Below are 72,089 nucleotides of genomic sequence, written 5' to 3'. Positions count from 1 at the left end.
CTGTTTCATGTTTGATAGGCCTATGTAGACTGTTCTGTTCCATGTTTGATAGGCCTATGTAGACAGTTCTGTTTCAGGTTTGATAGGCCTATGTAGACAGATCTGTTCCATGTTTGATAGGCATATGTAGACAGTTCTGTTCCACGTTTGATAGGGCTATGTAGACAGATCTGAATCATGTTTGATAGGCCTATGTAGACAGTTCTGTTTCATGTTTGATAGGCCTATGTAGACTGTTCTGTTCCATGTTTGAGAGGCCTATGTAGACAGTTCTGTTCCACGTTTGATAGGCCTATGTAGACAGATCTGTTCCACGTTTGATAGGCCTATGTAGACAGTTCTGTTCCACGTTTGATAGGCCTATGTAGACAGTTCTGAATCATGTTTGATAGGCCTATGTAGACAGTTCTGTTTCATGTTTGATAGGCCTATGTAGACAGTTCTGTTTCATGTTTGATAGGCCTATGTAGACAGTTCTGTTCCATGTTTGATAGGCCTATGTAGACAGTTCTGAATCATGTTTGCTAGGCCTATGTAGACAGTTCCGTTCCATGTTTGATAGGCCTAAGTAGACAGTTCTGTTTGTTGTTTGATCGGCCTATGTAGACAGTTCTGTTTCATGTTTGATAGGCCTATGTAGACAGTTCTGTTCCATGTTTGATAGGCCTATGTAGACAGTTCTGTTCCATGTTTGATATGCCTATGTAGACAGTTCTGAAACATGTTTGATAGGCCTATGTAGACAGTTCTGAAACATGTTTGATAGGCCTATGTAGACAGTTCTGAATCATGTTTGATAGGTCTATGTAGACAGTTCTGTTCCATGTTTGATAGGCCTATGTAGACTGTTTTGTTCCATGTTTGATAGGCCTACGTAGACAGTTCTGTTTCATGTTTGATAGTCCTATGTAGACAGTTCTGTTCCATGTTTGATAGGCCTATGTAGACAGTTCTGTTTCATGTTTGATAGGCCTATGTAGACAGTTCTGAATCATGTTTGATAGGTCTATGTAGACAGTTCTGTTCCATGTTTGATAGGCCTATGTAGACAGTTCTGTTCCATGTTTGATAGGCCTATGTAGACAGTTCTGTTCCATGTTTGATAGGCCTATGTAGACAGTTCTGAATCATGTTTGATAGGCCTATGTAGACAGTTCTGTTTCATGTTTGAAAGGCCTATGTAGACATTTCTGTTTCATGTTTGATAGGCCTATGTAGACAGTTCTGTTCCATGTTTGATAGGCCTATGTAGACAGTTCTGTTCCATGTTTGATAGGCCTATGTAGACAGTTCTGAAACATGTTTGATAGGCCTATGTAGACAGTTCTGAATCATGTTTGATAGGCCTATGTAGACAGTTCTGAATCATGTTTGATAGGCCTATGTAGACAGTTCTGTTCCATGTTTGATAGGCCTATGTAGACTGTTTTGTTCCATGTTTGATAGGCCTACGTAGACAGTTCTGTTTCATGTTTGATAGTCCTATGTAGACAGTTCTGTTCCATGTTTGATAGGCCTATGTAGACAGTTCTGTTTCATGTTTGATAGGCCTATGTAGACAGTTCTGAATCATGTTTGATAGGTCTATGTAGACAGTTCTGTTCCATGTTTGATAGGCCTATGTAGACAGTTCTGTTCCATGTTTGATAGGCCTATGTAGACAGTTCTGTTTCATGTTTGATAGGCCTATGTAGACCGTTCTGTATCATGTTTGATAGGCCTATGTAGACAGTTCTGTTTCGTGTTTGATAGGCCTATGTAGACATTTCTGTTCCATGTTTGATAGGCCTATGTAGACAGTTCTGTTCCATGTTTGATAGGCCTATGTAGACAGTTCTGTTCCATGTTTGATAGGCCTATGTAGACAGTTCTGAAACATGTTTGATAGGCCTATGTAGACAGTTCTGAATCATGTTTGATAGGTCTATGTAGACAGTTCTGTTCCATGTTTGATAGGCCCATGTAGACAGTTCTGTTTCATGTTTGATAGGCCTATGTAGACAGTTCTGAATCATGTTTGATAGGCCTATGTAGACAGTTCTGTTCCATGTTTGATAGGCCCATGTAGACAGTTCTGTTTCATGTTTGATAGGCCTATGTAGACAGTTCTGAATCATGTTTGATAGGCCTATGTAGACAGTTCTGTTCCATGTTTGATAGGCCTATGTAGACAGTTCTGTTCCATGTTTGATAGGCCTATGTAGACTGTTCTGTTCCATGTTTGATAGGCCTACGTAGACAGTTCTGTTTCATGTTTGATAGTCCTATGTAGACAGTTCTGTTCCATGTTTGATAGGCCTATGTAGACAGTTCTGTTTCATGTTTGATAGGCCTATGTAGACAGTTCTGTCATGTTTGATAGGCCTATGTAGACAGTTCTGTTCCATGTTTGATAGGCCTATGTAGACAGTTCTGTTTCATGTTTGATAGGCCTATGTAGACAGTTCTGAACCATGTTTGATAGGCCTATGTAGACAGTTCTGAATCATGTTTGATAGGTCTATGTAGACAGTTCTGTTCCATGTTTGATAGGCCTATGTAGACAGTTCTGTTCCATGTTTGATAGGCCTATGTAGACAGTTCTGTTCCATGTTTGATAGGCCTATGTAGACAGTTCTGAATCATGTTTGATAGGCCTATGTAGACAGTTCTGTTTCATGTTTGATAGGCCTATGTAGACTGTTCTGTTCCATGTTTGATAGGCCTATGTAGACAGTTCTGTTTCACGTTTGATAGGCCTATGTAGACAGATCTGTTCCATGTTTGATAGGCATATGTAGACAGTTCTGTTCCACGTTTGATAGGCCTATGTAGACAGATCTGAATCATGTTTGATAGGCCTATGTAGACAGTTCTGTTTCATGTTTGATAGGCCTATGTAGACTGTTCTGTTCCATGTTTGATAGGCCTATGTAGACAGTTCTGTTTCACGTTTGATAGGCCTATGTAGACAGATCTGTTCCACGTTTGATAGGCCTATGTAGACAGTTCTGTTCCACGTTTGATAGGCCTATGTAGACAGATCTGTTCCATGTTTGATAGGCCTATGTAGACTGTTTTGTTCCATGTTTGATAGGCCTACGTAGACAGTTCTGTTTCATGTTTGATAGTCCTATGTAGACAGTTCTGTTCCATGTTTGATAGGCCTATGTAGACAGTTCTGTTTCATGTTTGATAGGCCTATGTAGACAGTTCTGAATCATGTTTGATAGGTCTATGTAGACAGTTCTGTTCCATGTTTGATAGGCCTATGTAGACAGTTCTGTTTCATGTTTGATAGGCCTATGTAGACAGTTCTGCCCCATGTTTGATAGGCCTATGTAGACAGTTCTGAATCATGTTTGATAGGCCTATGTAGACAGTTCTGTTCCATGTTTGATAGGCCTATGTAGACAGTTCTGTTCCATGTTTGATAGGCCTATGTAGACAGTTCTGTTCCATGTTTGATAGGCCTATGTAGACAGTTCTGAATCATGTTTGATAGGCCTATGTAGACAGTTCTGTTTCATGTTTGATAGGCCTATGTAGACAGTTCTGTTCCATGTTTGATAGGCCTATGTAGACAGTTCTGTTTCACGTTTGATAGGCCTATGTAGACAGTTCTGTTCCATGTTTGATAGGCATATGTAGACAGTTCTGTTCCATGTTTGATAGGCCTATGTAGACAGATCTGAATCATGTTTGATAGGCCTATGTAGACAGTTCTGTTTCATGTTTGATAGGCCTATGTAGACTGTTCTGTTCCATGTTTGATAGGCCTATGTAGACAGTTCTGTTTCACGTTTGATAGGCCTATGTAGACAGTTCTGTTCCACGTTTGATAGGCCTATGTAGACAGTTCTGTACCATGTTTGATAGGCCTATGTAGACAGTTCTGAATCATGTTTGATAGGCCTATGTAGACAGTTCTGTTTCATGTTTGATAGGCCTATGTAGACAGTTCTGTTTCATGTTTGATAGGCCTATGTAGACAGTTCTGTTCCATGTTTGATAGGCCTATGTAGACAGTTCTGAATCATGTTTGCTAGGCCTATGTAGACAGTTCTGTTCCATGTTTGATAGGCCTAAGTAGACAGTTCTGTTCGTTGTTTGATCGGCCTATGTAGACAGTTCTGTTTCATGTTTGATAGGCCTATGTAGACAGTTCTGTTCCATGTTTGATAGGCCTATGTAGACAGTTCTGTTCCATGTTTGATAGGCCTATGTAGACAGTTCTGAAACATGTTTGATAGGCCTATGTAGACAGTTCTGAAACATGTTTGATAGGCCTATGTAGACAGTTCTGAATCATGTTTGATAGGTCTATGTAGACAGTTCTGTTCCATGTTTGATAGGCCTATGTAGACTGTTTTGTTCCATGTTTGATAGGCCTACGTAGACAGTTCTGTTTCATGTTTGATAGGCCTATGTAGACAGTTCTGTTCCATGTTTGATAGGCCTATGTAGACAGTTCTGTTTCATGTTTGATAGGCCTATGTAGACAGTTCTGAATCATGTTTGATAGGTCTATGTATACAGTTCTGTTCCATGTTTGATAGGCCTATGTAGACAGTTCTGTTCCATGTTTGATAGGCCTATGTAGACAGTTCTGTTTCATGTTTGATAGGCCTATGTAGACAGTTCTGAATCATGTTTGATAGGCCTATGTAGACAGTTCTGTTTCGTGTTTGAATGGCCTATGTAGACATTTCTGTTTCATGTTTGATAGGCCTATGTAGACAGTTCTGTTCCATGTTTGATAGGCCTATGTAGACAGTTCTGTTCCATGTTTGATAGGCCTATGTAGACAGTTCTGAAACATGTTTGATAGGCCTATGTAGACAGTTCTGAAACATGTTTGATAGGCCTATGTAGACAGTTCTGAACCATGTTTGATAGGCCTATGTAGACAGTTCTGTTCCATGTTTGATAGGCCTATGTAGACAGTTCTGTTCCATGTTTGATAGGCCTACGTAGACAGTTCTGTTTCATGTTTGATAGTCCTATGTAGACAGTTCTGTTTCATGTTTGATAGGCCTATGTAGACAGTTCTGTTCCATGTTTGATAGGCCTATGTAGACAGTTCTGTTCCATGTTTGATAGGCCTATGTAGACAGTTCTGTTTCATGTTTGATAGGCCTATGTAGACAGTTCTGAATTCCATGTTTGATAGGCCTATGTAGACAGTTCTGTTTCGTGTTTGATAGGCCTATGTAGACATTTCTGTTTCATGTTTGATAGGCCTATGTAGACAGTTCTGTTCCATGTTTTATAGGCCTATGTAGACAGTTCTGTTCCATGTTTGATAGGCCTATGTAGACAGTTCTGAAACATGTTTGATAGGCCTATGTAGACAGTTCTGAAACATGTTTGATAGGCCTATGTAGACAGTTCTGAATCATGTTTGATAGGCCTATGTAGACAGTTCTGTTCCATGTTTGATAGGCCTATGTAGACTGTTCTGTTCCATGTTTGATAGGCCTACGTAGACAGTTCTGTTTCATGTTTGATAGTCCTATGTAGACAGTTCTGTTCCATGTTTGATAGGCCTATGTAGACAGTTCTGTTTCATGTTTGATAGGCCTATGTAGACAGTTCTGAATCATGTTTGATAGGCCTATGTAGACAGTTCTGTTCCATGTTTGATAGGCCCATGTAGACAGTTCTGTTCCATGTTTGATAGGCCTATGTAGACAGTTCTGAATCATTTTTGATAGGTCTATGTAGACAGTTCTGTTCCATGTTTGATAGGCCTATGTAGACAGTTCTGTTTCATGTTTGATAGGCCTATGTAGACAGTTCTGAATCATGTTTGATAGGCCTATGTAGACAGTTCTGTTCCATGTTTGATAGGCCTATGTAGACAGTTCTGTTCCATGTTTGATAGGCCTATGTAGACAGTTCTGTTCCATGTTTGATAGGCCTATGTAGACAGTTCTGTTCCATGTTTGATAGGCCTATGTAGACAGTTCTGTTTCATGTTTGATAGGCCTATGTAGACAGTTCTGAATCATGTTTGATAGGCCTATGTAGACAGTTCTGTTTCGTGTTTGAATGGCCTATGTAGACATTTCTGTTTCATGTTTGATAGGCCTATGTAGACAGTTCTGTTCCATGTTTGATAGGCCTATGTAGACAGTTCTGTTCCATGTTTGATAGGCCTATGTAGACAGTTCTGATACATGTTTGATAGGCCTATGTAGACAGTTCTGAATCATGTTTGATAGGCCTATGTAGACAGTTCTGAATCATGTTTGATAGGCCTATGTAGACAGTTCTGTTCCATGTTTGATAGGCCCATGTAGACAGTTCTGTTCCATGTTTGATAGGCCTACGTAGACAGTTCTGTTTCATGTTTGATAGGCCTATGTAGACAGTTCTGTTCCATGTTTGATAGGCCTATGTAGACAGTTCTGTTTCATGTTTGATAGGCCTATGTAGACAGTTCTGAATCATGTTTGATAGGCCTATGTAGACAGTTCTGTTCCATGTTTGATAGGCCCATGTAGACAGTTCTGTTTCATGTTTGATAGGCCTATGTAGACAGTTCTGAATCATGTTTGATAGGCCTATGTAGACAGTTCTGAATCATGTTTGATAGGCCTATGTAGACAGTTCTGATTCCATGTTTGATAGGCCTATGTAGACAGTTCTGTTCCATGTTTGATAGGCCTATGTAGACAGTTCTGTTCCATGTTTGATAGGCCTATGTAGACAGTTCTGAATCATGTTTGATAGGCCTATGTAGACAGTTCTGTTTCATGTTTGATAGGCCTATGTAGACTGTTCTGTTCCATGTTTGATAGGCCTATGTAGACAGTTCTGTTTCACGTTTGATAGGCCTATGTAGACAGTTCTGTTCCATGTTTGATAGGCATATGTAGACAGTTCTGTTCCACGTTTGATAGGCCTATGTAGACAGTTCTGAATCATGTTTGATAGGCCTATGTAGACAGTTCTGTTTCATGTTTGATAGGCCTATGTAGACTGTTCTGTTCCATGTTTGATAGGCCTATGTAGACAGTTCTGTTTCATGTTTGATAGGCCTATGTAGACAGATCTGTTCCACGTTTGATAGGCCTATGTAGACAGTTCTGTTCCACGTTTGATAGGCCTATGTAGACAGTTCTGAATCATGTTTGATAGGCCTATGTAGACAGTTCTGTTTCATGTTTGATAGGCCTATGTAGACAGTTCTGTTTCATGTTTGATAGGCCTATGTAGACAGTTCTGTTCCATGTTTGATAGGCCTATGTAGACAGTTCTGAATCATGTTTGCTAGGCCTATGTAGACAGTTCTGTTCCATGTTTGATAGGCCTAAGTAGACAGTTCTGTTCGTTGTTTGATCGGCCTATGTAGACAGTTCTGTTTCATGTTTGATAGGCCTATGTAGACAGTTCTGTTCCATGTTTGATAGGCCTATGTAGACAGTTCTGTTCCATGTTTGATAGGCCTATGTAGACAGTTCTGAAACATGTTTGATAGGCCTATGTAGACAGTTCTGAAACATGTTTGATAGGCCTATGTAGACAGTTCTGAATCATGTTTGATAGGTCTATGTAGACAGTTCTGTTCCATGTTTGATAGGCCTATGTAGACTGTTTTGTTCCATGTTTGATAGGCCTACGTAGACAGTTCTGTTTCATGTTTGATAGTCCTATGTAGACAGTTCTGTTCCATGTTTGATAGGCCTATGTAGACAGTTCTGTTTCATGTTTGATAGGCCTATGTAGACAGTTCTGAATCATGTTTGATAGGTCTATGTATACAGTTCTGTTCCATGTTTGATAGGCCTATGTAGACAGTTCTGTTCCATGTTTGATAGGCCTATGTAGACATTTCTGTTTCATGTTTGATAGGCCTATGTAGACAGTTCTGTTCCATGTTTGATAGGCCTATGTAGACAGTTCTGTTCCATGTTTGATAGGCCTATGTAGACAGTTCTGAAACATGTTTGATAGGCCTATGTAGACAGTTCTGAATCATGTTTGATAGGCCTATGTAGACAGTTCTGAATCATGTTTGATAGGTCTATGTAGACAGTTCTGTTCCATGTTTGATAGGCCTATGTAGACTGTTCTGTTCCATGTTTGATAGGCCTACGTAGACAGTTCTGTTTCATGTTTGATAGTCCTATGTAGACAGTTCTGTTCCATGTTTGATAGGCCTATGTAGACAGTTCTGTTTCATGTTTGATAGGCCTATGTAGACAGTTCTGAATCATGTTTGATAGGTCTATGTAGACAGTTCTGTTCCATGTTTGATAGGCCCATGTAGACAGTTCTGTTCCATGTTTGATAGGCCTATGTAGACAGTTCTGTATCATGTTTGATAGGCCTATGTAGACAGTTCTGTTCCATGTTTGATAGGCCCATGTAGACAGTACTGTTTCATGTTTGATAGGCCTATGTAGACAGTTCTGAATCATGTTTGATAGGCCTATGTAGACAGTTCTGTTCCATGTTTGATAGGCCTATGTAGACAGTTCTGTTCCATGTTTGATAGGCCTATGTAGACTGTTTTGTTCCATGTTTGATAGGCCTACGTAGACAGTTCTGTTTCATGTTTGATAGTCCTATGTAGACAGTTCTGTTCCATGTTTGATAGGCCTATGTAGACAGTTCTGTTTCATGTTTGATAGGCCTATGTAGACAGTTCTGAATCATGTTTGATAGGCCTATGTAGACAGTTCTGTTCCATGTTTGATAGGCCTATGTAGACAGTTCTGTTTCATGTTTGATAGGCCTATGTAGACAGTTCTGCCCCATGTTTGATAGGCCTATGTAGACAGTTCTGAATCATGTTTGATAGGCCTATGTAGACAGTTCTGTTCCATGTTTGATAGGCCTATGTAGACAGTTCTGTTCCATGTTTGATAGGCCTATGTAGACAGTTCTGTTCCATGTTTGATAGGCCTATGTAGACAGTTCTGAATCATGTTTGATAGGCCTATGTAGACAGTTCTGTTTCATGTTTGATAGGCCTATGTAGACAGTTCTGTTCCATGTTTGATAGGCCTATGTAGACAGTTCTGTTTCATGTTTGATAGGCCTATGTAGACAGTTCTGTTCCATGTTTGATAGGCATATGTAGACAGTTCTGTTCCACATTTTGATAGGCCTATGTAGACAGTTCTGAATCATGTTTGATAGGCCTATGTAGACAGTTCTGTTTCATGTTTGATAGGCCTATGTAGACTGTTCTGTTCCATGTTTGATAGGCCTATGTAGACAGTTCTGTTTCACGTTTGATAGGCCTATGTAGACAGTTCTGTTCCATGTTTGATAGGCCTATGTAGACAGTTCTGTTCCACGTTTGATAGGCCTATGTAGACAGTTCTGAATCATGTTTGATAGGCCTATGTAGACAGTTCTGTTTCATGTTTGATAGGCCTATGTAGACAGTTCTGTTTCATGTTTGATAGGCCTATGTAGACAGTTCTGTTCCATGTTTGATAGGCCTATGTAGACAGTTCTGAATCCATGTTTGCTAGGCCTATGTAGACAGTTCTGTTCCATGTTTGATAGGCCTAAGTAGACAGTTCTGTTCGTTGTTTGATAGGCCTATGTAGACAGTTCTGTTTCATGTTTGATAGGCCTATGTAGACAGTTCTGTTCCATGTTTGATAGGCCTATGTAGACAGTTCTGTTCCATGTTTGATAGGCCTATGTAGACAGATCTGAAACATGTTTGATAGGCCTATGTAGACAGTTCTGAAACATGTTTGATAGGCCTATGTAGACAGTTCTGAATCATGTTTGATAGGTCTATGTAGACAGTTCTGTTCCATGTTTGATAGGCCTATGTAGACTGTTTTGTTCCATGTTTGATAGGCCTACGTAGACAGTTCTGTTTCATGTTTGATAGTCCTATGTAGACAGTTCTGTTCCATGTTTGATAGGCCTATGTAGACAGTTCTGTTTCATGTTTGATAGGCCTATGTAGACAGTTCTGAATCATGTTTGATAGGTCTATGTAGACAGTTCTGTTCCATGTTTGATAGGCCTATGTAGACAGTTCTGTTCCATGTTTGATAGGCCTATGTAGACAGTTCTGTTTCATGTTTGATAGGCCTATGTAGACAGTTCTGAATCATGTTTGATAGGCCTATGTAGACAGTTCTGTTTCGTGTTTGAAAGGCCTATGTAGACATTTCTGTTTCATGTTTGATAGGCCTATGTAGACAGTTCTGTTCCATGTTTGATAGGCCTATGTAGACAGTTCTGTTCCATGTTTGATAGGCCTATGTAGACAGTTCTGAAACATGTTTGATAGGCCTATGTAGACAGTTCTGAAACATGTTTGATAGGCCTATGTAGACAGTTCTGAATCATGTTTGATAGGCCTATGTAGACAGTTCTGTTCCATGTTTGATAGGCCTATGTAGACTGTTTTGTTCCATGTTTGATAGGCCTACGTAGACAGTTCTGTTTCATGTTTGATAGTCCTATGTAGACAGTTCTGTTCCATGTTTGATAGGCTTATGTAGACAGTTCTGTTCCATGTTTGATAGGCCTATGTAGACAGTTCTGTTCCATGTTTGATAGGCCTATGTAGACAGTTCTGTTTCATGTTTGATAGGCCTATGTAGACAGTTCTGAATCATGTTTGATAGGCCTATGTAGACAGTTCTGTTTCGTGTTTGAAAGGCCTATGTAGACATTTCTGTTTCATGTTTGATAGGCCTATGTAGACAGTTCTGTTCCATGTTTTATAGGCCTATGTAGACAGTTCTGTTCCATGTTTGATAGGCCTATGTAGACAGTTCTGAAACATGTTTGATAGGCCTATGTAGACAGTTCTGAAACATGTTTGATAGGCCTATGTAGACAGTTCTGAATCATGTTTGATAGGTCTATGTAGACAGTTCTGTTCCATGTTTGATAGGCCTATGTAGACAGTTCTGTTCCATGTTTGATAGGCCTACGTAGACAGTTCTGTTTCATGTTTGATAGTCCTATGTAGACAGTTCTGTTCCATGTTTGATAGGCCTATGTAGACAGTTCTGTTTCATGTTTGATAGGCCTATGTAGACAGTTCTGAATCATGTTTGATAGGTCTATGTAGACAGTTCTGTTCCATGTTTGATAGGCCCATGTAGACAGTTCTGTTTCATGTTTGATAGGCCTATGTAGACAGTTCTGAATCATGTTTGATAGGCCTATGTAGACAGTTCTGTTCCATGTTTGATAGGCCCATGTAGACAGTTCTGTTTCATGTTTGATAGGCCTATGTAGACAGTTCTGAATCATGTTTGATAGGCCTATGTAGACAGTTCTGTTCCATGTTTGATAGGCCTATGTAGACAGTTCTGTTCCATGTTTGATAGGCCTATGTAGACAGTTCTGTTCCATGTTTGATAGGCCTATGTAGACAGTTCTGTTCCATGTTTGATAGGCCTATGTAGACAGTTCTGTTTCATGTTTGATAGGCCTATGTAGACAGTTCTGAATCATGTTTGATAGGCCTATGTAGACAGTTCTGTTTCGTGTTTGATAGGCCTATGTAGACATTTCTGTTTCATGTTTGATAGGCCTATGTAGACAGTTCTGTTCCATGTTTGATAGGCCTATGTAGACAGTTCTGTTCCATGTTTGATAGGCCTATGTAGACAGTTCTGAAACATGTTTGATAGGCCTATGTAGACAGTTCTGAAACATGTTTGATAGGCCTATGTAGACAGTTCTGAATCATGTTTGATAGGTCTATGTAGACAGTTCTGTTCCATGTTTGATAGGCCTATGTAGACTGTTTTGTTCCATGTTTGATAGGCCTACGTAGACAGTTCTGTTTCATGTTTGATAGTCCTATGTAGACAGTTCTGTTCCATGTTTGATAGGCCTATGTAGACAGTTCTGTTTCATGTTTGATAGGCCTATGTAGACAGTTCTGAATCATGTTTGATAGGTCTATGTAGACAGTTCTGTTCCATGTTTGATAGGCCCATGTAGACAGTTCTGTTTCATGTTTGATAGGCCTATGTAGACAGTTCTGAATCATGTTTGATAGGCCTATGTAGACAGTTCTGTTCCATGTTTGATAGGCCCATGTAGACAGTTCTGTTCATTTATAGGCCTATTAGACAGTTCTGAATCATGTTTGATAGGCCTATGTAGACAGTTCTGTTCCATGTTTGATAGGCCTATGTAGACAGTTCTGTTCCATGTTTGATAGGCCTATGTAGACAGTTCTGTTCCATGTTTGATAGGCCTATGTAGACAGTTCTGTTTCATGTTTGATAGGCCTATGTAGACAGTTCTGTTCGTTGTTTGATTGGCCTATGTAGACATTTCTGTTTCATGTTTGATAGGCCTATGTAGACAGTTCTGTTCCATGTTTGATAGGCCTATGTAGACAGTTCTGTTCCATGTTTGATAGGCCTATGTAGACAGTTCTGAAACATGTTTGATAGGCCTATGTAGACAGTTCTGAAACATGTTTGATAGGCCTATGTAGACAGTTCTGAATCATGTTTGATAGGTCTATGTAGACAGTTCTGTTCCATGTTTGATAGGCCTATGTAGACTGTTTTGTTCCATGTTTGATAGGCCTACGTAGACAGTTCTGTTTCATGTTTGATAGTCCTATGTAGACAGTTCTGTTCCATGTTTGATAGGCCTATGTAGACAGTTCTGTTTCATGTTTGATAGGCCTATGTAGACAGTTCTGAATCATGTTTGATAGGTCTATGTAGACAGTTCTGTTCCATGTTTGATAGTGCCTATGTAGACAGTTCTGTTCCATGTTTGATAGGCCTATGTAGACAGTTCTGTTTCATGTTTGATAGGCCTATGTAGACAGTTCTGAATCATGTTTGATAGGCCTATGTAGACAGTTCTGTTTCGTGTTTGAAAGGCCTATGTAGACATTTCTGTTTCATGTTTGATAGGCCTATGTAGACAGTTCTGTTCCATGTTTGATAGGCCTATGTAGACAGTTCTGTTCCATGTTTGATAGGCCTATGTAGACAGTTCTGAAACATGTTTGATAGGCCTATGTAGACAGTTCTGAATCATGTTTGATAGGCCTATGTAGACAGTTCTGTTTCATGTTTGATAGGCCTATGTAGACAGTTCTGTTCCATGTTTGATAGGCCTATGTAGACTGTTCTGTTCCATGTTTGATAGGCCTATGTAGACAGTTCTGTTTCATGTTTGATAGTCCTATGTAGACAGTTCTGTTCCATGTTTGATAGGCCTATGTAGACAGTTCTGTTTCATGTTTGATAGGCCTATGTAGACAGTTCTGAATCATGTTTGATAGGCCTATGTAGACAGTTCTGTTCCATGTTTGATAGGCCCATGTAGACAGTTCTGTTTCATGTTTGATAGGCCTATGTAGACAGTTCTGAATCATGTTTGATAGGCCTATGTAGACAGTTCTGTTCCATGTTTGATAGGCCCATGTAGACAGTTCTGTTTCATGTTTGATAGGCCTATGTAGACAGTTCTGAATCATGTTTGATAGGCCTATGTAGACAGTTCTGTTCCATGTTTGATAGGCCTATGTAGACAGTTCTGTTCCATGTTTGATAGGCCTATGTAGACAGTTCTGTTCCATGTTTGATAGGCCTATGTAGACAGTTCTGTTTCATGTTTGATAGGCCTAAGTAGACAGTTCTGTTCGTTGTTTGATCGGCCTATGTAGACAGTTCTGTTTCATGTTTGATAGGCCTATGTAGACAGTTCTGTTCCATGTTTGATAGGCCTATGTAGACAGTTCTGTTCCATGTTTGATAGGCCTATGTAGACAGTTCTGAAACATGTTTGATAGGCCTATGTAGACAGTTCTGAAACATGTTTGATAGGCCTATGTAGACTGTTCTGTTTCATGTTTGATAGGCCTATGTAGACGGATCTGTTCCAAGTTTGATAGGCCTATGTAGACTGTTTTGTTCCATGTTTGATAGGCCTACGTAGACAGTTCTGTTCCATGTTTGATAGTCCTATGTAGACAGTTCTGTTCCATGTTTGATAGGCCTATGTAGACAGTTCTGTTTCATGTTTGATAGGCCTATGTAGACAGTTCTGAATCATGTTTGATAGGCCTATGTAGACAGTTCTGAATCATGTTTGATAGGTCTATGTAGACAGTTCTGTTCCATGTTTGATAGGCCTATGTAGACTGTTCTGTTCCATGTTTGATAGGCCTACGTAGACAGTTCTGTTTCATGTTTGATAGGCCTATGTAGACAGTTCTGTTCCATGTTTGATAGGCCTATGTAGACAGTTCTGTTCCATGTTTGATAGGCCTATGTAGACAGTTCTGTTTCATGTTTGATAGGCCTATGTAGACAGTTCTGATCCATGTTTGATAGGCCTATGTAGACAGTTCTGTTCCATGTTTGATAGGCCTATGTAGACAGTTCTGTTTCATGTTTGATAGTCCTATGTAGACAGTTCTGTTCCATGTTTGATAGGCCTATGTAGACAGTTCTGTTTCATGTTTGATAGGCCTATGTAGACAGTTCTGAATCATGTTTGATAGGCCTATGTAGACAGTTCTGTTCCATGTTTGATAGGCCCATGTAGACAGTTCTGTTTCATGTTTGATAGGCCTATGTAGACAGTTCTGAATCATGTTTGATAGGCCTATGTAGACAGTTCTGTTCCATGTTTGATAGGCCCATGTAGACAGTTCTGTTCCATGTTTGATAGGCCTATGTAGACAGTTCTGAATCCATGTTTGATAGGCCTATGTAGACAGTTCTGTTCCATGTTTGATAGGCCTATGTAGACAGTTCTGTTCCATGTTTGATAGGCCTATGTAGACAGTTCTGTTCCATGTTTGATAGGCCTATGTAGACAGTTCTGTTTCATGTTTGATAGGCCTAAGTAGACAGTTCTGTTCGTTGTTTGATCGGCCTATGTAGACAGTTCTGTTTCATGTTTGATAGGCCTATGTAGACAGTTCTGTTCCATGTTTGATAGGCCTATGTAGACAGTTCTGTTCCATGTTTGATAGGCCTATGTAGACAGTTCTGAAACATGTTTGATAGGCCTATGTAGACAGTTCTGAAACATGTTTGATAGGCCTATGTAGACAGTTCTGAATCATGTTTGATAGGTCTATGTAGACAGTTCTGTTCCATGTTTGATAGGCCTATGTAGACTGTTTTGTTCCATGTTTGATAGGCCTACGTAGACAGTTCTGTTTCATGTTTGATAGGCCTATGTAGACAGTTCTGTTCCATGTTTGATAGGCCTATGTAGACAGTTCTGTTTCATGTTTGATAGGCCTATGTAGACAGTTCTGAATCATGTTTGATAGGTCTATGTAGACAGTTCTGTTCCATGTTTGATAGGCCTATGTAGACAGTTCTGTTCCATGTTTGATAGGCCTATGTAGACAGTTCTGTTTCATGTTTGATAGGCCTATGTAGACAGTTCTGTTCCATGTTTGATAGGCCCATGTAGACAGTTCTGTTTCATGTTTGATAGGCCTATGTAGACAGTTCTGTATCATGTTTGATAGGCCTATGTAGACAGTTCTGTTCCATGTTTGATAGGCCCATGTAGACAGTTCTGTTCCATGTTTGATAGGCCTATGTAGACAGTTCTGAATCATGTTTGATAGGCCTATGTAGACAGTTCTGTTCCATGTTTGATAGGCCTATGTAGACAGTTCTGTTCCATGTTTGATAGGCCTATGTAGACAGTTCTGTTCCATGTTTGATAGGCCTATGTAGACAGTTCTGATTCCATGTTTGATAGGCCTATGTAGACAGTTCTGTTTCATGTTTGATAGGCCTATGTAGACTGTTCTGTTCCATGTTTGATAGGCCTATGTAGACAGTTCTGTTTCATGTTTGATAGGCCTATGTAGACAGTTCTGTTCCATGTTTGATAGGCCTATGTAGACAGTTCTGTTTCGTGTTTGATAGGCCTATGTAGACAGTTCTGTTTCATGTTTGATAGGCCTATGTAGACAGTTCTGTTCCATGTTTGATAGGCCTATGTAGACAGTTCTGAATCATGTTTGATAGGCCTATGTAGACAGTTCTGATTCCATGTTTGATAGGCCTATGTAGACAGTTCTGTTCCATGTTTGATAGGCCCACGTAGACAGTTCTGTTTCATGTTTGATAGTCCTATGTAGACAGTTCTGTTCCATGTTTGATAGGCCCATGTAGACAGTTCTGTTTCATGTTTGATAGGCCTATGTAGACAGTTCTGAATCATGTTTGATAGGCCTATGTAGACAGTTCTGTTCCATGTTTGATAGGCCTATGTAGACAGTTCTGTTCCATGTTTGATAGGCCTATGTAGACAGTTCTGTTCCATGTTTGATAGGCCTATGTAGACAGTTCTGTTTCATGTTTGGTAGGCCTAAGTAGACAGTTCTGTTTCGTTGTTTGATCGGCCTATGTAGACAGTTCTGTTTCATGTTTGATAGGCCTATGTAGACAGTTCTGTTCCATGTTTGATAGGCCTATGTAGACAGTTCTGTTCCATGTTTGATAGGCCTATGTAGACAGTTCTGAAACATGTTTGATAGGCCTATGTAGACAGTTCTGAAACATGTTTGATAGGCCTATGTAGACAGTTCTGAATCATGTTTGATAGGTCTATGTAGACAGTTCTGTTCCATGTTTGATAGGCCTATGTAGACTGTTCTGTTCCATGTTTGATAGGCCTACGTAGACAGTTCTGTTTCATGTTTGATAGGCCTATGTAGACAGTTCTGTTCCATGTTTGATAGGCCCATGTAGACAGTTCTGTTTCATGTTTGATAGGCCTATGTAGACAGTTCTGAATCATGTTTGATAGGCCTATGTAGACAGTTCTGTTCCATGTTTGATAGGCCCATGTAGACAGTTCTGTTCCATGTTTGATAGGCCTATGTAGACAGTTCTGAATCATGTTTGATAGGCCTATGTAGACAGTTCTGTTCCATGTTTGATAGGCCCATGTAGACAGTTCTGTTTCATGTTTGATAGGCCTATGTAGACAGTTCTTAATCATGTTTGATAGGCCTATGTAGACAGTTCTGTTCCATGTTTGATAGGCCTATGTAGACAGTTCTGTTCCATGTTTGATAGGCCTATGTAGACAGTTCTGTTCCATGTTTGATAGGCCTATGTAGACAGTTCTGTATCATGTTTGATACGCCTATGTAGACAGTTCTGTTTCATGTTTGATAGGCCTATGTAGACTGTTCTGTTCCATGTTTGATAGGCCTATGTAGACAGTTCTGTTCCATGTTTGATAGGCCCATGTAGACAGTTCTGTTCCATGTTTGATAGGCCTATGTAGACAGTTCTGAATCATGTTTGATAGGCCTATGTAGACAGTTCTGTTCCATGTTTGATAGGCCTATGTAGACAGTTCTGTTCCATGTTTGATAGGCCTATGTAGACAGTTCTGTTCCATGTTTGATAGGCCTATGTAGACAGTTCTGAATCCATGTTTGATAGGCCTATGTAGACAGTTCTGTTTCATGTTTGATAGGCCTATGTAGACAGTTCTGTTCCATGTTTGATAGGCCTATGTAGACAGTTCTGTTTCATGTTTGATAGGCCTATGTAGACAGTTCTGTTTCATGTTTGATAGGCCTATGTAGACAGTTCTGTTCCATGTTTGATAGGCCTATGTAGACAGTTCTGTTCCATGTTTGATAGGCCTATGTAGACAGTTCTGTTTCATGTTTGATAGGCCTATGTAGACAGTTCTGTTTCATGTTTGATAGGCCTATGTAGACAGTTCTGTTCCATGTTTGATAGGCCTATGTAGACAGTTCTGTTCCATGTTTGATAGGCCTATGTAGACAGTTCTGTTCCATGTTTGATAGGCCTATGTAGACAGTTCTGTCCCATGTTTGATAGGCCTATGTAGACAGTTCTGAATCATGTTTGATAGGCCTATGTAGACACTTCTGTTCCATGTTTGATAGGCCTATGTAGACAGTTCTGTTCCATGTTTGATAGGCCTATGTAGACAGTTCTGTTCCATGTTTGATAGGCCTATGTAGACAGTTCTGTTCCACGTTTGATAGGCCTATGTAGACAGTTCTGAATCATGTTTGATAGGCCTATGTAGACAGTTCTGTTCCATGTTTGATAGGCCTATGTAGACAGTTCTGTTCCATGTTTGATAGGCCTATGTAGACAGTTCTGTTCCATGTTTGATAGGCCTATGTAGACAGTTCTGTTTCATGTTTGATAGGCCTATGTAGACAGTTCTGTTCCATGTTTGATAGGCCCATGTAGACAGTTCTGTTCCATGTTTGATAGGCCTATGTAGACAGTTCTGAAACATGTTTGATAGGCCTATGTAGACAGTTCTGAAACATGTTTGATAGGCCTATGTAGACAGTTCTGAATCATGTTTGATAGGCCTATGTAGACAGTTCTGTTCCATGTTTGATAGGCCTATGTAGACTGTTCTGTTCCATGTTTGATAGGCCTACGTAGACAGTTCTGTTTCATGTTTGATAGGCCTATGTAGACAGTTCTGAATCCATGTTTGATAGGCCTATGTAGACAGTTCTGTTTCATGTTTGATAGGCCTATGTAGACTGTTCTGTTCCATGTTTGATAGGCCTATGTAGACAGTTCTGTTTCATGTTTGATAGGCCCATGTAGACAGTTCTGTTTCATGTTTGATAGGCCTATGTAGACAGTTCTGAATCATGTTTGATAGGCCTATGTAGACAGTTCTGTTCCATGTTTGATAGGCCCATGTAGACAGTTCTGTTTCATGTTTGATAGGCCTATGTAGACAGTTCTGAATCATGTTTGATAGGCCTATGTAGACAGTTCTGTTCCATGTTTGATAGGCCCATGTAGACAGTTCTGTTTCATGTTTGATAGGCCTATGTAGACAGTTCTGAATCATGTTTGATAGGTCTATTTAGACAGTTCTGTTCCATGTTTGATAGGCCTATGTAGACAGTTCTGTTCCATGTTTGATAGGCCTATGTAGACAGTTCTGTTTCATGTTTGATAGGCCTATGTAGACAGTTCTGTTCCATGTTTGATAGGCCTATGTAGACAGTTCTTTTCCATGTTTGATAGGCCTATGTAGACAGTTCTGTTTCATGTTTGATAGGCCTATGTAGACAGTTCTGTTTCATGTTTGATAGGCCTATGTAGACAGTTCTGTTCCATGTTTGATAGGCCTATGTAGACAGTTCTGTTTCATGTTTGATAGGCCTATGTAGACAGTTCTGTTTCATGTTTGATAGGCCTATGTAGACAGTTCTGTTTCATGTTTGATAGGCCCATGTAGACAGTTCTGTTTCATGTTTGATAGGCCTATGTAGACAGTTCTGAATCATGTTTGATAGGCCTATGTAGACAGTTCTGTTCCATGTTTGATAGGCCTATGTAGACAGTTCTGTTCCATGTTTGATAGGCCTATGTAGACAGTTCTGTTCCATGTTTGATAGGCCTATGTAGACAGTTCTGAATCATGTTTGATAGGCCTATGTAGACAGTTCTGTTTCATGTTTGATAGGCCTATGTAGACTGTTCTGTTCCATGTTTGATAGGCCTATGTAGACAGTTCTGTTCCATGTTTGATAGGCCTATGTAGACAGTTCTGTTCCATGTTTGATAGGCCTATGTAGACAGTTCTGTTCCATGTTTGATAGGCCTATGTAGACAGTTCTGTTCCATGTTTGATAGGCCTATGTAGACAGTTCTGTTTCATGTTTGATAGGCCTATGTAGACAGTTCTGTTTCATGTTTGATAGGCCTATGTAGACAGTTCTGTTCCATGTTTGATAGGCCTATGTAGACAGTTCTGTTTCATGTTTGATAGGCCTATGTAGACAGTTCTGTTTCATGTTTGATAGGCCTATGTAGACAGTTCTGTCCCATGTTTGATAGGCCTATGTAGACAGTTCTGAATCATGTTTGATAGGCCTATGTAGACAGTTCTGTTCCATGTTTGATAGGCCTATGTAGACAGTTCTGTTCCATGTTTGATAGGCCTATGTAGACAGTTCTGTTCCATGTTTGATAGGCATATGTAGACAGTTCTGTTCCATGTTTGATAGGCCTATGTAGACAGTTCTGAATTCCATGTTTGATAGGCCTATGTAGACAGTTCTGTTTCATGTTTGATAGGCCTATGTAGACAGTTCTGTTCCATGTTTGATAGGCCTATGTAGACAGTTCTGTTCCATGTTTGATAGGCCTATGTAGACAGTTCTGTTTCATGTTTGATAGGCCTATGTAGACAGTTCTGTTCCATGTTTGATAGGCCCATGTAGACAGTTCTGTTCCATGTTTGATAGGCCTATGTAGACAGTTCTGAAACATGTTTGATAGGCCTATGTAGACAGTTCTGATACATGTTTGATAGGCCTATGTAGACAGTTCTGAATCATGTTTGATAGGCCTATGTAGACAGTTCTGTTCCATGTTTGATAGGCCTATGTAGACAGTTTTGTTCCATGTTTGATAGGCCTACGTAGACAGTTCTGTTCCATGTTTGATAGGCCTATGTAGACAGTTCTGAATCATGTTTGATACGCCTATGTAGACAGTTCTGTTTCATGTTTGATAGGCCTATGTAGACTGTTCTGTTCCATGTTTGATAGGCCTATGTAGACAGTTCTGTTTCATGTTTGATAGGCCCATGTAGACAGTTCTGTTTCATGTTTGATAGGCCTATGTAGACAGTTCTGAATCATGTTTGATAGGCCTATGTAGACAGTTCTGTTCCATGTTTGATAGGCCCATGTAGACAGTTCTGTTTCATGTTTGATAGGCCTATGTAGACAGTTCTGAATCATGTTTGATAGGCCTATGTAGACAGTTCTGTTCCATGTTTGATAGGCCCATGTAGACAGTTCTGTTTCATGTTTGATAGGCCTATGTAGACAGTTCTGAATCATGTTTGATAGGCCTATGTAGACAGTTCTGTTCCATGTTTGATAGGCCTATGTAGACAGTTCTGTTCCATGTTTGATAGGCCTATGTAGACAGTTCTGTTTCATGTTTGATAGGCCTATGTAGACAGTTCTGTTTCATGTTTGATAGGCCTATGTAGACAGTTCTTTTCCATGTTTGATAGGCCTATGTAGACAGTTCTGTTTCATGTTTGATAGGCCTATGTAGACAGTTCTGTTCCATGTTTGATAGGCCTATGTAGACAGTTCTGTCCCATGTTTGATAGGCCTATGTAGACAGTTCTGAATCATGTTTGATAGGCCTATGTAGACAGTTCTGTTCCATGTTTGATAGGCCTATGTAAACAGTTCTGTTTCATGTTTGATAGGCCTATGTAGACAGTTCTGTTCCATGTTTGATAGGCCTATGTAGACAGTTCTGTTTCATGTTTGATAGGCCTATGTAGACAGTTCTGTTCCATGTTTGATAGGCCTATGTAGACAGTTCTGTTCCATGTTTGATAGGCCTATGTAGACAGTTCTGAATCATGTTTGATAGGCCTATGTAGACAGTTCTGTTCCATGTTTGATAGGCCTATGTAGACAGTTCTGTTCCATGTTTGATAGGCCTATGTAGACAGTTCTGTTCCATGTTTGATAGGCATATGTAGACAGTTCTGTTCCATGTTTGATAGGCCTATGTAGACAGTTCTGAATTCCATGTTTGATAGGCCTATGTAGACAGTTCTGTTTCATGTTTGATAGGCCTATGTAGACAGTTCTGTTCCATGTTTGATAGGCCTATGTAGACAGTTCTGTTCCATGTTTGATAGGCCTATGTAGACAGTTCTGTTTCATGTTTGATAGGCCTATGTAGACAGTTCTGTTCCATGTTTGATAGGCCCATGTAGACAGTTCTGTTCCATGTTTGATAGGCCTATGTAGACAGTTCTGAAACATGTTTGATAGGCCTATGTAGACAGTTCTGAAACATGTTTGATAGGCCTATGTAGACAGTTCTGAATCATGTTTGATAGGTCTATGTAGACAGTTCTGTTCCATGTTTGATAGGCCTATGTAGACTGTTTTGTTCCATGTTTGATAGGCCTACGTAGACAGTTCTGTTCCATGTTTGATAGGCCTATGTAGACAGTTCTGAATCATGTTTGATAGGCCTATGTAGACAGTTCTGTTTCATGTTTGATAGGCCTATGTAGACTGTTCTGTTCCATGTTTGATAGGCCTATGTAGACAGTTCTGTTTCATGTTTGATAGGCCCATGTAGACAGTTCTGTTTCATGTTTGATAGGCCTATGTAGACAGTTCTGAATCATGTTTGATAGGCCTATGTAGACAGTTCTGTTCCATGTTTGATAGGCCCATGTAGACAGTTCTGTTTCATGTTTGATAGGCCTATGTAGACAGTTCTGAATCATGTTTGATAGGCCTATGTAGACAGTTCTGTTCCATGTTTGATAGGCCCATGTAGACAGTTCTGTTTCATGTTTGATAGGCCTATGTAGACAGTTCTGAATCATGTTTGATAGGCCTATGTAGACAGTTCTGTTCCATGTTTGATAGGCCTATGTAGACAGTTCTGTTCCATGTTTGATAGGCCTATGTAGACAGTTCTGTTCCATGTTTGATAGGCCTATGTAGACAGTTCTGTTTCATGTTTGATAGGCCTATGTAGACAGTTCTTTTTCATGTTTGATAGGCCTATGTAGACAGTTCTGTTTCATGTTTGATAGGCCTATGTAGACAGTTCTGTTCCATGTTTGATAGGCCTATGTAGACAGTTCTGTCCCATGTTTGATAGGCCTATGTAGACAGTTCTGAATCATGTTTGATAGGCCTATGTAGACAGTTCTGTTCCATGTTTGATAGGCCTATGTAGACAGTTCTGTTCCATGTTTGATAGGCCTATGTAGACAGTTCTGTTCCATGTTTGATAGGCATATGTAGACAGTTCTGTTCCACGTTTGATAGGCCTATGTAGACAGTTCTGAATCATGTTTGATAGGCCTATGTAGACAGTTCTGTTTCATGTTTGATAGGCCTATGTAGACAGTTCTGTTCCATGTTTGATAGGCCTATGTAGACAGTTCTGTTCCATGTTTGATAGGCCTATGTAGACAGTTCTGTTCCATGTTTGATAGGCCTATGTAGACAGTTCTGTTCCATGTTTGATAGGCCCATGTAGACAGTTCTGTTCCATGTTTGATAGGCCTATGTAGACAGTTCTGAAACATGTTTGATAGGCCTATGTAGACAGTTCTGAAACATGTTTGATAGGCCTATGTAGACAGTTCTGAATCATGTTTGATAGGTCTATGTAGACAGTTCTGTTCCATGTTTGATAGGCCTATGTAGACTGTTCTGTTCCATGTTTGATAGGCCTACGTAGACAGTTCTGTTCCATGTTTGATAGTCCTATGTAGACAGTTCTGAATCATGTTTGATAGGCCTATGTAGACAGTTCTGTTTCATGTTTGATAGGCCTATGTAGACTGTTCTGTTCCATGTTTGATAGGCCTATGTAGACAGTTCTGTTTCATGTTTGATAGGCCCATGTAGACAGTTCTGTTCCATGTTTGATAGGCCTATGTAGACAGTTCTGAATCATGTTTGATAGGCCTATGTAGACAGTTCTGTTCCATGTTTGATAGGCCCATGTAGACAGTTCTGTTTCATGTTTGATAGGCCTATGTAGACAGTTCTGAATCATGTTTGATAGGCCTATGTAGACAGTTCTGTTCCATGTTTGATAGGCCCATGTAGACAGTTCTGTTTCATGTTTGATAGGCCTATGTAGACAGTTCTGAATCATGTTTGATAGGCCTATGTAGACAGTTCTGTTCCATGTTTGATAGGCCTATGTAGACAGTTCTGTTCCATGTTTGATAGGCCTATGTAGACAGTTCTGTTCCATGTTTGATAGGCCTATGTAGACAGTTCTGAATCATGTTTGATAGGCCTATGTAGACAGTTCTGTTTCATGTTTGATAGGCCTATGTAGACTGTTCTGTTCCATGTTTGATAGGCCTATGTAGACAGTTCTGTTCCATGTTTGATAGGCCCATGTAGACAGTTCTGTTTCATGTTTGATAGGCCTATGTAGACAGTTCTGAATCATGTTTGATAGGCCTATGTAGACAGTTCTGTTCCATGTTTGATAGGCCTATGTAGACAGTTCTGTTCCATGTTTGATAGGCCTATGTAGACAGTTCTGTTCCATGTTTGATAGGCCTATGTAGACAGTTCTGAATCATGTTTGATAGGCCTATGTAGACAGTTCTGTTTCATGTTTGATAGGCCTATGTAGACAGTTCTGTTCCATGTTTGATAGGCCTATGTAGACAGTTCTGTTTCATGTTTGATAGGCCTATGTAGACAGTTCTGTTTCATGTTTGATAGGCCTATGTAGACAGTTCTGTTCCATGTTTGATAGGCCTATGTAGACAGTTCTGTTCCATGTTTGATAGGCCTATGTAGACAGTTCTGTTTCATGTTTGATAGGCCTATGTAGACAGTTCTGTTTCATGTTTGATAGGCCTATGTAGACAGTTCTGTTTCATGTTTGATAGGCCTATGTAGACAGTTCTGTTTCATGTTTGATAGGCCTATGTAGACAGTTCTGTTTCATGTTTGATAGGCCTATGTAGACAGTTCTGTCCCATGTTTGATAGGCCTATGTAGACAGTTCTGAATCATGTTTGATAGGCCTATGTAGACAGTTCTGTTCCATGTTTGATAGGCCTATGTAGACAGTTCTGTTCCATGTTTGATAGGCCTATGTAGACAGTTCTGTTCCATGTTTGATAGGCCTATGTAGACAGTTCTGTTCCATGTTTGATAGGCCTATGTAGACAGTTCTGAATCATGTTTGATAGGCCTATGTAGACAGTTCTGTTTCATGTTTGATAGGCCTATGTAGAGTGTTCTGTTCCATGTTTGATAGGCCTATGTAGACAGTTCTGTTTCACGTTTGATAGGCCTATGTAGACAGATCTGTTTCATGTTTGATAGGCCTATGTAGACAGTTCTGTTCCATGTTTGATAGGCCTATGTAGACAGTTCTGTTCCATGTTTGATAGGCCTATGTAGACAGTTCTGTTTCATGTTTGATAGGCCTATGTAGACAGTTCTGTTCCATGTTTGATAGGCCTATGTAGACAGTTCTGTCCCATGTTTGATAGGCCTATGTAGACAGTTCTGAATCATGTTTGATAGGTCTATGTAGACAGTTCTGTTCCATGTTTGATAGGCCTATGTAGACAGTTCTGTTCCATGTTTGATAGGCCTATGTAGACAGTTCTGTTCCATGTTTGATAGGCCTATGTAGACAGTTCTGAATCATGTTTGATAGGCCTATGTAGACAGTTCTGTTCCATGTTTGATAGGCCTATGTAGACAGTTCTGTTCCATGTTTGATAGGCCTATGTAGACAGTTCTGAATCATGTTTGATAGGCCTATGTAGACAGTTCTGTTCCATGTTTGATAGGCCCATGTAGACAGTTCTGTTTCATGTTTGATAGGCCTATGTAGACAGTTCTGAATCATGTTTGATAGGCCTATGTAGACAGTTCTGTTCCATGTTTGATAGGCCTATGTAGACAGTTCTGTTCCATGTTTGATAGGCCTATGTAGACAGTTCTGTTCCATGTTTGATAGGCCTATGTAGACAGTTCTGAATCATGTTTGATAGGCCTATGTAGACAGTTCTGTTTCATGTTTGATAGGCCTATGTAGACTGTTCTGTTCCATGTTTGATAGGCCTATGTAGACAGTTCTGTTTCATGTTTGATAGGCCTATGTAGACAGTTCTGTTCCATGTTTGATAGGCCCATGTAGACAGTACTGTTTCATGTTTGATAGGCCTATGTAGACAGTTCTGAATCATGTTTGATAGGCCTATGTAGACAGTTCTGTTCCATGTTTGATAGGCCTATGTAGACAGTTCTGTTCCATGTTTGATAGGCCTATGTAGACAGTTCTGTTCCATGTTTGATAGGCCTATGTAGACAGTTCTGTTCCATGTTTGATAGGCCTATGTAGACAGTTCTGTTTCATGTTTGATAGGCCTATGTAGACAGTTCTGAATCATGTTTGATAGGCCTATGTAGACAGTTCTGAATCATGTTTGATAGGTCTATGTAGACAGTTCTGTTCCATGTTTGATAGGCCTATGTAGACAGTTCTGTTCCATGTTTGATAGGCCTATGTAGACAGTTCTGTTCCATGTTTGATAGGCCTATGTAGACAGTTCTGAATCATGTTTGATACGCCTATGTAGACAGTTCTGTTTCATGTTTGATAGGCCTATGTAGACTGTTCTGTTCCATGTTTGATAGGCCTATGTAGACAGTTCTGTTCCATGTTTGATAGGCCTATGTAGACAGTTCTGTTTCATGTTTGATAGGCCTATGTAGACAGTTCTGTTCCATGTTTGATAGGCCTATGTAGACAGTTCTGTTCCATGTTTGATAGGCCTATGTAGACAGTTCTGTTTCATGTTTGATAGGCCTATGTAGACAGTTCTGTTTCATGTTTGATAGGCCTATGTAGACAGTTCTGTTTCATGTTTGATAGGCCTATGTAGACAGTTCTGTTTCATGTTTGATAGGCCTATGTAGACAGTTCTGTTTCATGTTTGATAGGCCTATGTAGACAGTTCTGTCCCATGTTTGATAGGCCTATGTAGACAGTTCTGAATCATGTTTGATAGGCCTATGTAGACAGTTCTGTTCCATGTTTGATAGGCCTATGTAGACAGTTCTGTTCCATGTTTGATAGGCCTATGTAGACAGTTCTGTTCCATGTTTGATAGGCCTATGTAGACAGTTCTGTTCCATGTTTGATAGGCCTATGTAGACAGTTCTGAATCATGTTTGATAGGCCTATGTAGACAGTTCTGTTTCATGTTTGATAGGCCTATGTAGAGTGTTCTGTTCCATGTTTGATAGGCCTATGTAGACAGTTCTGTTCCACGTTTGATAGGCCTATGTAGACAGTTCTGTTTCATGTTTGATAGGCCTATGTAGACAGTTCTGTTTCATGTTTGATAGGCCTATGTAGACAGTTCTGTTTCATGTTTGATAGGCCTATGTAGACAGTTCTGTTTCATGTTTGATAGGCCTATGTAGACAGTTCTGTTTCATGTTTGATAGGCCTATGTAGACAGTTCTGTCCCATGTTTGATAGGCCTATGTAGACAGTTCTGAATCATGTTTGATAGGCCTATGTAGACAGTTCTGTTCCATGTTTGATAGGCCTATGTAGACAGTTCTGTTCCATGTTTGATAGGCCTATGTAGACAGTTCTGTTCCATGTTTGATAGGCCTATGTAGACAGTTCTGAATCATGTTTGATAGGCCTATGTAGACAGTTCTGTTCCATGTTTGATAGGCCTATGTAGACAGTTCTGTTCCATGTTTGATAGGCCTATGTAGACAGTTCTGAATCATGTTTGATAGGCCTATGTAGACAGTTCTGTTCCATGTTTGATAGGCCCATGTAGACAGTTCTGTTTCATGTTTGATAGGCCTATGTAGACAGTTCTGAATCATGTTTGATAGGCCTATGTAGACAGTTCTGTTCCATGTTTGATAGGCCTATGTAGACAGTTCTGTTCCATGTTTGATAGGCCTATGTAGACAGTTCTGTTCCATGTTTGATAGGCCTATGTAGACAGTTCTGAATCATGTTTGATACGCCTATGTAGACAGTTCTGTTTCATGTTTGATAGGCCTATGTAGACTGTTCTGTTCCATGTTTGATAGGCCTATGTAGACAGTTCTGTTTCATGTTTGATAGGCCTATGTAGACAGTTCTGTTCCATGTTTGATAGGCCTATGTAGACAGTTCTGTTTCATGTTTGATAGGCCTATGTAGACAGTTCTGTTCCATGTTTGATAGGCCTATGTAGACAGTTCTGTTTCATGTTTGATAGGCCTATGTAGACAGTTCTGTTCCATGTTTGATAGGCCTATGTAGACAGTTCTGTTTCATGTTTGATAGGCCTATGTAGACAGTTCTGTTTCATGTTTGATAGGCCTATGTAGACAGTTCTGTTCCATGTTTGATAGGCCTATGTAGACAGTTCTGTTCCATGTTTGATAGGCCTATGTAGACAGTTCTGAATCATGTTTGATAGGCCTATGTAGACAGTTCTGTTCCATGTTTGATAGGCCTATGTAGACAGTTCTGTTCCATGTTTGATAGGCCTATGTAGACAGTTCTGTTCCATGTTTGATAGGCCTATGTAGACAGTTCTGAATCATGTTTGATAGGCCTATGTAGACAGTTCTGTTTCATGTTTGATAGGCCTATGTAGAGTGTTCTGTTCCATGTTTGATAGGCCTATGTAGACAGTTCTGTTTCACGTTTGATAGGCCTATGTAGACAGATCTGTTTCATGTTTGATAGGCCTATGTAGACAGTTCTGTTTCATGTTTGATAGGCCTATGTAGACAGTTCTGTTTCATGTTTGATAGGCCTATGTAGACAGTTCTGTTTCATGTTTGATAGGCCTATGTAGACAGTTCTGTTTCATGTTTGATAGGCCTATGTAGACAGTTCTGTCCCATGTTTGATAGGCCTATGTAGACAGTTCTGAATCATGTTTGATAGGCCTATGTAGACAGTTCTGTTCCATGTTTGATAGGCCTATGTAGACAGTTCTGTTCCATGTTTGATAGGCCTATGTAGACAGTTCTGTTCCATGTTTGATAGGCCTATGTAGACAGTTCTGAATCATGTTTGATAGGCCTATGTAGACAGTTCTGTTTCATGTTTGATAGGCCTATGTAGAGTGTTCTGTTCCATGTTTGATAGGCCTATGTAGACAGTTCTGTTTCACGTTTGATAGGCCTATGTAGACAGATCTGTTCCATGTTTGATAGGCATATGTAGACAGTTCTGTTCCACGTTTGATAGGCCTATGTAGACAGTTCTGAATCATGTTTGATAGGCCTATGTAGACAGTTCTGTTTCATGTTTGATAGGCCTATGTAGACAGTTCTGTTCCATGTTTGATAGGCCTATGTAGACAGTTCTGTTCCATGTTTGATAGGCCTATGTAGACAGTTCTGTTCCATGTTTGATAGGCCTATGTAGACAGTTCTGTTCCATGTTTGATAGGCCTATGTAGACAGTTCTGAAACATGTTTGATAGGCCTATGTAGACAGTTCTGATACATGTTTGATAGGCCTATGTAGACAGTTCTGAATCATGTTTGATAGGTCTATGTAGACAGTTCTGTTCCATGTTTGATAGGCCTATGTAGACTGTTTTGTTCCATGTTTGATAGGCCTACGTAGACAGTTCTGTTTCATGTTTGATAGGCCTATGTAGACAGTTCTGTTCCATGTTTGATAGGCCTATGTAGACAGTTCTGTTTCATGTTTAATAGGCCTATGTAGACAGTTCTGAATCATGTTTGATAGGTCTATGTAGACAGTTCTGTTCCATGTTTGATAGGCCCATGTAGACAGTTCTGTTTCATGTTTGATAGGCCTATGTAGACAGTTCTGTTCCATGTTTGATAGGCCCATGTAGACAGTTCTGTTTCATGTTTGATAGGCCTATGTAGACAGTTCTGAATCATGTTTGATAGGCCTATGTAGACAGTTCTGTTCCATGTTTGATAGGCCCATGTAGACAGTTCTGTTTCATGTTTGATAGGCCTATGTAGACAGTTCTGAATCATGTTTGATAGGCCTATGTAGACAGTTCTGTTCCATGTTTGATAGGCCTATGTAGACAGTTCTGTTCCATGTTTGATAGGCCTATGTAGACAGTTCTGTTCCATGTTTGATAGGCCTATGTAGACCGTTCTGAATCATGTTTGATACGCCTATGTAGACAGTTCTGTTTCATGTTTGATAGGCCTATGTAGACAGTTCTGTTCCATGTTTGATAGGCCTATGTAGACAGTTCTGTTTCATGTTTGATAGGCCTATGTAGACAGTTCTGTTTCATGTTTGATAGGCCTATGTAGACAGTTCTGTTCCATGTTTGATAGGCCTATGTAGACAGTTCTGTTCCATGTTTGATAGGCCTATGTAGACAGTTCTGTATCATGTTTGATAGGCCTATGTAGACAGTTCTGTTTCATGTTTGATAGGCCTATGTAGACAGTTCTGTTCCATGTTTGATAGGCCTATGTAGACAGTTCTGTTTCATGTTTGATAGGCCTATGTAGACAGTTCTGTTTCATGTTTGATAGGCCTATGTAGACAGTTCTGTCCCATGTTTGATAGGCCTATGTAGACAGTTCTGAATCATGTTTGATAGGCCTATGTAGACAGTTCTGTTCCATGTTTGATAGGCCTATGTAGACAGTTCTGTTCCATGTTTGATAGGCCTATGTAGACAGTTCTGTTCCATGTTTGATAGGCCTATGTAGACAGTTCTGAATCATGTTTGATAGGCCTATGTAGACAGTTCTGTTTCATGTTTGATAGGCCTATGTAGACTGTTCTGTTCCATGTTTGATAGGCCTATGTAGACAGTTCTGTTTCACGTTTGATAGGCCTATGTAGACAGTTCTGTTCCACGTTTGATAGGCATATGTAGACAGTTCTGTTCCATGTTTGATAGGCCTATGTAGACAGATCTGAATCATGTTTGATAGGTCTATGTAGACAGTTCTGTTCCATGTTTGATAGGCCTATGTAGACAGTTCTGTTCCATGTTTGATAGGCCTATGTAGACAGTTCTGTTCCATGTTTGATAGGCCTATGTAGACAGTTCTGTTTCATGTTTGATAGGCCTATGTAGACATTTCTGTTTCATGTTTGATAGGCCTATGTAGACAGTTCTGTTTCATGTTTGATAGGCCTATGTAGACAGTTCTGTTCCATGTTTGATAGGCCTATGTAGACAGTTCTGTTCCATGTTTGATAGGCCTATGTAGACAGTTCTGTTCCATGTTTGATAGGCCTATGTAGACAGTTCTGAATTCCATGTTTGATAGGCCTATGTAGACAGTTCTGTTCCATGTTTGATAGGCCTATGTAGACAGTTCTGTTCCATGTTTGATAGGCCTATGTAGACAGTTCTGTTCCATGTTTGATAGGCCTATGTAGACAGTTCTGAATCATGTTTGATAGGCCTATGTAGACAGTTCTGTTTCATGTTTGATAGGCCTATGTAGACTGTTCTGTTACATGTTTGATAGGCCTATGTAGACAGTTCTGTTTCACGTTTGATAGGCCTATGTAGACAGATCTGTTCCATGTTTGATAGGCATATGTAGACAGTTCTGTTCCACGTTTGATAGGGCTATGTAGACAGTTCTGAATCATGTTTGATAGGTCTATGTAGACAGTTCTGTTCCATGTTTGATAGGCCCATGTAGACAGTTCTGTTTCATGTTTGATAGGTCTATGTAGACAGTTCTGTTCCATGTTTGATAGGCCCATGTAGACAGTTCTGTTTCATGTTTGATAGGCCTATGTAGACAGTTCTGAATCATGTTTGATAGGCCTATGTAGACAGTTCTGTTCCATGTTTGATAGGCCCATGTAGACAGTTCTGTTTCATGTTTGATAGGCCTATGTAGACAGTTCTGAATCATGTTTGATAGGCCTATGTAGACAGTTCTGTTCCATGTTTGATAGGCCTATGTAGACAGTTCTGTTCCATGTTTGATAGGCCTATGTAGACAGTTCTGTTCCATGTTTGATAGGCCTATGTAGACCGTTCTGAATCATGTTTGATACGCCTATGTAGACAGTTCTGTTTCATGTTTGATAGGCCTATGTAGACTGTTCTGTTCCATGTTTGATAGGCCTATGTAGACAGTTCTGTTCCATGTTTGATAGGCCTATGTAGACAGTTCTGTTTCATGTTTGATAGGCCTATGTAGACAGTTCTGTTCCATGTTTGATAGGCCTATGTAGACAGTTCTGTTCCATGTTTGATAGGCCTATGTAGACAGTTCTGTTTCATGTTTGATAGGCCTATGTAGACAGTTCTGTTTCATGTTTGATAGGCCTATGTAGACAGTTCTGTTTCATGTTTGATAGGCCTATGTAGACAGTTCTGTTTCATGTTTGATAGGCCTATGTAGACAGTTCTGTTTCATGTTTGATAGGCCTATGTAGACAGTTCTGTCCCATGTTTGATAGGCCTATGTAGACAGTTCTGAATCATGTTTGATAGGCCTATGTAGACAGTTCTGTTCCATGTTTGATAGGCCTATGTAGACAGTTCTGTTCCATGTTTGATAGGCCTATGTAGACAGTTCTGTTCCATGTTTGATAGGCCTATGTAGACAGTTCTGAATCATGTTTGATAGGCCTATGTAGACAGTTCTGTTTCATGTTTGATAGGCCTATGTAGACAGTTCTGTTCCATGTTTGATAGGCCTATGTAGACAGTTCTGTTTCACGTTTGATAGGCCTATGTAGACAGTTCTGTTCCATGTTTGATAGGCATATGTAGACAGTTCTGTTCCACGTTTGATAGGCCTATGTAGACAGTTCTGAATCATGTTTGATAGGCCTATGTAGACAGTTCTGTTTCATGTTTGATAGGCCTATGTAGACAGTTCTGTTCCATGTTTGATAGGCCTATGTAGACAGTTCTGTTCCATGTTTGATAGTCCTATGTAGACAGTTCTGTTTCATGTTTGATAGGCCTATGTAGACATTTCTGTTTCATGTTTGATAGGCCTATGTAGACAGTTCTGTTTCATGTTTGATAGGCCTATGTAGACAGTTCTGTTTCATGTTTGATAGGCCTATGTAGACAGTTCTGTTTCATGTTTGATAGGCCTATGTAGACAGTTCTGTCCCATGTTTGATAGGCCTATGTAGACAGTTCTGAATCATGTTTGATAGGCCTATGTAGACAGTTCTGTTCCATGTTTGATAGGCCTATGTAGACAGTTCTGTTCCATGTTTGATAGACCTATGTAGACAGTTCTGTTCCATGTTTGATAGGCCTATGTAGACAGTTCTGAATCATGTTTGATAGGCCTATGTAGACAGTTCTGTTTCATGTTTGATAGGCCTATGTAGACTGTTCTGTTCCATGTTTGATAGGCCTATGTAGACAGTTCTGTTTCACGTTTGATAGGCCTATGTAGACAGTTCTGTTCCATGTTTGATAGGCATATGTAGACAGTTCTGTTCCACGTTTGATAGGGCTATGTAGACAGTTCTGAATCATGTTTGATAGGCCTATGTAGACAGTTCTGTTTCATGTTTGATAGGCCTATGTAGACTGTTCTGTTCCATGTTTGATAGGCCTATGTAGACAGTTCTGTTTCAGGTTTGATAGGCCTATGTAGACAGTTCTGTTCCACGTTTGATAGGCCTATGTAGACAGTTCTGTTCCACGTTTGATAGGCCTATGTAGACAGATCTGAATCATGTTTGATAGGCCTATGTAGACAGTTCTGTTTCATGTTTGATAGGCCTATGTAGACTGTTCTGTTTCATGTTTGATAGGCCCATGTAGACAGTTCTGTTTCATGTTTGATAGGCCTATGTAGACAGTTCTGAATCATGTTTGATAGGCCTATGTAGACAGTTCTGTTCCATGTTTGATAGGCCCATGTAGACAGTTCTGTTTCATGTTTGATAGGCCTATGTAGACAGTTCTGAATCATGTTTGATAGGTCTATGTAGACAGTTCTGTTCCATGTTTGATAGGCCTATGTAGACAGTTCTGTTCCATGTTTGATAGGCCTATGTAGACAGTTCTGTTCCATGTTTGATAGGCCTATGTAGACAGTTCTGAATCATGTTTGATACGCCTATGTAGACAGTTCTGTTTCATGTTTGATAGGCCTATGTAGACTGTTCTGTTCCATGTTTGATAGGCCTATGTAGACAGTTCTGTTTCATGTTTGATAGGCCCATGTAGACAGTTCTGTTCCATGTTTGATAGGCCTATGTAGACAGTTCTGAATCATGTTTGATAGGCCTATGTAGACAGTTCTGTTCCATGTTTGATAGGCCTATGTAGACAGTTCTGTTCCATGTTTGATAGGCCTATGTAGACAGTTCTGTTCCATGTTTGATAGGCCTATGTAGACAGTTCTGAATCATGTTTGATACGCCTATGTAGACAGTTCTGTTTCATGTTTGATAGGCCTATGTAGACAGTTCTGTTCCATGTTTGATAGGCCTATGTAGACAGTTCTGTTTCATGTTTGATAGGCCTATGTAGACAGTTCTGTTTCATGTTTGATAGGCCTATGTAGACAGTTCTGTTCCATGTTTGATAGGCCTATGTAGACAGTTCTGTTCCATGTTTGATAGGCCTATGTAGACAGTTCTGTTTCATGTTTGATAGGCCTATGTAGACAGTTCTGTTTCATGTTTGATAGGCCTATGTAGACAGTTCTGTTTCATGTTTGATAGGCCTATGTAGACAGTTCTGTTTCATGTTTGATAGGCCTATGTAGACAGTTCTGTTTCATGTTTGATAGGCCTATGTAGACAGTTCTGTTCCATGTTTGATAGGCCTATGTAGACAGTTCTGAATCATGTTTGATAGGCCTATGTAGACAGTTCTGTTCCATGTTTGATAGGCCTATGTAGACAGTTCTGTTCCATGTTTGATAGGCCTATGTAGACAGTTCTGTTCCATGTTTGATAGGCCTATGTAGACAGTTCTGAATCCATGTTTGATAGGCCTATGTAGACAGTTCTGTTTCATGTTTGATAGGCCTATGTAGAGTGTTCTGTTCCATGTTTGATAGGCCTATGTAGACAGTTCTGTTTCACGTTTGATAGGCCTATGTAGACAGTTCTGTTCCATGTTTGATAGGCATATGTAGACAGTTCTGTTCCACGTTTGATAGGCCTATGTAGACAGATCTGAATCATGTTTGATAGGTCTATGTAGACAGTTCTGTTTCATGTTTGATAGGCCTATGTAGACAGTTCTGTTCCATGTTTGATAGGCCTATGTAGACAGTTCTGTTCCATGTTTGATAGGCCTATGTAGACAGTTCTGTTCCATGTTTGATAGGCCTATGTAGACAGTTCTGTTCCATGTTTGATAGGCCTATGTAGACAGTTCTGAAACATGTTTGATAGGCCTATGTAGACAGTTCTGAATCATGTTTGATAGGTCTATGTAGACAGTTCTGTTCCATGTTTGATAGGCCTATGTAGACTGTTTTGTTCCATGTTTGATAGGCCTACGTAGACAGTTCTGTTTCATGTTTGATAGTCCTATGTAGACAGTTCTGTTCCATGTTTGATAGGCCTATGTAGACAGTTCTGTTTCATGTTTAATAGGCCTATGTAGACAGTTCTGAATCATGTTTGATAGGTCTATGTAGACAGTTCTGTTCCATGTTTGATAGGCCCATGTAGACAGTTCTGTTCCATGTTTGATAGGCCTACGTAGACAGTTCTGAATCATGTTTGATAGGCCTATGTAGACAGTTCTGTTCCATGTTTGATAGGCCCATGTAGACAGTTCTGTTTCATGTTTGATAGGCCTATGTAGACAGTTCTGAATCATGTTTGATAGGCCTATGTAGACAGTTCTGTTCCATGTTTGATAGGCCCATGTAGACAGTTCTGTTTCATGTTTGATAGGCCTATGTAGACAGTTCTGTATCATGTTTGATAGGCCTATGTAGACAGTTCTGTTCCATGTTTGATAGGCCTATGTAGACAGTTCTGTTCCATGTTTGATAGGCCTATGTAGACAGTTCTGTTCCATGTTTGATAGGCCTATGTAGACCGTTCTGAATTCCATGTTTGATAGGCCTATGTAGACAGTTCTGTTTCATGTTTGATAGGCCTATGTAGAGTGTTCTGTTCCATGTTTGATAGGCCTATGTAGACAGTTCTGTTTCATGTTTGATAGGCCTATGTAGACAGTTCTGTTTCATGTTTGATAGGCCTATGTAGACAGTTCTGTTCCATGTTTGATAGGCCTATGTAGACAGTTCTGTTCCATGTTTGATAGGCCTATGTAGACAGTTCTGTTTCATGTTTGATAGGCCTATGTAGACAGTTCTGTTTCATGTTTGATAGGCCTATGTAGACAGTTCTGTTTCATGTTTGATAGGCCTATGTAGACAGTTCTGTTTCATGTTTGATAGGCCTATGTAGACAGTTCTGTTTCATGTTTGTTAGGCCTATGTAGACAGTTCTGTCCAATGTTTGATAGGCCTATGTAGACAGTTCTGAATCATGTTTGATAGGTCTATGTAGACAGTTCTGTTCCATGTTTGATAGGCCTATGTAGACAGTTCTGTTCCATGTTTGATAGGCCTATGTAGACAGTTCTGATCCATGTTTGATAGGCCTATGTAGACAGTTCTGAATCATGTTTGATAGGCCTATGTAGACAGTTCTGTTCCATGTTTGATAGGCCTATGTAGACTGTTCTGTTCCATGTTTGATAGGCCTACGTAGACAGTTCTGTTTCACGTTTGATAGGCCTATGTAGACAGATCTGTTCCACGTTTGATAGGCCTATATAGACAGTTCTGTTTCATGTTTGATAGGCCTATGTAGACAGATCTGAATCATGTTTGATAGGCCTATGTAGACAGTTCTGTTCCATGTTTGATAGGCCTATGTAGACAGTTCTGTTCCATGTTTGATAGGCCTATGTAGACAGTTCTGTTCCATGTTTGATAGACCTATGTAGACAGTTCTGTATCATGTTTGATAGGCCTATGTAGACATTTCTGTTTCGTGTTTGATAGGCCTATGTAGACATTTCTGTTTCATGTTTGATAGGCCTATGTAGACAGTTCTGTTCCATGTTTGATAGGCCTATGTAGACAGTTCTGTTCCATGTTTGATAGGCCTATGTAGACAGTTCTGTACCATGTTTGATAGGCCTATGTAGACAGTTCTGAATCATGTTTGATAGGCCTATGTAGACAGTTCTGTTCCATGTTTGATAGGCCTATGTAGACAGTTCTGTTCCATGTTTGATAGGCCCATGTAGACAGTTCTGTTCCATGTTTGATAGGCCTATGTAGACAGTTCTGAATCATGTTTGATAGGCCTATGTAGACAGTTCTGTTTCATGTTTGATAGGCCTATGTAGACTGTTCTGTTCCATGTTTGATAGGCCTATGTAGACAGTTCTGTATCACGTTTGATAGGCCTATGTAGACAGATCTGTTCCATGTTTGATAGGCATATGTAGACAGTTCTGTTCCATGTTTGATAGGCCTATGTAGACAGTTCTGAATTCCATGTTTGATAGGTCTATGTAGACAGTTCTGTTTCATGTTTGATAGGCCTATGTAGACAGTTCTGTTCGATGTTTGATAGGCCTATGTAGACAGTTCTGTTCCATGTTTGATAGGCCTATGTAGACAGTTCTGTTCCATGTTTGATAGGCCTATGTAGACAGTTCTGTTCCATGTTTGATAGGCCTATGTAGACAGTTCTGAAACATGTTTGATAGGCCTATGTAGACAGTTCTGAAACATGTTTGATAGGCCTATGTAGACTGTTCTGTTTCATGTTTGATAGGCCTATGTAGACGGATCTGTTCCAAGTTTGATAGGCCTATGTAGACAGTTCTGTTTCATGTTTGATAGTCCTATGTAGACAGTTCTGTTCCATGTTTGATAGGCCTATGTAGACAGTTCTGTTTCATGTTTGATAGGCCTATGTAGACAGTTCTGAATCATGTTTGATAGGCCTATGTAGACAGTTCTGTTCCATGTTTGATAGGCCCATGTAGACAGTTCTGTTTCATGTTTGATAGGCCTATGTAGACAGTTCTGAATCATGTTTGATAGGCCTATGTAGACAGTTCTGTTCCATGTTTGATAGGCCCATGTAGACAGTTCTGTTTCATGTTGATAGGCCTATGTAGACAGTTCTGAATCATGTTTGATAGGCCTATGTAGACAGTTCTGTTCCATTTTATAGGCCCATGTAGACAGTTCTGTTTCATGTTTGATAGGCCTATGTAGACAGTTCTGAATCATGTTTGATAGGTCTCAGTTCTGTTCCATGTTTGATAGGCCTATGTAGACAGATCTGTTCCATGTTTGATAGGCCTATGTAGACAGATCTGTTCCATGTTTGATAGGCCTATGTAGACAGTTCTGAAACATGTTTGATAGGCCTATGTAGACAGTTCTGAAACATGTTTGATAGGCCTGTGTAGACAGATCTGTTCCATGTTTGATAGGCCTATGTAGACAGTTCTGAAACATGTTTGATACGCCTATGTAGACAGTTCTGTTCCATATTTGATAGGTCTATGTAGACAGTTCTGAAACATTTTTGATAGGCCTATGTAGACAGTTCTGTTCCATGTTTGATTGGCCTATGTAGACAGTTCTGTCTCATGTTTGATAGGCCTATGTAGACAGTTCTGTTTCATGTTTGATAGGCCTATGTAGACAGATCTGTTCCATGTCTGATAGGCCTATGTAGACAGATCTGTTCCATGTTTGATAGGCCTATGTAGACAGTTCTGAAACATGTTTGATAGGCCTATGTAGACAGTTCTGAAACATGTTTGATAGGCCTATGTAGACAGTTCTGAAACATGTTTGATAGGCCTATGTAGACAGTTCTGTTCCATATTTGATAGGTCTATGTAGACAGTTCTGAAACATTTTTGATAGGCCTATGTAGACAGTTCTGTTCCATGTTTGATTGGCCTATTTGGACAGTTCTGAAACATGTTTAAATGGCCTATTTGGACAGTTCTGTTCCATGTTTGATAGGCCTATGTGGACAGTTCTGTTCCATATTTGATAGGTCTATGTAGACAGTTCTGAAACATGTTTAAATGGCCTATTTGGACAGTTCTGTTCCATGTTTGATAGGCCTATGTAGACAGTTCTGTTTCATGTTTGATAGGCCTATGTAGACAGTTCTGAAACATGTTTGACAGGCCTATGTAGACAGTTCTGAAACATGTTTGATAGGCCTATGTAGACAGTTCTGTTCCATGTTTGATAGGCCTATGTAGACAGTTCTGTTCCATGTTTGATAGGCCTATGTAGACAGTTCTGTTTCATGTTTGATAGGCCTATGTAGACAGTTCTGATACATGTTTGATAGGCCTATGTAGACAGTTCTGAAACATGTTTGATAGGCCTATGTAGACAGTTCTGAAACATGTTTGATAGGACTATGTAGACCGTTATGAATCATGTTTGATAGGCCTATGTAGACAGTTCAGAAACATGTTTGATAGGCCTATTTAGACAGTTCTGTTCCATGTTTGATAGGCCTATGTAGACAGTTCTGTTTCATGTTTGATAGGCCTATGTAGACAGTTCTGTTCCATGTTTGATAGGCCTATGTAGACAGTTCTGTTTCATGTTTGATAGGCCTATGTAGACAGTTATGAATCATGTTTGATAGGTCTATGTAGACAGATCTGTTCCATGTTTGATAGGCCTATGTAGACAGTTCTGTTCCATGTTTTATATGCCTATGTAGACAGTTCTGTTCCATGTTTGATAGGCCTATGTAGACAGTTCTGTTTCATGTTTGATAGGCCTATGTAGACGGATCTGTTCCATGTTTGATAGGCCTATGTAGACAGATCTGAAACATGTTTGATAGGCCTATGTAGACAGTTCTGTTTCATGTTTGATAGGCCTATGTAGACAGTTCTGAAACATGTTTAATAGGCCTATTTGGACAGTTCTGTTCCATGTTTGATAGGCCTATGTAGACAGTTCTGTTTCATGTTTGATAGGCCTATGTAGACAGTTATGAATCATGTTTGATAGGTCTATGTAGACAGATCTGTTCCATGTTTGATAGGCCTATGTAGACAGTTCTGTTCCATGTTTTATATGCCTATGTAGACAGTTCTGTTCCATGTTTGATAGACCTATGTAGACAGTTCTGAATCATGTTTGATAGGCCTATCTAGACAGTTCTGTTCCATGTTTGATAGGCCTATTTAGACAGTTCTGAAACATGCTTGATACATATTGCCTCAATTACCTTGACTAACTCGTACCCGCGCACATTGACTCGGTACCGGTACCCCCTGTATATAGCCTCCACATTGACTCGGTACCGGTGCCCCCTGTATATAGCCTCCACATTGACTCGGTACCGGTACCCCCTGTATATAGCCTCCACGTTGACTCGGTACCGGTACCCCCTGTATATAGCCTCCACATTGACTCGGTACCGGTACCCCCTGTATATAGCCTCCACATTGACTCGGTACCGGTACCCCCTGTATATAGCCTTGTTATTGTTATTTTATTGGTGCTCTTTTTTATTTTATTTTAATTTAGTTTGTTTAGTAAATATTTTCTTAACTCTTATTTTTCTTCAAACTGTATTGTTGGTTAAGGGCTTGTAAGTATGCATTTCATGGTAAGGTCTACACCTGTAGTATTTGGCTCATGTAACAAACAACATTTGATTTGACACAGAAAATATCGTACAGTTATTGTTAAAATGCTCAATGTAGGAAATGTGTAAGTTCAGTGTATTTTTAATTGTGCAAAACAACACATTTTTATTTTTATGATTTTAATTTGAAGTATGTTGAAATATATCCACGATACTTGGTCTACTATACTATATTATAATATACTATATTATACTATACTATACTTGGTCTTCCATTATTTTTGCAAATATTGTTTTATCTACAATATCGAGGCATACTGTATCTACGATTTTTTGATGTGCACTGTAGGTTTAGCGATAGAAAGACATTGAGGGCTACAGTTATCAAATAGTTTAATGCTGATAGGCCCCATTGAAACATTTGTACCAGAATTATTGAATCACAAAAGATTCAAATACTGTACTTACATAAGCCTTACATAAATCTGGTTAACTGTCTATGGTTATGGCTTTGTTTGTTGCAGTAAGCCAATATCACTGTTTCCAATAAAGCCATGTTTTCCAGGGGCAACAGGGGAGGGCCAAAACAAATTGCTACACCTTGGGAGCATGCCAGGGTTTGTCCAATATTAGCCTATCAACTAAACAAAACATTCATAACATTACATTAAACGTTATCTTGCATATAATAATTGGAGGTCAATATTCCTGCCTTAATGTTCAGGAATAAATGGCAAGGAACACCTCAGGGACATTTTAATAGATATTGTCTGGCTGCTTCAATATTGTAAAAAATACTTGATGATAAAATTCCCAGATGAACTAAAGAGTAACTTAGTAAATGAGAACCAGAGAGACTTTATTTAATGTTGTACAATCAATTATGCATGGATACGTTTGTCCAACAAGACAGTTGCCATCACGTCCAGTAAGCTGAGATCAGCAGAGGCAAGAAGTAAAGCAAATACATAAAAAAACATGACCAACTGAGGCATTACTTATGCTGTCCTGAGACACGAGAGAAGATCTACTGTTCACCTGAGAAAGTAGCTATAGGTGGATGATAAGAGACAAAACTGATTTACAAGAACGATCAATGACAACAGTGATACTGATCTGAGAAATAGCTTCAGTCAGCTTTAATGTGTATTTGTTAGGATAACATTGGTAAATCATCTTATTCTGTTGTACTATAGCCTTGTAAAGACTCATGGAGACAACGTGTCATCTCTTTTCCACAACTTTATTGTCTTCCTTGATGAGGTCAATCACAATCATAACATCAGTTGTTCATTTATATTAAACCTTCAGATAATGAATCACACAGCTGGAAGATACAGGAGGATATTTACACATTATACAGCGTGTTGGTCTAATCCTGAATAATGATTGGTTAAAACTGCATTCCAGTCAGTGTCTATTCCACAAGCTACCACCTGGCTAAATCTATGATGTTAAAATGCCTAATTCTTGTTCTATCTGACTGCGCAATCCACTGTCTCATCAGCCCAGCCAGGCAATTTATAAACTTGATAGGATGTTCACACAATCACATCTCTTTGTACTAATATAACAAATGTACCATTTTAGTCTAGCTTTAGATAGCTGTACTGTTATTATAGTGAAGCTGAGACTGATATGATTTGGAAGATACTGTTATTTTGTTACAACGGTGATACAATGTCAAATGTTGAAAAAGACACTACATGTATTCCATTACTGGATGGCTCACATTTTTTCTAAACCTAAATTAAACAAGCGACAAAGAAACCACAAAATCAAATAGATCTTCTCCTTGCATATAAAGGCGGCTTTGTAAGGATTCTTGCATTTGACGGAGGGAACATCATGACTCTGTAGGATATCTGTAGGAATTAAATCACATGGCAGGATACTATAGATCAGTCTGTGGAGTAATACTGCTGATCACTACTACTACAGATCAGAGTCTGTGGATTAATACTGCTGATCACTACTACTATGGATCAGAGTCTGTGCAGTAATACTGCTGATCACTACTACTATGGATCAGAGTCTGTGGATTAATACTGCTGATCACTACTACTATAGATCAGAGTCTGTGGAGTAATACTGCTGATCACTCCTACTATAGAGGAGAGTAGACAGTGTTTAACCATGTGACCTTTCACTGTGTGTTAATGATTAGAGAAATTACTCCTGCTTGATGTGATACTCCAACATGTTTCTGTTATGCTTCACTGATAAGCCATCACATACTGTTCATAATATTGATTATAATACTGATTATAGTACTGTTAATAACACTGTTTATACTACTGTTTATTATACTTTTTGTAAGTGTTAATTATACTGTTCATAACTGTTTCTAATACTGTTTATCACACTGTTTATAATACTATTTACAATACTGTTTATTGTACTGTTTATTGTACTGTTTATTGTACTGTTTATCACACTGTTTATCACACTGTTTGTAATACTGTTTGTAATACTGTTTGTAATACTGTTTGTAATACTGTTTGTAATACTGTTTGTATTGCTGTTTGTATTGCTGTTTACAGTACTGTTTTTAATACTGTTTGCACTACTGTTTACAGTACTGTTTAAAACACTGTTTATAGCGTTGTTTAAAGTGTTGTTTATAATACTGTTTATAGTACTGTTTATACAACTGTTTATCACACTGTTTATAATACCGTTTATAACACTATTCATCACACTATTCATAGTACTGTTTATCATACTGTTTATAATACTATTTATCAGACTGTTTATCATACTGTTTATAATACTATTTATCATACTGTTTATAACACTATTTATCACACTGTTTATCACACTGTTTGTAATACTGTTTGTAATACTGTTTATATTGCTGTTTATATTACTGTTTATATTACTGTTTACAATACTGTTTATAATACTGTTTATCACACTGTTTATCACACTGTTTATCACACTGTTTATCACACTGTTTATAGTACTGTTTATAGTGTTTATAGTGTTGTTTATAATACTGTTTATCACACTGTTCATCGTACTGTTTATAGAACTGTTTATCACACTGTTTATAGTACTGTTTATAGTACTGTTTATAGTGCTGTTTATAATGCTGTTTACAGTACTGTTTATAATACTGTGTATAATACTGTTTATCACACTGTTTATCACACTGTTTATAGTGTTGTTTATAGTGTTGTTTATAATACTGTTTATAGAACTGTTCATCGTACTGTTTATAGAACTGTTTATCACGCTGTTTATAGTACTGTTTATAGTGCTGTTTATAGTACTGTTTATAGTACTGTTTACAATACTGTTTATAATAATTGACTTCTGGAACTTGCTCTGCCTTCACTCTGTCTACAGGTTTGTGTGATTATAAGACATGCCATTCTCCTTGTTAATTTTACTCACCCATTATGTTCATCATCTACCTATGAATAAAGATGGCTACCTAAAAAGCAAAGAACAAATGATTTTGTTTATACAGTCAGAAGGTTACACATTGTGGCCTCATTGAATATTATCAAACAGGTTGATTGATTTTCATAAAAGGTTTCAATAAAAATGAGAAAATACTATCCATTTCTATTGTATTAATCTACAGTCGATAGCTCGCAGGGCATTCTGGACTTATGTATTCCATATATTAGATGATGTTAACCTGCTAATGTTGAGAGAATGACTATCTTACACTGATGGGTGTTCCTTTACATGACATGAACTTACATATAGGTTTGTGGTCTTCATACTGCATCTCTCCATCATCACACTTCACCTCAATTTCTACTATATTCCATGGATATCTGGATTTATGGTAATATCCCTCTTTGCACTGAAGAGTCTTTCTTTTACCGTGCACAATATTATCTTTATTGAGTAAATTCTTTAGATGGTACTCTGCATCAAAAGTGGAAATCTCACAAGGTCCTGATGGAAATGAAACCCAGTAATTATTTTATTCCCTTAGTGTACAGTACATATTCATACATTTATATACTCACATACACTTGACATGTAGATATGACACCATTTTCAGACCAGTTGAAAATAATGTACTTACGTAAACACTTTGGAGGGCTCGGCCATATTCCATTCTGACATCTGATGCTGCCTTTGAAACTCAGTGTATACTGTCTGCTGCATTGGTAGTACACCTCTGTAATAACATCTTCATAATCTCTCTTTTCCTTGGTGTAATCTCCATTTTCAATGATAGGGGGATCAGGACAGCTTGCTAGATTAAATAGGGAATAGATAGAAATCATAATATAATACCATGAAAATACATTACAATGATACAGTACCAGGATAATACAATACCATGAAAATACAGTACCAGGATAATACAATACCATGATAATACAGTAGCATAATCATGATAGTGCCATGTTAACACAGTACCATGATACAGTAGCATGATAATACAATACCATGATAATACAGTACCATGATTCAGTAACATAATATAGTACCATGATAATACAGTACCGTACAATGATAATACAGTACAATACCATGATATTATAATACACTACTGTACAATGATAATACACTACCATGATAATACAGCACCATGATAATATAGTACAGTACCATGATTGTACAATACCATGATAATACTATACCATGATTCATTAACATAATACAGTACTAGGATAATATAGTACCATGATAATACAGTACCGTAGACTTAAGACTTACCTTTACATTCAACTGGCATGTGCCATTCTCCATTCTTGCAAGTTGCTTTTCCTCCAGGGCCTTTGTATGGGCTAATGCATGTATAATCTATTTGGTTCCTATTTTCGTATCTCTCTTGCACTTGGTCAAGAATCAGAATGTTTTTCCCTGTGCCCTCAGGCTTACCACAGAACTCTGTAGGTGAAGAACTACCAAATTACAATTAAGTACCAGAGACACAAAAGTGGCAGTGAACAGATGTATGGTTAGAACCATAGTCAATAGCCAATGTACAGCATATTCAGAGAATTTAACTGGGGTAATTTGTGATATATACTGTAAATATGCACTGAAACTCATCCATGATCATATCTAGGAATACTGCACTATATTGCATTGTAGCAAAAAACAGCAAACTATAAATCAGAGATTGATATTTCTGTAATACCAAGCAAAGCCTAAACAAGGATTCCTGATTGTGTGAGGGGAGAAAAAGGGTGTTATATGATAAGGAACTTTATCTCAATGAACATTTAAATATAATTTTTTTCCTGTTTGAATAGGTGCTGTTCATAGTAGAGTAACTCTATACTGAATTACTGCATCAGTTTCAAACAGTTATCAATACTTACGTTTGCATGTTGGTGGTGGAGTTTTCCAATTCCCATTTTCACAAGTAAGTTTTTTAAGTCCCTCTATTTCAAAGGACTTGCGACATTCATAATTCACTTCAAATCCCTCTATATATTTATTTTGATAGGGGATTTTAACAATTGCATTTTCAACTTTAGGTGGAGGATCACATATAACGCCTTGCGCTTCAAGAGAAGAAAATATTGATGAAAGATTGTGTAGAAAACATACACACAGTACATACACAGAACTACTACCTATGTAATTACATAATATCATATGGGCTTCTGGGGCCTTTTCTCCAAACTATTCAAACATATAGTAAACATACATTGAAGGATGACTGGCCACTGCATACAATTAAAATTAAGTGATTTTTTCAAATGCACAAAACTATTAACAACTACTCACGTTTACAAGCTGGTAACGGTGTTTGCCATTCTCCATCATTACATGTTACAGTCTTCTTTTCAGATGTGTATCCAACTTTGCAATCAATTGTAACAGTTTGTTTATTGTTATAGACTTCACTGTGAAGTACCTTTTTTGTGTTGGGAATGACAGGGATTCTGCCACATTGTGATTGATCTAGAGAGAAAGAATATTGAGATTGAGTTTCAGACCAATCTAGCGAAGGAAATGCATTCTACTGTTCTTGATCTACTTTGCAAAGAGGTAATATCTAGAGGATCTGTTTTCTTACCAATACACTCTAATATTCCAGACCATGTTCCCTCAGTACATGTGGCTTCACCCCACCAACCCCCGGTAGAGGGTTTGAACCCTACATTGCAGGAATAGTATATCTTCCTTTTCCTGGGATCAACATTCCTCTCATTTGACTGAACTATGAATCCATTCATCACAGGTGGGTTGATACATGCTCCCTCTATTTCTGGGGGAAACAAGGACATGAAACATTATAGAACACAATGTGACACATTCATGGTTTTAAATCCAGTTCTACAGCTGTAATGCTGAGTTCCTCCCAATTGACCCCGCTGCCAGCGGTAGGGAGAACTCACAAGAGGGTCACGTGGTTCACCACATGTTATCACTACAATGATAGAGATGTTTAGTGTTAGCATGAATCATACCAGTACAGTAACACACATTGATTCACCTGTCTGTACCTCCTTATACCGTCAATATGATGCATACCCCCTTTATTTGTGGGGGAAACAATGGCATGAAACATTACAGAATGCATTGTGACACATCGTTCAGTTAACAGTGCACTTAGAGGACCTGTTCTATAAAGCATTACCATATCATGACATTTTGGCCAAGCTGTCAGTTTGGTAAAAGCACTGAACAGAGCAATATCTGGAAAACCAAATCAGAGCAAAGTGAGTGAACGTTCATGCCATTACCAATTCCACACCAAATCATCAAATAGGGAATAAAACAATAGGCTAAAATCTGATGCTTGATCTTTCCAGTAGCCTTAAACCCTCTGGATCAGTGTCTTCACTCACATCCTCAGAGTTTTAGATGATTGAAATTGAAATGTCAGCCTACCTTTACAGCCATGTGTCTGGGTCCAGCCATTTGTTGTACAGGTAGCAGTAGGTCTGGCATTACTGTCCAATAGTTCATAATTCATCTTACACTCATAAGTGAGCGGATCATTGATTTTGTATCTTGTTTTAGGGTCTTTAATCACAGCATTTAGGATATCTGGCTTGTCACATGTTATCTCTGAAAGACAAACAATGTAATTCTGATGCAGTCCAAACTAACATCGGAGCACAAGGTAATCAAACCACAGTGATATTCAAAGATGGCTTCCTTTAATAAACTGCACCTTCACAGAGTGGGTCTGGAGTCCAGGAGCCATCACTTGTGCATGTGGCAACACCCTGGGCATTTGTGATTTTAAATCCGGTTCTACAGTTGTAACGCTGAGTTCCTCTCAATTGACCCCGCTGCCAGCGGTTGGGAGAACTCACAAGAGGGTCACGTGGTTCACCACAGGTTATCACTACAATGATAGAGATGTTTAGTGTTAGCATGAATCATACCAGTACAGTAATGGGGTGGCACATAGCCTAGTGGTTAGAGCGTTGGACTTGTAACTGGAAGGTTGCAAGGTCAAATCCCCAAGCTGACAAGGTAAAAATCTGTCGTTCTGCCCAGAACAAGGCAGGTAACCCACTGTTCCTAGGCCATCATTGAAAATAAGAAGTTGTTCTTAACTGACTTGCCTAGTTAAATTAAAAAATAAAATAATATGTAATACACTGAATATATCATACTACAATGTACTCTCCAGTATGAACATACGTTCACAATCTGTAGAAGATGACCACTTTCCATCCTCTTTGCATTGTATTGTATCTTCAGTCAGATGTGAGAAAAAGATCCAGAATCCTGAGGTACAGGTCACCGTCACCCTTTCATGAGGCAAGAACAGATTTCTGCCAGCAGGTGTATAACTGGTTCCTCTTGTTGGTGGTAATGATAATTTACATTTCACTTCTGCATTTTGGAGACAATAACATAGACAAACGTTCTGTTAGTAGCTTACTATAATATGTTAACAAATGATTTAAAAAAATGAACTTAAAGTTCATTTAAAACATGAGTTACCAAGCAGACTTAAAATGTCAAGTTGCATTCACTTGATTCCTGAGATGATCAGATTCTTACCTTCACACTCTGGTGTTGGACTCCATGTGGCTTTGTTGCCCATTTTAGTGCACTGAGGGGCTCTTCCTTGAGACTTAACATACTTCGTATTACAGTTGTATCTCAGTATGTCATCTTCATTGTAATTGTCCTTAGGGGGCCCGATCACTGCACCATTAGCTATGTCTGGTGCGTAACATTTAATCACTGTGAATTGAATAAACACAGCATTAAACAGATGATTGGTCATCATGATCAGAAACAACAATGTGTGACAGTACGAGTTGTTGAATGGAATATGATACAATCATTGTGAGGGATTCATTTTAATATTACTCTTTTGAGTTGATGACCGTCATTCAAATCTGGATTTTTAAAAACACTACATATAATCACTGATCATTCTATATGGTCATTATTAACTCTTCTCCAATATGGGATCGTTGTGATTTTGTATTGTATGCTAGTGGGACGTTGCTCTGTTGTGTATGACGATGTCATAGTGCCTGGTGGTGTACACTACAGTATGTGGACACCTGCTCGTCCAACATCTCATTCCAAAATCATGGGCATTAATATGGAGATGGTCCCCCCTTTGCTGCTATAATAGCCTCCACTCTTCTGGGAAGGCTTTCCACTAGATGTTGGAACATTGCTGCGGGGACTTGATTCCATTCAGCCACAAGAGCATTAGAGAGGTCGAGCACTTTGTTGGGCGATTAGGCCTGGCTCGCAGTCGGCATTCCAATTCATCCCAAAGGTGTTTGATTGTGTTGAGGTCAGGGCTCTGTGCAGGCCAGTCAAGTTCTTCCACGCCGATCTCAACAAACCATTTCTATATGTACCTCACTTTGTCCAAGGGGGGCATTGTCATGCTGAAACAGGAAAGGGCCTTCCCCAAAATGTTGCCACCAAGTTGGAAGTACAGAATTGTCTAGAATGTCATTGTATGCAGTAGCGTTAAGATTTCTCTTCACTGGAACTAAGGGGCCCAAACCATGAAAAACAGCTCCAGACCATTATTCCTCCTACACCAAACTTTACCGTTTGCACTATGCATTGGGGCAGATAGTGTTCTCCTGGCATCCACCAAACCCAGATTTGTCTTTCGGACTGCCAGATGGTGAAGCGGGATTAATCACTCCAGAGAACCGTTTCCACTGCTCCAGAGTCCAATGGTGATGAGTTTTACACCACTCCAGCCGACGCTTGGCATTGTGCATGGTGATCTTAGGCTTGTGTGCGGCTGCTTGGACATGGAAACCCATTTCATGAAGCTGCCGATGAACAGTTCTTGTGCTGACGTTGCTTACAGAGGCAGTTTGGAACTCGGTAGTGAGTGTTGCAACTGAGGACCACTTCACAATAAAAGCACTTACAGTTGAGCTTTAGCGGGGCAGAAATTTGACCAACTGACCTGTTGGAGGCAATCTATGACGGTGCCATGTTGAAAGTCACTGAGCTCTTCAGTAAAGCCATTCTACTGGCAATGTGTAACTATGGAGATTGCATGGCGGTGTGATCTATTTTATACACGTCAGCATCTGGTGTGGCTGAAATAATCCACTAATTTGAAGGGGTGTCCACTTACTGTTGTATATATAGTGTATCTTTACATACAGTAGCTACAGTTTACCTTCACATGTTGGGACTGTGCTGCTCCATTCTCCTTTGTCGTTGCAGTCCATCTCAGACGATCCTTTGAGTACCATGCGATTTGATTGGCACTCAAACTGGATCACATTTCCATAGGTTGCATCCTCACTGTTTCCGATGACCACAACGTTGTCATTGGCTTGAATCACTGGGCATTTCAATGCTGTGAAAAACACACCACATGGAAAATACATAGTGCCTTGCAAAAGTATTCATCCCCCTTGGCGTTTCTCCTATTTTGTTGCATTACAACCCGTAATTTAAATTGATTTTTTATGGGATTTCATGTAATGGACATACACAAAATAGTTAAAATTGGTGAGGTGAAATGAAAATAATTACATGTTTCAAAAAATTCTAAAAAATAAAAAACGGAGAAGTGGTGCGTGCATATGAAGCCCCTAAATAAGATCTGGTGCAACCAATTACCTTCAGAAGTCACACAGTTAGTTAAATAAAGTCCACCTGTGTGCAATCTGTGTCACATGATCTGTCACATGATCTCACATGATCTCCGATTTCAAGAACACCTGTTCTTGAAATCGGCCTGTGTGTAGCTGGTGTAGAGAGTCAGGCTCAGGACAGCAGAATAGAGTAATAAGCGTAATTTACTCAAAAAAAGACTAAATACAATACAACAAAATGAGCCCACAATAACTGACCGTACTACATACAAAACAATTACTCACAAACAAACATGGGGGAACAGAGGGTTAAATAATGAACAAGTAATTGGGGAATTGAAACCAGGTGTGTAAGACAAAGACAAAACAAATGGAAAATGAAAAGTGGATCGGTGATGGCTAGAAGGCCAGTGACGTCGACCGCCGAACGCCCCCCAAACAAGGAGAGGGACCGACTTCGGCGGAAGTTGTGACAGTTCTGAAAGGCCCAGAGTCTGCAACACAACTAAGCACCACCAAGCTAGCGGCACCATGAAGACCATGGAGCTCTCCAAACAGGTCAGGGACAAAGTTGTGGAGAAGTACAGATCAGGGTTGGGTTATAAAAAAAATATCAGAAACTTTGAACATCCCACGGAGCACCATTAAATCTTTTTTTTTTTTTTTAAGAATATGGCACCTCAATAAACTTGCCAAGAGAAGGCTGCCCATCAAAACTCACAGACCAGGCAAGGAGGGCATTAATCAAAGGCAAAGAGACCAAAGATAACCCTTAAGGAGCTGCAAAGCTCCACAGCGGAGATTGGAGTATATGTCCATAGGACCATTTTAAGCTGTAAACTCCACAGAGCTTGGCTATACGGAAGAGTGGCCAGAAAATAGCCATTGCTTAAAGAAAAAAATAAGCAAACGCGTTTGGTGTTTGCCAAAAGGCATGTGGGCAACTCCCCAAACATATGGAAGAAGGTACTCTGATCAGATGAGACACAAATGTAGCTTTTTGACCATCAAGGAAAATGCTATGTCTGGTGCAAACCCAACACCTCTCATCACCCCGAGAACACTATCCCCACAGTGAAGCAGGGTGGTGGCAGCATCATGCTGTCGGGGATGTTTTTCCATCGGCAGGGACTGGGAAACTGGTCAGAATTGAAGGAATGATGGATGGTATTTGGTACGTTATTAGGATCCCCATTAGCTGTTGCAAAAGCAGTCGCTGCTCTTCCTGGGGTCCACACAAAACATAATACATTACATCATTGGACAAGAACAGCTCAAGGACAGAACTACATACATTTTTAAAAGGCACACAGCCTACACATCACTGCATTCACTCAAACTATCTAGGTCAAGTAGGGGAGAGGTGTTGGGCTACGAGGTGTTGCTTTATCTGTTTTTTGAAACCAGGTTTGCTCTTTATTTGAGCAATATGAGATGGAAGGAAGTTCTATGCAATAAGGGCTCTATAATACTGTACGTTTTCTTGAATTTGTTCTGGATTTGGGGACTATGACAAGAGCCCTGGTGGCATAAGTGTGTAGTTTACTATGCAAACAATTTGGGATTTTCAACACATTGTTTTTTATAAAAAGAAGAAGTGATGCAGTCAGTCTCAACTCTTAGCCAAGAGAGACTGGCATGCATAATATTTATATCAGCCATGTGATAACAATTAAGATGTAATTTCTCAGTTTTTTGTCTTTTTCTTGTTTGTTTCACAATAAAACATATTTTGCATTGTCACGGCTGTCTGAAGGATCGGACCAAAATGCAGTGCGTTCGTAGTTCCACATATTTTATTTAACGTGAAACTGAAATGCAATACACTAATACTTGAAACACAAAAACAACAAACCATGACGCAGAGAGAAAACACACTACTCAAAATATAATCACCCACAAAAACAGGTGGGACAAACATCAACTTAAATATGACCTCCAATTAGAGGTAACGAGGATCAGCTGCCTCCAATTGGAGATCAACCCAAACACCAACATAGAAATACAAAACTAGAAACTGAACATAGAAATACAAAAACAGACAAACACCCCCTAACACACCCTGACCTACTCTACCATAGAAAATAACAACTTACTATGGTCAGGACGTGACAGTACCCCCCCCACACTAAAAAAACTAAAAAAAACAAACCCCCCCACGGAGGCGGCTCGGGTTTGGGGCATAACCTCCACTCCACCCACTGATCCCTCTGCTTCTTTACCACCTGACTGTGGATCGTCATCGAAAGAACCGGACTGTAGATCATTGCTGGAGGCTCTGGGTTGCAGGCCGCCGCTGAAGGCTCCGGGCTGCGGACCGCCGCTGGAGGCTCCGGGCTGAGGAGCGCCGCTGGAGGCTCCGGGCTGAGGAGCGTCGCTGGAGGCTCCGGGCTGAGGAGCGTCGCTGGAGGCTCCGGACTGGGGATGCGCACTGGAGGCTTGATGTGTGGGGCTGGAATAGGAGGCGCCAGACTAGTAACACGCACCGCAGGGCGAGTGCGGGGAGCAGGAACAGGACACCCCGGACTGGGCATGCGCACTGGAGGTCGGATGCGTGGAACTGGCTTAGGTGGCGCCTGACTGGTAACACGGCGCCTGACTGGTAACACGCACATCAGGACGAATGCAGGGAGCAGGAACAGAACACTGAACTGGGCATATGCACTGGAGGTCTGATGCGTGGAACTGGCTTAGGTGGCACCAGACTGGTAACACGCACCTGAGGACGAGTGCAGGGAGTAGGAACAGGACGTACCGGGCTATGGAGGCGAACTGGAGACCGGGCATGTTGAGCAGGCCTACTCCTTTCTGGCTGAATGACCATCCTCGCCCTACACCGGTGAGGAGCTGGCACCGAGCACACCGGGCTGTGAATGCGTATGGGTGATATATTGCGCATCACACCATAACCCATTGCTCGTTCATCCACTTGCTCCTCAGCACGCCCGCTCCGTAGTGCTCTTTCTACCAGTACCTCTCTTCGGAATCTAGCGTTGAGCTCCGTGCTTGACTCCCTGACTGGCTCCTGTCTGCTCCACAGCTCTCACCGATACGCACGGGAAGTTAGATCAGGTCTCCCCCCTGACATCGCCAAACTCCCCATGTGCCCCCCCCAAAAAATATTTTGGGGTTGCCTCTCCGCCTTGCCTATTGGTGGATATAGCTCCTCGTAGTATCGTCGCTCCCTCTTTGCTTCTTCAATTTCCTCCTTCGGGCGTCGATACTCCCCAGCCTGCCTCCAAGGTCCTTTTCCATCCAAAATGTCCTCCCAAGTCCATTCCTCCAGCTGATCCCCACCACGCTGCTTGGTCCTTTTTTTGGTGGGTGATAGGACCAATGCGCAGCCTGGTTGTAGTTCCACATCTTTTTATTTATAGTGAAACGTTGCAATACACCAAATACTAGAAAAACAACAAACCGTGACACAGAGAGAAAACACACTACTCAAAATATAATCACCCACAAAAACAGGTGGGACAAACATCAACTTAAATATGACCTCCAATTAGAGTTAACGAGGATCAGCTGCCTCCAATTGGAGATCAACCCAAACAACACCAACACAGAAATACAAAACTAGAAACTGAACATAGAAATACAAAAACAGACAAACACCCCCTGTCACTCCCTGACCTACTCTACCATAGAAAATAACAACTCAGGACGTGACATGCATCTTCAAAGTGGTAGGCATGTTGTGTAAATCAAATGATACAAACCCCCCCAAAATCCATTTTAATTCCAGGATGTAAGGCAAAAAAATATATTAAATGCCAAGGGGGGTGAATACTTTTGCAAGCCACTGTAACTAGCATATAGGATCCAGCCACTGGCAGTGGAATCAATGATTTTGTAGATTTCAGTACACTGCACATTTTTTTCTTACCCAGAAAATGCTTAACAATAATTTGTCTTGTAACAAGATATTCTGGCTTTGTTTTGTTGGTTAAATTAAGCAATATTATAAGATATATATAAGATATTAAAAGATACTTTGTGTTGGGAAGACATCTGGGTAAGCTTAATCAACTGAAAACAAGTCATTTTGATTACATTATCTTAATACAAGATAAAAAGTATAGTCTGTTATACAATGTAGGGTGAGTCTATGTTTTTGACAGAATATATCACTTCTTACCTTCACATATAGGGAGTGCGCTGTCCCAGCCTTGTTCCACGCAGGTCCGATGTCTGGACCTGGTCACCATTTGGTAACTGAGATGGAGACAAGTTGGAGAACAGGCATTTGATATTAGTAGCAGCAGTAGTAATAGTAGCAGCAGCAGTAGTAGCAGCAGTAGTAAACAGTAGTAGCAGCAGTAGTAGCAGCATTAATAGTAGCAATATTAGTAGCAGCAGTAGTAATAGTAGTAGCAGCAGTAGTAGCAGCATTAATAGTAGCAATATTAGTAGCAGCAGTAGTAATAGTAGTAGCAGCAGTAGTAATAGTAGTAGCAGCAGCAGTAGTAATAGTAGCAGCAGTAGTAATAGTAGAAGCAGCAATAGTAGTAGCAGCAGCAGTAGTAATAGTAGCAGCAGCAGCATTAGTAGTAACAGCAGCAGTAGTAATAGTAGTAGTAGTAGTAGTAGTAGTAGTAGTAGCAGCAGTAGTAATAGTAGTAGCAGCAGCAGTAATAGTAGTAGCAGCAGTAGTAATAGTAGTAGCAGCAGTAGTAATAGTAGTAGCAGCAGCAGTAGTAATAGTAGCAGCAGTAGTAATAGTAATAATAGCAGCAGTAGTAATAGTACTAGCAGCAGCAGTAGTAATAGTAGCAGCAATAGTAATAGTAGTAGCAGCAGTAGTAATAGTAGTAGCAGCAGCAGTAGTAATAGTAGTAGCAGCAGCAGTAATAGTACTAGCAGCAGCAGTAGTAATAGTAGCAGCAGCAGTCGTAGTAATAGCAGCAGTAGTAGTAATAGTAGTAGCAGCAGCAGTAGTAATAGTAGCAGCAGTAGTAATAGTAGTAGCAGCAGCAGTAGTAATAGTAGCAGCAATAGTAATAGTAGCAGCAGCAGTAGTAATAGTAGTAGCAGCAGCAGTAGTAGCAGCAGCAGTAGTAATAGTAGCAGCAGTAGTAATAGTACTAGCAGCAGCAGTAGTAATAGTAGCAGTAATAGTAGCAGCAGCAGTAGTAATAGTAGTAGCAGCAGCAGTAGTAATAGTAGCAGCAGTAGTAATAGTAGTAGCAGCAGTAGTAATAGTACTAGCAGCAGCAGTAGTAATAGTAGCAGCAGTAGTAATAGTAGTAGCAGCAGCAGTAATAGTAGTAGCAGCAGCAGTAATAGTAGTAGCAGCAGAAGTAATAGTAGTAGCAGCAGCAGTAGTAATAGTAGCATCAGTAGTAGTAGCAGCAGCAGCAGTAGTAATAGTAGTAGCAGCAGTAGCAATAGTAGTAGCAGTAGTAGTAATAGTAGCAGCAGTAGTAATAGTAGTAGCAGCAGTAGTAGCAGTATTAATAGTAGCAATATTAGTAGCAGCAGTAGTAATAGTAGTAGTAGCAGTAGCAGCATTAATAGTAGCAGTAGTAGCAGCAGTAGTAGTAGCAGTAGTTGTAGTAGTAGCAGTAGTTGTAGTAGTAGTAGTAGTAGTAGTAGCAGCAGTAGTAGCAGTAGCTGTAGTAGTAGCTGTAGTAGTAGCAGTAGTAGTAGCAGTAGTAGTAGCAGTAGTAGCAGATTTAGAAGCAGGCAGTAGCGGTAGTAGTAGTTGTAGTAGCAGTAGTAGCAGTAGTAGTAGTAGAAGTAGTAGTATATTTAGTAGTAGCAGTAGCAGCAGTGGTAGTAGTAGCAGCAGCGGTAGTAGTAGCAGTAGTTGTTGTAGTAGTAGATTTAGTAGTAGTAGTAGTAACAGCAGTAGTAGCAGCAGTAGTAGTAGTGTTCGCAGTAGCAGCAGCAGTAGTAGCAGCAGTAGTTGTAGTAGCAGTAGTAGATTTAGTAGTAGTAGTAGTAGTAGCAGCAGTAATAGTAGCAGTAGTAGTAGCAGCAGTAGTAGAAGTAGTATATTTAGTAGTAGTAGTAGCAGTAGTAGTAGCAGCAGCAGTAGTTGCAGTAGTAGATCTATTAGTAGCAGTAGTAGTAGCAGTAGTAGTAGTAGCAGTAGTAGTAGCAGCAGTAGCAGCAGTAGCAGTAGGAGTAGTAGTAGTAGTAGTAGTAGCAGCGGTAGTAGTAGCAGTAGTAGATGTAGTAGTAGTAGTAGTAACAGTAGTAGCGGCAGTAGTAGTAGCAGCAGTAGTAGTGGTAGAAGTAGCAGTAGCAGCAGCAGTGGTAGTAGCAGTAGTTGTAGTAGCAGTAGTAGATTTACCAGTGGTAGTAGTAGAAGTAGTATATTTAGTAGTAGTAGTAGCAGTAGTAGCAGTAGTAGTAGTAGCAGTAGTTGTAGTAGCAGTAGTAGATTTAGCAGTAGTAGTAGCAGCAGTAGTAGTAGCGGCAGTAGTAATAGTAGTAGTAGATGTAGTAGTAGTAGTAGCAGTAGTAGTAGTAGTAGAAGTAGTATATTTAGTAGTAGTAGTAGCAGTAGTTGTAGTTGATTTAGCAGTAGTAGTACCAGCAGTAGTAGTAGCGGCAGTAGTAGTAGTAGTAGTAGGTGTAGTAGTAGTAGCAGTAGTAGTAGTAGCGGCAGTAGTAGTAGTAGTAGTAGTAGCAGTAGAAGTAGTAGTAGTAGATGTAGTAGTAGCAGTAGTAGTAGTAGCGGCAGTAGTAGCATGAGCAGCAGATTACCTTCAAAGGGAAAAGATTTAGCATGTAACAGTCAGCAACAGAAAATTCCCTACCCTTTTCTGCATTCATACAGAACTTGAGCTCCAAAGACAAAATCGTCCAAAATCGAAAGATGGAAGTCTCCATTTGGTGTGTCTCCTGGATGTCCACATGACTTAGCTGCAAACAATAACAGATATTTTGCCCAAAGGCTGATTTTAGCCCAAAGGACATTCAACAAAACCACATTGGTCCAACATCTACATGCTCCTCTATTCTTTTATTTTGTGTGTATAGTATAATTCACAATTCATGATCTGCAATATGGAATTTCACATACGGTAAATGATAATTTTGTAATCAGAATGAACTTTAAAAGGTAATTTGTCAAATGCAATGCACATCATAAGTCATTCTAAAGCTCAGTTTAAACAAGCGAAGGGATGGGCATAAGACTTACGTTCACATTTTCGACCACCATCTTTAATCCATCCGTTATTGGTGCATTTGAGTCTAACGAAACCTACGTAGCCAATAGCGCAGGGTAACCTCACTGTTTTGTCAATTTCAGTGTCATCTAGCTTGGAAATGTCCACGTTTTTAGTTTCCGCAATCCGTAAAACATTATTTCGGAGACAATCTGTGAGGTACACAGAGGTACAGGCATAAATAACACATCAATAGAATGCACAATAGACTCAGGCTTATTAAAACATCTCAAAATATGCAATGTCAAGGGTGATGCTTAAAACCCATCATATCTATCAAATATTTTAATATTATTTATTTACTTTATTTATTTATTAGGATCTCCATCAGCTGTTGCTAATGCAGCAGCTACTCTTTCTGGGTCCACACAAAACTAAACCTGACATAATACAGAACATGAATTGACAAGAACAGCTCAAGGTCTGAACTACATACATTTAAAATAAGAATAATATAAACAAGTCCTGTAGTGACAAAGCATGAGGACACAGAGAGACACTTGCATGCATTATATCAGTACTACATATACATACAAGTTATTTATGTCAGATAGGGGAGAGGCGCGGTGACGTGAGGTGACGTTTCATTTGTTTTTTTAAGCTAATTTTGCTGTTTGCTTGAGTAATTTGAGATGGAAGAGCTCCATGTTACCATGGCTCTATATATGCGTTGACTTACATTTATTTTGGATTTGGGAACTGTGAAGAGACCCGTGGTGACTTGTCTGGTGGGGTAAGTATATCTGTCAGAACTGTATGTTAGTTGATTATACAGAATGTTCTCCTCTACTTTGAGCCAAGAGAGACTGGTATGCGTATTGTTGAAATTAGCCCTCTGTGTACTGTGAAGGGCAGGGTGCGCTGCTCTGTTCTGGACCAGCTGCAACTTTCCTCTGTCCTTCTTTGGAGCACCTGACCTTATAACCAGATAATAGTCAAGATGTGATAAAACTCTAGCCTCCAGAAGTTGTTTGGTCGAGTGTGGTGTTAAAAAATGCAGAGCATATTTTTTTACCACAGACAGACCTCTCCCCATTTTAACAACTATTTAATAAAATGTCTTGACGATGACAGTATACAATCTAAGATAACACCAAGAAGTTTAGTTTCCTCTACTTGCTCAACAGTCACATCATTAATTAGAAGATTCAGCTAAGATCTAGTACTTAGGGAATGATTTGTACCAAATACAATGATTTAGTTGTTTAGGTTTTTGGTGTTCAGGACTAGTTTATTACTAGCCACCCATTCTAAAACTGACTACAGCTCTTTGTTTAGGCTTGCAGTGAAGCTGTGGGTGCTGAAGTGTATAATGCTCAATCATCTGCGTACATAGACACACAGGCTTTGTTTAAGGCTAGTGGTAGATCATTAGTAAAAATAGAAAATCAAATAAAATTGTATTTGTCACGTGTGCCAAATACAACAGGTGAAATGCTTACTTACAAGCCCTTAACCAACAATTCAGATTTAAGAAAATACCAACAACAAAAAAGGATGAGATAAGAATAAGAAATAATTAAAGAGCAGCAGTAAATAACAACAGCGGGGCTTTATACAGGGGGTACCGGTACAGACTCAATGTGCGGGGGCACGGGTGTCGAGGTAATTGAGGTAATATGTACATGTAGGTAGAGTTATTAAAGTGACTATGCATAGATAATAATAGAGAGTAGCAGCAGCATAGAGGGGGGGGGGCAATGCAAATAGTCCAGGTAGCCATTTGATTAGCTGTTCTGGAGTCTTATGGCTTGGGGGTAGAAGCTGTTTAGAAGCCTCTTGGACCTAGACTTGGCGCACCGCTCTGGGCCTTCCTCTGACACCCCCTGGTATAGAGGTCTGGAATGGCAGGAAGCTTGGCCTCGGTGATGTACTGGGCCGTACGCACTACCCTCTGTAGTGCCTTGCAGTCGAAAACAGTAAAGGGCTATGTCTTAGGAAGCTTTGCGGAGTACCACACTTGACATCTTTTAGAGAAGCTTCCATTAGAGAAAACCCTCTGTGTCCTATTAGATACTGTAGATAGGTCTCAATCCATAATGTGGCAGATGATGTAAAGCCATAACACGAGAGTTTTCATTAACAGATTATGGTCAATAATATCAAAGGCTTCACTGAAGTCTAACAAAACAGATCCAACAATCATCTTATTATCAATTTATTTCAACCAATCATTAGTAATTTGTGTCAGGGCAGTACATGTGGAGTGCCTTCACTATAAGCGTGCCCAAAGATGGTTGTTAAATTATTTACAGAAAGATAATTTACAGAAAAATATAATGGTATCTGGTCAAACACAATTTTTTCCAAATGTTAGAAAGATGCGGCAGCAAGCTGATTTCAACATGATCACAACTGTGAACCTGAAAAGCTGTCTCATGGATGCATACATGGAACATTACACAAACCACACATAGCTTCTTCTATCTGTAATATTTCACTCAGGCAGAGATATCTTACCTTGACCTTTCACAAAGCTGAGTGTACACAACCATAGTGCAAAGACAAAGCTGAGAGTTATCAATCGCATTTTGACTTCATCACCTATTGTCTGTCACCAGCGAGAGTGTTTGGATGTTGTGGGTCACAGACAGTGTTGCAGTAGTTAAATTAACTCCTGTCGGTTAATGATTTGCCAGAGCCCTCTCAAGTCACAGTCCGTACACGCAACTCAACAGCAACACACAGCACACTAAAATGAGAAGGCAACACGTGTCCTGTATTGTAACGCAGTGAGCCACAGGCTGCAGGAGCCAGTAGAGGATAACTGTAAATGGAGAAAGACAAGGAGGGGGGGATGGGGGAGAAGGGCAAGTGACCACATTATATCTGGTTGAGGCACCGAGGGTATGTTGTGAAAGACAAACAACTAAGCCTGAGGGAGGGAGTTAGGACTGGAATCACTACAATGTTTTGTTGGGAATTTTTATCATTGCACATTTCCTGGCATCTAGATATTTCCATTGCCAAACCCACTGTGTACTATTTACAAGATGAAACCCAGTGTGCATTGATTATACACAGCCTTTCTATTCTACTGGTGAACCTGAAACCATTGCACTCAATAAGGGTATTGTGTTGATGAAATATCTGAAATGGTGAACTTAATCAAAAACATACTTTTATTGTGACAATGCGTCTATGCTTTAAATGAATGTCTCTGGATGTGGAAACTGGGTCTAACTTGTTTGTCTTTTACTGAATAAATAAAGTATTCCCGAAAAGGGTTCATTCGTTGTGTAAACCTCTGGTGATCATTTGCAGTAACCAAATAGATGGCTTAATCTGAGGCTTCCCAACCTTTGAAACCACACTACTGGCATTATGAGATAAAAGTCCATTTTCAAATAAGGTATAGTATGATTTTTAGGGACTTTTCAGGACAACATAAGTGACAGACTGGAATCTGCCCTGATTTAACCCTAAAACAACCAACATATTTTACATACATGGATTACCAATTCTTATCAAAACATTAGTCATGTACAGTTGAAGTCAGAAGTTTACATACACTTAGGTTGGAATCATTAAAACTCGTTTTTCAACCACTCCACAAATTTCTTTTCAACAATCTATAGTTTTGGCAAGTCGGTTAGGACATCTACTTGTGCATGACACAAGTAATTTTTCCAACAATTCTTTACAGATAGATTAGTTCACTTATAATTCACTGTAAAATGACGTGGATATATTCAAGCAACATCTCAAGACATCAGTCAGGAAGTTAAAAGCTTGGTCGCAAATGGGTCTTCCACATGAACAATGACCCCAAGCATACTTCCAAAGTTGTGGCAAAATGGCTTATGGACAAGAAAGTCAAGGTATTGGAGTGGATATCGCAAAGCCCTGACCACAATCCTACAGAAAAAGTGTGTGTGAGCAACGAGCCCTAAAAACCTGACTCAGTTACACCAGTTCTGTCAGGAAGAATCGGCCAAAATTCACCCAACCTATTGTGGCAAGCTTGTGGAAGGCTACCCGAAACGTTTGACCCAAGTAAAAAATGTTAAAGGCAATGCTACCAAATACTGTATGTAAACTTCTGACCCACTGGGAATGTGATGAAAGAAATAAAAGCTGAAATAAATCATTCTTTACTATTATTCTCACATTTCACATTCTTAAAATAAAGTAGTGATCCTAACTGACCTAAAACAGGGAATTTGTACTAGGATTAAATGTCAGAGATTTGGCTATTCTGACATTTTACATTCTTAATGTCACTGGCGTCGTAAGGATTGGACCAAGGTGCAGCTGGAACGTGTATACTCATCTTCTTTATTTATTGAAAAGAAGGAAAAAACAAAAGAAACACGTATACAAAACAACGAACTACACTAAACAGTCCTGTCAGGTGCACAGACACAAAACAGGAGACAACTACCCACCAACCCCCATACCACAAACACCCCTATACATAGGACCTTCAATCAGAGGCAACGAGGAACAGCTGCCTTCAATTGAAGGTCAATCAACAAACCCTAAACATAGAAATAGAAAGACTAGACTGAACATAGAAATACACTAACATAGAACATAGCCCAACAAACCCCGAAACACTCTAAACAAACACACCCCTGCCACGTCCTGACCAAACTACAATAACAAATAACCCCTTTACTGGTCAGGAAGTGACACTTCAAATAAAGTGGTGATGCTAACTGGCCAATAACAGGGAATTTTTACTACGATTAAATGTCAGGAATTGTGAAAAATTGAGTTTAAATGTATTTGGCTAAGGTGTATGTAAACTTCTGACTTCAACTGTATATTTGTTAACAACAACTTAAATGACAAAATCATGAAACATTTGAAGAATAAATAAACCACCCTTGGGCTATGATAAAAAATATGCCTCTGGGCTCAAAGTGACCACAGTATGAGGGTTTAACTGAGAGGTCAAAAAACATGTGTTTAGCTGTTGGGTAATGTTGAGTTGTTGAACTTCCTGAGTTGTCCTTTATGTGACCTCCTTCCTCTTTCACCTATTCTCCCTCTCTGGCCTCTAGGTCACCAGACTGCTGATTATTATGCACACCTGTCACCATTGTTAAACGTACCAGTGCTTATTGACACTCACTTGGACTCCATCACCTCCTTGATTACCTGCCCTATATATGTCACTCCCTTTGGTTCCTTCCCCAGGCGTTATTGTTTCTGTATCTGTTTCATGGCTGTCACGGCTGTGTGGAGAGACGGACCAAGGGGTAGCGTGCTCTGAGTTCTACATATTTTATTTTGTGAAACTTACAAAACAAAAAGGAAAACAAACAACTAACCGTAACATCAGAGGTGCTACATGCACTCACTCAAAACAAGATCCCACAAAAACCAGTGAGGAAATGGCTGCCTGAATATGATCCCCAATCAGAGACAACGATAAACGGCTGCCTCTGATTGGGAACCATACCAGGCCAACATAGACATAAAACGACCTAGATAACCCACCCTAGTCACACCTTGACCTAACCAACATAGAGAATAAAAGGCTCTATGGTCAGGGCGTGACAGTACCCCCCCAAAGGACCGTCGCCGGAAGCTCTGGACTGGGGACCGTCGCCGGAAGCTCTGGACTGGGGACCGTCGCCGGAAGCTCTGGACTGTGAACTGTCGCCGGAAGCTCTGGACTGGGGACCGTTGCCGAAGCTCTGGACTAGGGACCGTCGCCGGAGGCTCTGGACTGGTGACACGCACTTCAGGGCGAGTGCGAGGAGCAGGCACAGGATGTACCGGACAGGGGAGGCGCACTGGAGCCCTGATGCGTGGAGCCGGCACAGGTTGCAGCAGACTGGTGACACGCTCTTCAGGGCGAGTGCGGAGAGCTGGGCCAGGACGTACCGGACATAGAGAATAAAAGGCTCTCTATGGTCAGGGCGTGACAATGGCGGTGCGCTGTTCCTATTTCATGTTCGTTTATTTATAAAATGTATTCACTCCCTGAACTTGCTTCCCGACTCTCAGCGTACATCGTTACAAATAAGGACTACTCCCATCCTTATCTGCACCACATCTTATTAGTCAGCAGTTGCAATGTGTTTACATAATCATGAGCAGCCGTACAGCATTAAAACACTACTGAAATATGTAGCTAGGCATTGCAATATGTTCACATTGCAGACTAAGTATGTATTGAGGCCTCACCCCCTGGTTACACTAGTGACCATACCCCCCGTGCATCCGGCAAAGGCGGAGGTGTTGCTAACATTTACGATAGCAAATTTCAATTTACAAAAAAAAAAACAATGACGTTTTCGTCTTTTGAGCTTCTAGTCATGAAATCTATGCAGCCTACTCACTCACTTTTTATAGCTACTGTTTACAGGCCTCCTGGGCCATATGCAGTGTTCCTCACTGAGTTCCCTGAATTCCTATCGGATCTTGTAGTCATAGCAGATAATATTCTAATTTTTGGTGACTTTAACATTCACATGGAAAAGTCCACAGACCCACTCCAAAAGGCTTTCGGAGCCATCATCGACTCAGTGGGTTTTGTCCAACATGTCTCTGGACCTACTCACTGCCACAGTCATACTCTGGACCTAGTTTTGTCCCATGGAATAAATGTTGTGGATCTTAATGTTTTTCCTCATAATCCTGGACTATCGGACCACCATTTTATTACGTTTGCAATTGCAACAAATAATCTGCTCAGACCCCAACCAAGGAGCATTAAAAGTCGTGCTATAAATTCTCAGACAACCCAAAGATTCCTTGATGCCCTACCAGACTGCCTCTGCCTACCCAAGGACGTCAGAGGACAAAAATCAGTTAACCACCTAACCGAGGAACTCAATTTAACCTTGCGCAATACCCTAGATGCATTTGCACCCTTAAAAATTAAAAACATCTGTCATAAGAAACTAGCTCCCTGGTATACAGAAAATACACGAGCTCTGAAGCAAGCTTCCAGAAAATTGGAACGGAAATGGCGCCACACCAAACTGGAAGTCTTCCGACTAGCTTGGAAAGACAGTACCGTGCAGTATCGAAGAGCCCTCACTGCTGCTCGATCATCCTATTTTTCCAACTTAATTGAGGAAAATAAGAACAATCCGAAATGTCTTTTTGATACTGTCGCAAAGCTAACTAAAAAGCAGCCTTCGCAAATGGAGGATGGCTTTCACTTCAGCAGTAATACATTTATGAACTTCTTTGAGGAAAAGATCATGATCATTAGAAAGCAAATTACAGACTCCTCTTTAAATCTGGGTATTCCTCCAAAGCTCCATTGTCCTGAGTCTACACAACTCTGCCAGGACCTAGGATCAAGGGAGATACTAAAGTGTTTTAGTACTATATCTCTTGACACAATGATGAAAATAATCATGACATCCAAACCCTCAAGCTGCATACTGAACCCTATTCCAACTAAACTACTGAAAGAGCTGCTTCCTGTGCTTGGCCCTCCTATGTTTAACATAATAAACGGCTCTCTATCCACCGGATGTGTACCAAGCTCACTAAAAGTGGCAGTAATAAAGCCTCTCTTGAAAAAGCCGAATTTTGATCCAGAAATTATAAAAAACTATCGGCCTATATCGAATCTTCCATTCCTCTCAAAAATTTTTGAAAAAGCTGTTGCACAGCAACTCACTGCCTTCCTGAAGACAAACAATGTATACGAAACGCTTCAGTCTGGTTTTAGACCCCATCATAGCACTGAGACTGCACTTGTGAAGGTGGTAAATGACCTTTTAATGACGTCAGACCGAGGCTCTGCATCTGTCCTCGTGCTCCTAGATCTTAGTGCCGCTTTTGATACCATCGATCACCACATTCTTTTGGAGAGATTGGAAACCCAAATTGGTCTACATGGACAAGTTCTGGCCTGGTTTAGATCTTATCTGTCGGAAAGATATCAGTTTGTCTCTGTGAATGGTTTGTCCTCTGACAAATCAATTGTAAATTTCGGTGTTCCTCAAGGTTCCGTTTTAGGACCACTATTGTTTTCACTATATATTTTACCTCTTGGGGATGTAATTCGAAAACATAATGTTAAATTTCACTGCTATGCGGACGACACACAGCTGTACATTTCAATTAAACATGGTGAAGCCCCAAAATTGCCCTCGCTAGAAGCCTGTGTTTCAGACGTAAAGAAGTGGATGGCTGCAAACTTTCTACTTTTAAACTCGGACAAAACAGAGATGCTTGTTCTAGGTCCCAAGAAACAAAGAGATCTTCTGTTGAATCTGACAATTAATCTGGATGGTTGTACAGTCGTCTCAAATAAAACTGTGAAGGACCTCGGCGTTACTCTGGACCCTGATCTCTCTTTTGAAGAACATATCAAGACTGTTTCAAGGACAGCTTTTTTCCATCTACGTAACATTGCAAAAATCAGAAATTTTCTGTCCAAAAATGACGCAGAAAAATTAATCCATGCTTTTGTTACTTCTAGGCTGGACTACTGCAATGCTCTACTTTCTGGCTACCCGGATAAAGCACTAAATAAACTTTAGTTAGTGCTAAATACGGCTGCTAGAATCCTGACTAGAACCAAAAAATTTGATCATATTACTCCAGTGCTAGCCTCCCTACACTGGCTTCCTGTTAAGGCAAGGGCTGATTTCAAGGTTTTACTGCTAACCTACAAAGCATTACATGGGCTTGCTCCTACCTATCTTTCCGATTTGGTCCTGCCGTACATACCTACACGTACGCTACGGTCACAAGACGCAGGCCTCCTAATTGTCCCTAGAATTTCTAAGCAAACGGCTGGAGGTAGGGCTTTCTCCTATAGAGCTCCATTTTTATGGAATGGTCTGCCTACCAATGTGAGAGACGCAGACTCAGTCTCAAGTCTTTACTGAAGACTTATCTCTTCAGTAGGTCCTATGATTAAGTATAGTCTGGCCCAGGAGTGTGAAGGTGAACGGAAAGGCTGGAGCAACGAACCGCCCTTGCTGTCTCTGCCTTGCCGGTTCCCCTCTTTCCACTGGGATTCTCTGCCTCTAACCCTTTTACAGGGGCTGAGTCACTGGCTTACTGGTGTTCTTCCATGCCGTCCATGGGAGGGGTGCGTCACTTGAGTGGGTTGAGTCACTGACGTGGTCTTCCTGTCTGGGTTGGCGCCCCCCTTGGGTTGTGCCATGGCGGAGATCGTTGTGGGCTATACTCGGCCTTGTCTTAGGACGGTAAGTTGGTGGTTGGAGACATCCCTCTAGTGGTGTGGGGGCTGTGCTTTGGCAAAGTGGGTGGGGTTATATCCTGCCTGTTTGGCCCTGTCCGGGGTATCATCGGATGGGGCCACAGTGTCTTCTGATCCCTCCTGTCTCAGCCTCCAGTATTTATGCTGCAGTAGTTTATGTGTCGGGGGCTAGGGTCAGTCTGTTACATCTGGAGTATTTCTCTTGTCTTATCCGGTGTCCTGTGTGAATTTAAATATGCTCTCTCTAATTCTCTCTTTCTCTCTTTCTGTCTTTCTCTCGGAGGACCTGAGCCCTAGGACCATGCCTCAGGACTACCTGGTATGATGACTCCTTGCTGTCCCCAGTCCACCTGGCCGTGCTGCTGCTCCAGTTTCAACTGTTCTGCCTGCGGCTATGGAACCCTGACCTGTTCACCGGACGTGCTTGTTGCACCCTCGACAACTACTATGATTATTATTATTTGACCATGCTGGTCATTTATGAACATTTTAACATATTAACATCTTGACCATGTTCTGTTATAATATCCACCCTGCACAGCCAGAAGAGGACTGGCCACCCCTCATAGCCTGGTTCCTCTCTAGGTTTCTTCCTAGGTTTTTGGCCTTTCTAGGGAGTTTTTCCTAGGGAGTTTTTCCTAGCCACCGTGCTTCTTTCACATGCTTTGCTTGCTGTTTGGGGTTTTAGGCTGGGTTTCTGTACAGCACTTTGAGATATCAGCTGATGTACGAAGGGCTATATAAAAATAAATTTGATTTGATTTGATATGGCGTCACCCTAGAATCTAGAAGTGGTTATCAGTTACATTAAAACATAAATCAGTTACGTTAGAATGCAGTGGTTATCAGTTACATCAGAATATAGAGTGGTTATCAGTTACATCAGAATATACAGTGGATATGAGTTACATCAGAATGTAGAGTGGCTATCTGTTACATTATAATATGAATCAGTTACATTAGATTATCAAGTGGTTATCAGTTATATCAGAATATAGAGTGGGTATTTGTTACATTTTAATATAAATCAGTTACATTAGAATGGTTGTGGATATCAGTTCAATTATAATAACCAGTGGTTTTCAGTTACATTAGTATATAATGGTTATCAGATTTATTACAATATACATTGGTTATCAGCTACATTAGACAGGTTGGGATAGCAGATGGTTGTGAATGTTCAAAGACTTCAATTACAGAGTAACGAACATGGTGTGACATGTTTTTTTGTCTTCCTCGCAAGACACTCCATCTGCTGGTCCTTTATGCAATAGCAAGAGGGAGGAATAGGTTGGCTACATACTGAGTTTACAAAACATTAGGAACACCTTCCTAATATTGAGTTGCACCCACCTTTTTGCCCTCAATACAGCATCAACTCATCATCGCATGGACTCTACAAGGTGTCGAAAGCGTTCCACAGGGATGCTGGCCCATGTTTACTCCAATGCTTCCCACAGTTGTCAAGTTGCCCGGATGTCCTTGCGGTGGTGAACCATTCTTGATACACACGGGCAACTGTTGAGCGTGAACAACCCAGCAGCGTTGCAGTTCTTGACACACTCAAACCGGTGTGCATGGCACCTATTAGCATACCTCCTTCAAAGGGACTTAAATATTTTTTCTTGCTGCATTCACCCTCTGAATGGCACACATACACAATCCATGTCTCAAGACTTAAAAATCCTTCTTTGTCTGGTCTCCTCCCCTTCATCTACACTGATTTGAAGTGCATTTAACAAGTGACATAAATAAGGGATCATAGCTTTCACCTGGATTCACTTCAGATCAGTCTATGTCATGGAAAGAGCAGGTGTTCCAAATGTTTTGTCCACTCAGTGTAATATGGTAATGATGTGCATTTTAAAGAGGAAAATAAACTTCAATTAAAGAAAATGAAATAGATTTCAGGTACTTGGTAGTAAATGTAGTGAAGCATATTGACCATTCAATTCAATTGTCAATTCCTTCAACTTTTCACAGACAGTATACAGATTCAATTGAAAAGCGTTTTGCCTTTCCACAGATCCAACCAAGATCTGAATATCGGAGCCAAGATGAAAACAGCTGTCAAAGGTGCTTGGAAATCAATCAATTTGATTTTGTTTTGTTTTGATATATGTGTTTGTTAAAGGCCTTGCCTAAAGGGCTGGTTGTGGAGTAAATCTCTAACTTTGTAAATAAAATCCTTATGGTCCATGGGCAACAGTCTGGCTGGGCTAACTCATTACAAAGCGTGATTCCAAATCACCTCTGCTACAGTACATGTACTCAGTTTATGTTTTGGAGCACTGAATCCACCTTTGACCCACGCTGGTTGAGCAATCTCTATTCTACATTTTACAGAATATCAGACATAGAGTCTTCCTTTACCACCAGAGGGCAGAAGTGACCCTTTCGTTGGACTCCAGGCATACACTGCTACAACTAGAATAAGACACCGTGGAGGCTTTTCATTTCTACTGATTCACATTCTATATCAACAGTTGGTGCCATATCTTATTAATGTCAGCTGTTTACTTTTTTGACTGTACTTTTATTAGTTACAGAATGATCTAATGAAGCTGAAACAAGAGACATTCATTGGTCACCCTACACAGGGAGACACGTAACTACATAACATTTTAAAACAGAAAATATTGGAAAAGATAAATATTCAACTATTTTCCATCAGCATACATTCACATTTTTTAAATGTTTTTCATTTTATTTATATATATATTTTTTTAGGGGATAGATCATCTTCAATATTGCAGATATATTATGGCTTCTATCAATGTAATTGTCTGGATTATTTCCAATACCCCATATATTTTTTTGTATATATATATATATATATATATATATATATATATATATATATATATATACATTTATGTGTTTTCCTTTATTATTTTCATATAACCCTCCCATCCCTCCCATTATTGGAGTAAACTAATTGACAACAACTGTTAGGCTTCTACTTCCAGCGAATACATACTATATATATTTTACAGACACAGTATAGTTCACAATAGTTATCTTTCGTTTGTTTTTAGTCCCATCCTTCAGCTCCACTCAACCCCTCCCATCTATCTCTGAACACCATCCAGTTTTAATTTATATTTGCCATATATTTGTTTAACATTCAAACTGTCAAAAGCACAAATGATGAAACAAAAAATATTTGGATATTACATTTTTCTGTCTTTCTTTAGAAATACCATTTGCCTAGACATATGTAACCGTGTCTGTATAATCCGTAAGTAGGGCCGGTATGATACCAGTATCAAAATAAGCATTAGTGTCTTGGCAACGAAACAAAACACAATGCGGATTTCACTTCCTTAGGAAAATGATGTAAACAAACATCATTATGTTATCATCCAGAGTCACATGTATTTACTTTCCAAACTATAGAACATAATATTTTACATACAGCAGGTTTTTAAAGAACCAAATAGTTTGATCTGCTTTGTGTTTTAATTTTTGACATGGAAAAAATATTGCGATACTGGTATTGTCTCAGCTCCATCTGTATTTGCTATGCTAAAAGCCCAGTATCATTTGAAAGCAATGCTGCTTTCCCCTCGGTCCTTTATCCAGCGTAATTTCCTATTCTGTGATAATGAGAGGGATCTGACCCCAGGTCAGAGGTTAGTGACCTATTAGCACACTGCCTCCCTTTCAAACAGTGTCTTAATCACATGCCAGCTGCTGGCATCACAGCACAGGAGGTTGGTGGGACCTTAATTGGGGGAGGACGAGCTCGTTGTAATGGCTGGAGCAGAATCAGTGGAACGGTATCAAATACATCAAACACATGGTTTCCATGGTTTCCACGTGTTTGATGCCATTCCATTTATTCCATTCCAGACATTATTATGAGTCGTCCTCCCCTCAGCATCCTCTACTGCATCACATTCCCTACAGTAGCCACCTTCTTAGTCATTATCCTCCAGATATTATACGGGGATGACTTGGTTCATTTAATGACTTTGTGCAAAATATGCAAGTACAGACAAAATGTATTAAAAATACAAAATATATTCAAGGTACAAAATGCAACAGCTAAAGAGGTAGATAATGTGTAGCTGCTTGCTTGAGCTAATAATATAGTAATTATTAATAACCTCAGGTGGACTGGTTTTAATGTCTAATTATTCATCCGTATTGGTATGGATCTTAATGGGCTCTTCAGACAGGAGTTTCTTGATATTAGACCTGTTCATAATCATGCATACTATGAAAGGGCCTGTCCATCCCTATAAAGTGATACAGTAACTGAAACGATCACTGTGTTGATGTTGTATTTGGCAGCCGGTAGCACCAGGCCTGTTAATCCTGTAGTGTTTGTTCATCGAGATGAGCACGAGCATTTAAACCTACTGTAAACAAGCAGATGAACCTACTGTAAACAAGCAGATGAACCTACTGTAAACAAGAAAATGTACCTACTGTAAACAAGCAGATTAACCTACTGTAAACACCATGATGTCAACAACAATGTATCTTCATAACCAAGAAGAACTAGATGGTAATTTTCCATGAAGAAAAATGGTTGGACTTGCTTTGGCTCTTTGAAAACATTTATTTTTTAGAGTTGAAGAAGTTGAAAATGTTTTACTTAAGCAGTGAAATATAGTAAAAGTAAAAAAAATACAAATTTCTGGTCTGATTACGTTGAAAGACGACTGTATCAACCTTATTACTTTGGAGTGTGAGTTACAGTTGAAGTCGGAAGTTTACATACACCTTAGCCAAACACATTTAAACTCAGTTTTTCACAATTCCTGACATTTAATCCTAGTAAGAATTCCCTGTCTTAGGTTAGTTAGGATCACCACTTTATTTTAAGAATGTGACATGTCAGAATAATAGTAGAGAACGATTTCTTTCCCCTTTTATTTCTTTCCTCACATTCCAAGTGGGTCAGAAGTTTACATACACTCAATTAGTATTTGGTAGCATTGGCTACATATTATTTAACTTGGGTCAATCGTTTCGGGTAGCCTTCCACAAGCTCCCCACAATAAGTTGGGTGAATTGTGGCCCATTCCTCCTGACAGAGCTGGTGTAACTGAGTCAGGTTTGTCGGCCTCCTTGCTCACACATGCTTTTTCAGTTCTGACCACAAATTTTCTTTAGGATTGAGGTCAGGGCTTTGTGATGGCCACTCCAATACCTTGACTTTGTTGTCCTTAAGCCATTTTGCCACAACTTTGGAAGTACGCTTGGGGTCATTGTCCATGTGGAAGACCCATTTGTGACCAAGCTTTAACTTCTTGACTGATGTCTTGAGATGTTGCTCCAATATACCCACCTCATTTTCCTTCCTCATGATGCTATCTATTTTTTGAAGTGCACCAGTCCATCCTACAGCAAAGCACTCCCACAGCATGATGCTGCCACCCCCGTGCTTAACGGTTGGGATGGTGTTCTTCAGTTTGCAAGCCTCCCCCTTTTCCCTCTAAACACAATGATGGTCATTATGGCCAAACAGTTATATTTTTCTTTCATCAGTACAGAGGACATTTTTTCAAAAAGTACGATCTTTATCCCCATGTGCAGTTGCAAACCGTAGTCTGGCTTTTATATGACAGTTTTGGAGCAGTGGCTTCCTTGCTGAGCGGCCTTTCAGGTTATGTCGATATAGGACTCGTTTCACTGT

General features: G+C 39.9%; 1 protein-coding gene across 1 annotated transcript; it reads right to left on the bottom strand.

Annotated features, from left to right (window-relative positions):
* Positions 1-40,957: 40,957 nt before the first annotated feature.
* On the bottom strand, positions 40,958-60,059 carry LOC106595673 (complement factor H). The gene is made up of 17 exons (XM_045687886.1): positions 59,749-60,059; positions 57,261-57,440; positions 56,875-56,980; positions 54,246-54,322; positions 49,684-49,866; positions 48,069-48,254; positions 47,703-47,897; positions 47,224-47,400; positions 46,938-47,117; positions 46,120-46,311; positions 45,828-46,004; positions 45,416-45,601; positions 44,805-44,978; positions 44,164-44,337; positions 43,830-44,030; positions 43,515-43,554; positions 40,958-41,980 (listed from the first exon to the last, which is right to left on the bottom strand). The coding sequence occupies exons 1-16, from the start codon at positions 59,816-59,818 to the stop codon at positions 43,535-43,537; spliced, it is 2,478 nt and encodes an 825-aa protein (XP_045543842.1). The 5' UTR covers positions 59,819-60,059; the 3' UTR covers positions 40,958-41,980; positions 43,515-43,534.
* Between the last annotated feature and the right edge of the window lie 12,030 nt (positions 60,060-72,089).

Source organism: Salmo salar, chromosome ssa10, assembly GCF_905237065.1.
Source record: "Salmo salar chromosome ssa10, Ssal_v3.1, whole genome shotgun sequence".
NCBI lineage: Eukaryota > Metazoa > Chordata > Actinopteri > Salmoniformes > Salmonidae > Salmo > Salmo salar.
The sequence above is the reverse complement of the archived record's forward strand: the minus strand, read 5'-3'. Positions and strand labels throughout refer to the sequence as shown.

What these genes read in the sequence shown, in the direction of transcription:
- LOC106595673 (XM_045687886.1), bottom strand. Translation starts at nt 59,818, where the DNA reads ATGCGATTGATAACTCTCAGCTTTGTCTTTGCACTATGGTTGTGTACA. An exon ending in CACAGTCCCAACATGTGAAG is followed by an intron (nt 48,255 to 49,683) that starts GTAAACTGTAGC and finishes TTCAATTCACAG; the next exon opens with TGATTAAATGTTACGCACCA. An exon ending in ACCGTTACCAGCTTGTAAAC is followed by an intron (nt 45,602 to 45,827) that starts GTGAGTAGTTGT and finishes CTTCTCTTGAAG; the next exon opens with CGCAAGGCGTTATATGTGAT.